At 52.6% G+C, this 68,774-nt stretch overlaps 3 protein-coding genes across 6 annotated transcripts; 1 reads left to right on the top strand and 2 right to left on the bottom strand.

Moving 5' to 3' along the window:
* Positions 1–10,380: 10,380 nt before the first annotated feature.
* Positions 10,381–37,558, top strand: LOC135182005 (WASH complex subunit 1-like). The gene is given in 11 exon segments (XM_064155644.1): positions 10,381–10,395; positions 10,397–10,560; positions 25,079–25,190; positions 26,406–26,552; positions 31,951–32,087; positions 33,014–33,149; positions 34,188–34,392; positions 34,856–35,020; positions 35,378–35,536; positions 36,060–36,128; positions 36,929–37,558. Coding segments are annotated over 11 exon segments (1,461 nt in total). The 3' UTR covers positions 37,081–37,558.
* Positions 37,559–38,612: 1,054 nt separating this feature from the next.
* On the bottom strand, positions 38,613–62,443 carry DDX11 (DEAD/H-box helicase 11). Of its 4 annotated transcripts, none has more exons than XM_064155640.1 (26): positions 62,068–62,443; positions 61,584–61,820; positions 61,176–61,262; positions 58,296–58,453; positions 56,188–56,233; positions 55,058–55,165; positions 54,087–54,174; positions 52,670–52,878; positions 51,265–51,417; positions 51,128–51,174; positions 50,288–50,367; positions 49,441–49,485; positions 49,247–49,314; positions 48,002–48,040; positions 47,409–47,532; positions 46,767–46,907; positions 46,236–46,348; positions 44,597–44,669; positions 44,115–44,218; positions 43,042–43,191; positions 40,893–40,961; positions 40,677–40,777; positions 40,239–40,323; positions 39,622–39,697; positions 39,321–39,475; positions 38,613–39,181 (listed from the first exon to the last, which is right to left on the bottom strand). In XM_064155640.1, the coding sequence occupies exons 1-26, from the start codon at positions 62,293–62,295 to the stop codon at positions 39,164–39,166; spliced, it is 2,802 nt and encodes a 933-aa protein (XP_064011710.1). In that variant the 5' UTR covers positions 62,296–62,443; the 3' UTR covers positions 38,613–39,163. The 4 variants fall into 4 exon arrangements, with proteins under 4 accessions (XP_064011710.1, XP_064011711.1, XP_064011712.1 ...); XM_064155641.1 differs by having other exon boundaries at positions 46,767–46,904; XM_064155642.1 differs by having other exon boundaries at positions 51,265–51,396.
* A 1,330-nt stretch (positions 62,444–63,773) lies between these two features.
* LOC135182006 (zinc finger protein OZF-like) lies at positions 63,774–68,270 on the bottom strand. The gene is made up of 2 exons (XM_064155646.1): positions 68,044–68,270; positions 63,774–65,796 (listed from the first exon to the last, which is right to left on the bottom strand). The coding sequence occupies exon 2, from the start codon at positions 65,688–65,690 to the stop codon at positions 64,341–64,343; it is 1,350 nt and encodes a 449-aa protein (XP_064011716.1). The 5' UTR covers positions 65,691–65,796; positions 68,044–68,270; the 3' UTR covers positions 63,774–64,340.
* Positions 68,271–68,774: the final 504 nt, after the last annotated feature.

Genomic DNA, 68,774 nt, shown 5'->3' with positions numbered 1-68,774 from the left:
GAGGTGTGCTGTGTGCCTGTCACATCCCTCCGGAGGTGTCCAAGCAGTGCTCCCGGGCCTCCGCAGCTCCCCGGGCTCCTGCTGCCCACCGTCTCGGTTGGCAGGCCGCTCGAGGCCCGGGCCCAAGGGAGAGGAGCGGTGCCAGGGGAAGTTGCGGCGGCGCCGCAGAGGCGCAGCAGGACGGAGCGGAGCGGAGCGGAGCGTGGGGCCGCAGCCCGGGGCCAGGCGGACGGCCGGCGCACGGTGCGGCACGGCGGCGGCACGGCTCCCGCGGCGAGCGGAGCGCCCCAGCGGCGGATGTGACGGGCGCTGGGGGCGGGAGCGGTGCGGGGCTGCTTCCTGCCCGGCGCCGGGGCTGGCTGCGGAGGTGAGGGCCGCGGGGCGGGGGGGCGCTGTCCCGGGCGGGCGGCACGGCCAGCCCCGTGGGGATACTGGGGGTCGGCGGTGCTGGCGGAGGCCTCCGGCCCTGGTGCTGCGCCTGTGGCGTAGCTTTGGCTGGGCTCGGTGGCGAGCAGCCGGGGCCCGGGGAACTTCCTCCCCTTGGGCCTGAGGGGGGCAGCAGGCGGCGGCAGGAGCCTGCGGAGGGCTGCCGCGGAGTCCGCCGCCTGTCACCGGCTGGCAGAACGCTCCCGCTGGCCACGGGCTGTGCGCCGGGGACCCCGGCAAGTGCTGGGAGCAGAGTCTGGTGATGGGGAATGAGAGCCGCACGGTTCCGGGCTGGGGGTCGTGAGAGCCGCAGAGAGCCTTTGGTTGCAGCTGAGGGTTGTGTGAGTGCTGAGCCCTGAAATAGGCTGGGAAACCTCCCGGGCGGGCATGGCACCTGGACATGGCAAGCTGATGACCGGGGACCTGGATTTAACACCCGTGTGCATTGGGTACCTTGCAGGGATAGACGGATAGATGCTGCAGCCTGGAGGCAGCCACGATAAAGAGGAAGATGTCCAAGGCAGGGAGTCAGAGGACTTTGCTAAGTGGGTCTGTAGTTTTTCCTCTGAAACTTGGCTAATAGCTGATAGCCTCCTCTTAGCCTGGACAAGAGGAGGCTCAGGGGTGACCTCATTGCTGTCTACAACTCCCTGAAGGGAGGCTGTAGCCAGGTGGGGTTGGGCTCTTCTGCCAGGCAAGCAGCAACAGAAGAAGGGGACACAGTCTCAAGCTGTGCCAGGGCAGGTCTAGGCTGGATGTGAGGAGGAAGTTGTTGTCAGAGAGAGTGATTGGCATTGGAATGGGCTGCCCAGGGAGGTGCTGGAGGTAGGTGTTGAAGCAAATCCTGGCTGGGGCACTTAGTGCCATGGTCTGGTTGATTGGCCAGGGCTGGGTGCTAGGTTGGACTGGCTGAGCTTGGAGGTCTCTTCCAACCTGGCTGATTCTGTGGTTCTGTGGTCTGGTTGATTGGATAGGACTGAGTGATAGTTTGAACTGGATGATCTTGGAGGTCTCTTCCAACCTTGTTGATTCTATGATCCTGTGAAACACAGATGTGGATGTTGTGTGCTCTGCCCAGTATGGATTGGTTACTCTCAGCTACCTGTTGATCCAGAGTGCACCACAGGCCATGAAGGAAACAGCTTCCAGTCCATCAGTGCTCAGCAGTAGTACTGGCATATCAGTTTTAATATGGATTGCTTTTAAGTTGCACAAGTTCATGTGCCTTGCTCCCAAGCTGGGAGCTTGTGATGTTAAAATGATGTGTCAAATAGAAGCACCTTGTCAGTGTTTGCAAGAGAATCCAGATGCTGTTGTGAAAATGCTTCAGCTGTGTTATTTTCTTCTCCATATTCAAAGTAAATAGTGCATGAGCCAGCAGGGAGAAGACCACAGGGCTACTAGACCTAGCTGTGCACATGAAGAAAGGCTACTGGTGGATGTAGTGAAAGATGTGAATCCACAGTGATGTTGCTGTTTATGTAGTGACCAAGAGAAGCACCTCAACCATCAGGTGTTGTGGTGAGGGTTCCCCCTTCCTTTTTGTTTCATTTGATTTTTAAATGGTCTGGTTCAAATATTGAGTGCTTGGCCAGCACCTGAACTCTCCCACAGGCCTGTTTCAGAACACCTCAAGTGTTGTGTCCAGATTTGGGCATCTCAATACAAGAGAGACATTGAAGTGCTGGAGTGAGTGCAGGGGAGGCAAAGGAAGCTGGGGAAGGGCCTGGAAAATAAATCTAATGGAGAGCAGCTGAAGGAGCTGGGGATGGTTAGTTTGAAAAAGAGGAGGCTGAGGGGAGACCTCATCACTGTCTACAGCTACCTGAAAGGAAGTTGTGGACAGGTTGGTGCTGGCCTTTTCTTACAGGTAAATAGTGATAGAGCAAGAGGGAACAACCTCAAGCTGCAGCAGGACAGGGTTAGACTGGACATTAGGAAGAATTTTTTCCCAGCAAGAGTGGTCAGGCATTGGGATGTGCTGCCCAGGGAGGTGGTGGAGTCACCAACCCTGGGTGTGTTTAGAAGTGGTTTGGATGTAGTGCCTGGACATATGTTATAGGGATCAACTTTGTAGAGTAGGGTTCTGGGCTGGACTTGATCATCCTGAGGGTCTTTTCCAGTCTGAATGTGATTCTGTGAAAAGAGAAAGCATTTAATTCCCAGAAGGACTCCCAACTCTGCTCACTTCTGCAGTGCAGCTTCCAACAAGGAGTGTGAGTCAGTGCCAGCTGTGGCTGTTGCCTTTCACGTGGTTCAGGCAAATGTCAGCTAGGAATGTACTGGAGGTGACCTATTTCTTTCATTTAGGTGGTGCAGCAGGTATTGCTGGCAGGGATTTGCAGACTGGGTTGACCTTTCCTGTAGCAGATGAAGCAGAAGCTAAAACCATCCCTATTTCTAGCCAAGTCTCTGCAATATGGAACCTTCCTTGAGCATGGAGAGGAAGCAGAGTGAAGAGGGCTGCTCTTGCCAGAGGCAAGGGTTGGAAGTAAAGTGACTTTGGCATGTCCTTGTAGAGACTTTCTGTGTTTCAGGTGTCTGGGGAATCAGAGAGTACTGCAGTCAACTGTCCCTTGCTTAGACTTTCTTTCAGGAAGCTTAGCTAGGCCTAATAAATTCTCCTGATATTTCATTATGTTTGTCTTGCCTGAGTAGTAAACCTCTCTGGACACGCTCCAGCATCTCCACATCCCTCTTGTCCCAGGGGCTCCAGAACTGGCTGCAGTACTCCAGGTGGGGTCTCAGCAGAGTGGAGTAGAGAGGAAGAATCACCTCCCTGGCCCTGCTGGCCACACTTCTCCTTTAAAGATGGATGGTGTAAAATCAACTCAGTTCAACTCACCAGAAGACAGAATGTGACTTTTAAAGAGAATCTGAAAGCTTTTAAAGAGAATCTGAAAGTTTGATATTTAAAAGAGTGTAGATGTACAATTCACTTTGCTCAGCTCCACCAGCTGAGATGACCTCTAAGCCTCTACTGTTTTCAAGACAACATTTCAACACAGAGCTCTGCTTGGCAAAGCTCAGACTGCAGTACTCACTGCCACAAGCAGTGCAGCAGCTCACTGAGGAAGCCCTGTCCTCTAATAGATTTGTTTTAGCTGGATATATTGAGCTCCTTTTGAGGGAAAGGTGTTGATATCTATAGTTAATTAGGCAACCCACTCTGCAAGTGTCACCTTTGGCTCTCACCATTAATGGAGACAGTCAGGTGCTCTAATGAACAACTGGTCTCATTCTAAGGCAGCTGTCTCCAGCTGTCCAAAAGCACTGTGCTAATTGCCTGCCTTGCCCTCCTCTCACTATTTACACAAAAGAAGCCCAAGCAAGTGTATTAGTTACACCTGCAAAGCAGCAGAAGGTTGAAAATCCCAGCCCACATATCCAGGCAGAGCTCTGAAGTCGATTTTCTAAATGGGGGCTCTTTAGTTTTGTATGCCTGATGTAAACCAAAGCCACTGGCTGTGCCCAAAGTCCCCTTCCCTGCAAGGAGTTCCCTTAAATACTGGGGTCTCAGAAGCAGGATAGCTGAAACCATTGAATGGTTTGGGTTGGAAGGGATCTCAGAGCTCATCCACTTCCAACCCTCTGCCATAGGCAGGGACACCTCTCACTAGAACAGGCTGCCAAATGCCTCATCTAACCTGGCCTTGAACACCTCCAGGGAGGTTGTGCAGCACAGAATCTCAAGGCCAGGATGTGCAGTGTGTGAAATGCAGCTGAGCAGTAGATCAAGCAGCTCGGTGCTCTGCTGTTTCTGCAGGGCTGTGGTATGATGTGGGAGGCTGATGCCTTTGGAAAAGATCCTGGCTGTTCAATTAGTCCTGTGTCCATGTGTGCCTTTGGCAAGTATTGGCTTGTAGCAGGAGATGCTCTGTAGGATTCCTTTTCTACACAGACTTCTTTTTGTCCTTCTTCTGAAGTAATACTGTACTGGAAAAACATACTGAAAGTTTGAGGGTCTGGAGCACCTGGCCTGCGAGGAGGGGCTGGGGGAGCTGGGGGTGTTCAGGATGGAGGAGGCTGTGGAGAGACCTCATTGCTCTCTACAGCTCCCTAAGCGGGAGGTTGGAGTGAGGAGGGGGCAGCCTCTGCTCCTCATTGGCAAGGGACAGGAGCAGAGGAAATGGTTCCAAGCTGTGTCAGGGGAGGTTCAGGCTGGATGCTAGGAAATATTTCTTCCCAGAGAGGGTTCTCAGACACTGGAATGATCTGACCAGGGCAGTGCTGGAGTCCTCATATCTGGAGGTGTTTAAAATTGTGTGGAGCTGGTGCTTAGGGACATGGTTTGGTGTTCAGCCTGCAGTGCCAAGTCCAATGTTGGACTTGTTGTGCTTGGAGGTCTCTCCCGACTGGATGTTTGCTGTGATTCTGTGAGACTGAGGCAGTGTTTCTCTTAAGCTGGAGCATTTAGGGCCGTGGCTAGGTTCACTTTGTGATGTAGAGGTGACCATGATGTGCTCCTGCTGCTCTGGGACAGAGGAGTGAGAGCTTATAAAGCTGCTCACTTTCCTGTGCCCCTTGCCAGCCTCTATGCATGGCAGCTCCAGCTACCCAGTTTACTTCGCTCATTGAGAATGGGCAGGGTGGGTGAGCTGGAATGGAGAACTCTTGCTGCAGAAATTATACTGGCAAAGACAATTCTACTTGATGCCAGGCCCTCCAAAGCTGGAGAAACCCCACTCTCCACAGCTGTGTCTAAAATAGCTCCTACAAGTCTCACAACTCAGAGCAGTAAAGTCTACAGCAGAGTTTGAGGATGCTACTACACGAGATGCCTAGGAACATGAGCACCCTGGTGGAGTACAGCCTGCCACGGGGCTTAAGTACTGCTTTGTTAATGCTTGCATTCATCACTGCCTCAGATGGTGATTAAACCTATTTATAGGGGCAGAGGTCCTTAATATTCAGCACAGTGCACCTCTTGCCAATCAAATCAGTACCATCTGCATCTTTGATTGCTGCTTAATAACACTGTAGAACATGGTTAATTAAAAAATATAAATAGACTTTTCATCCTCTTAACTCACCAAAGTGCTTCTCTCCTCCTCCCTTCCCCTCTCTGCCCTCCCCCCCCCCCCAAAAGAGATGAAGTTGGCTTAGCACGGAGACTGTGGTGAACCTCTTGCTTCACTGCTGGGAATGCATCCTGGTCTGCTACCCAAGATAGTTGCCCCTTATGTGCTCTCCTGCAGGACTAAGTTTTAGCTCCTCTAGTGAATGTTGACACAGGGCAGAACCATCTCTTGCTGCAGGATAACACAGGGCTTGCATTTAAGATCTTGTCTTGTGTTTACCACTAGAGTGTAAACAACTTGTAGCTTCTGTTTGGCTTGTGTGCCCTTGTGTGGGTACTTGTGCACATTCTGCTGTGTTCTGCCCCTTCACCAGGGCAGCATATGCAGTGACATGGTTTGCTTGTCCAGCATGTGAAGTCTCTTTTAAATTGCAGTTTTCACCTGCTCACAGGTCACAGGATGTTAGGGGTTAGAAGGGACCCAAGGAGATCATCCAGTCCAATCCCCCTCCCACAGCAGGACCATACAATCTAGCTCAGGTCACACAGGAACACATCCAGACAGGCCTTGAAAGGCTCCACAGAAGGAGACTCCACAATCTCTCTGGGGAGCCTGCTCCAGTACTCTGTGACCCTTACAGTAAAGAAGTTCCCCCTTGTGTTGAGCTGGAACCTTCTGTGCTGCAGCTTCCATCCAGTACTCCTTGTCCTATCCTAGGGAGCAGTGAGCAGAGCCTGTCCCCCACTCCTGACCCCCAGCCCTCAGATATTTATAGACATTGATTCAATCCCCTCTCAGTCTTCTCCAGACTAAGCAGCCCCAGGTCCTTCAGCATCTCCTCCTCAGGCAGTGCTCCAGTCCCCTCATCATCCTCATAGCCCTCTGCTGGACCCTCTCCAGCAGCTCCCTGTCCCTCTTAAACTGGGGAGCCCAAAACTGAAGGCAGTATTCAAGATGAGGTCTCACCAGGGCAGAATAGACGAAGAGGAGAACCTCCCTTGATCTGCTGGACACACTCTGCTTAATACACCCCAAGATCCCATTGGGCTTCTTGGCCCCAAAGGCACACTGCTGTGCCATGGCTAACTTGTTATCCAGACAAGGTGTCTGTTTTATCTGGGGAGCACAAGGAGATAACATTATTGGGGTGTTTTACTATTATTATTTCCTTGGAGGGAGTTTATTCTGATATTTTGTTGACATGGCCTCTAGGCAAGCTTCTGGTACAACCAGAAGCTTCCTGTTGCAGATGTTACTGTGTGTGGGATGTAAAGACCTGTAGTTCATCCTGCATTTTGAGTGCATTGACAGAAGCAGCAGTGCACTAATTCCTGAAGCAGTCTTTATATCTAGAATCACAGAATCAGTCAAGGTTGGAAGGGACCACAAGGATCAGCCAGGTCCAACCCTGATGTAATGCCCAGGGACACCCTACCCTAGATCAGGCTGGCCACAGCCTCAGCCAGCCTGGCCTTAAACAGCTCCAGCCATGGGGCCTCAACCACCTCCCTGGGCAACCCATTGCAGCCTCTTACCACTCTCCTGCTCAACAACTTCCTCCTCATGTCCAGTTGGAATCTCCCCACCTCCAGCTTTGCTCCGTTCCACCCAGTCCTCCCGCTCCCTGAGAGCCTAAAAATTCCCTCCCCAGCTTTCTTGTAGGCTCCCTTCAGATACTGGAAGGTCACCTGGGAGCCTTCTCTTCTCCAGACTCAGTAGACCTAACCTGTGGGTTGGGCTCTTCTGCCAGGCAAGCAGCAACAGAACAAGGGGACACAGTGTGAAGTTGTGCCAGGGGAGGTCTAGGCTGGATGCTAGGAGGAAGTTGTTGTCAGAGAGAGTGATTGGCATTGGAATGGGCTGCCCAGGGAGGTGGTGGAGTTGCCATCCCTGGAGGTGTTCAGGCAAAGCCTGGCTGGGGCACTTAGTGCCATGGTCTGGTTGACTGGCCAGGGCTGGGTGCTAGGTTGGCCTGGCTGAGCTTGGAGGTCTCTTCCAACCTGCTTGATTGTCTGGTTCATTCTTTACTTTCCTCCCTGACTTTTGTTGGAAGTGTTTTGAGTTTTCCCTGCTAACATCTTCCTTGTTCCTGCCATCTCTGTTGTGCCAAGCAATTCTCCTATTAAACTAAGCATATGGTCAGGCCTTACTCAAAGTGTGAAACTGGCTTGTTTCTCCACTTTGGTCACAAGAAGTAATAAATAGCAGCTGGAGCATGAGATGTTGCTGGAGCCAGGTAATGCAGAAGGCTGGTGCTTGGTTTTCCTCTTTCTTGCTATCAGTGGCTTGTTTGTTGAAAGAGTTGTCTCTTGTGTGGGCCTCTGGTACCTGTTTCCACAGTCTGCTGTGTTTCTCTAATGTGGTTTTTTCAGGGAGGGTGAGAGTCTGGAGCTCTTGTGAGAGGCTGTGTTGAGAACCTGTGGAACAGCAGTTTGCTGACAGCTCAACTGTGAAAACGTGAGCAGTGTGGTCCTGCAGAGCAGTCTGTGGCTTCTGAGGCTGAGGAAGCAGCTGGGCAGTAGCCGGAGGAGTGCTGCTTTTGAGTGTGAGCATGGCAGGCAGGTGCTGAACTGACCAGGCCTTTAGAAAGGTCACTGAGAGGAATTGTAGAATCATAGAATCAAGCAGGTTGGAAGAGACCTCCCAGATCATCCAGTCCAACCTAGCATCCAGCCCTATCCAGTCAACTAGACCATGGTACCCAGTGCCTCATCCAGTCTCTTCTTGAAGACCTCCAGCGATGGTGCCTCCACCACCTCCCTGGGCAGCCCATTCCAACTGGGAAGTCAGAGTGGGACTGTATTGTCTCAGCTTGGCCTTCTCATCCTGCGTGGCAGGGTAGGAGTGGTTTTGATGGTGAAGCAAGTTTACAGAGTCTCCTCCTTTCCCTGCTTCCTGCTCTGTTTAGTGGCTGAATAATTCCAGCTGTTATCTGGTAGTGGTAAATTGGGTCATTGAACTGATCTGAGTTAAAAATAGGCAACCCAAGCGTCAGCAGGCATTGATGTAACAGAAGAGTTGTGACCAGTGGCAGGGAGAACTGTAAAGTTGTTTTGCTGCCAGATCCAAAGTGCCCCCTGAGTGCCCTCCTCGCCGTGTTACTTGGGCTCCTCATTTCTCATTGTCAAGCAGAGAGTGGATTTGAAAGCAAAAGGGTTCAGGCTTGTTTGTGGTCAGCAGATCAAAACCTGCCATCTCCAAAAGAGCTGTACTCCTCTCAGATTAACTTCATGCTATACAGCTCTAAATAATTTCTTGCCTGCTGCATGTGCCCAGTGAAAGGAGACTAATCAGTGTGCAGGCATTGCTGCTGAGGAGCACGAGTGGAGGCTGGCTGGTGGTGCTGCAGGAAGGAGAACAGAACAGGTCTGGCCTTGCTGCAGCACAGCCAGGCCTTTTGGTGGCTGGGACTTGAGTCTGCAGATCTCTTCTCTTTGGAAAGGGTCCTAGATTTCCTCCTCCTTTTAACTCTCACATGATTTTTTACTTAAACACCCTCCTCTCCTCTCCCCCTCCAAGTAAAACTCAAACTGAACAGACCCCACTCTCCTCTCCCCCTCCAGTAAAACTCAAACTAAACAGACCCCACTCTCCTCTCCCCCTCCAAGTAAAACTCAAACTAAACAGACCCCACTCTCCTCTCCCCCTCCAGTAAAACTCAAACTAAACAGACCCCACTCTCCTCTCCCCCTCCAGTAAAACTCAAACTAAACAGACCCCACTCTCCTCTCCCCCTCCAGTAAAACTCAAACTAAACAGACCCCACTCTCCTCTCCCCCTCCAAGTAAAACTCAAACTGAACAGACCCCACTCTCCTCTCCCCCTCCAGTAAAACTCAAACTAAACAGACCCCACTCTCCTCTCCCCCTCCAGTAAAACTCAAACCGAACAGCTACCATGGAGGGAATCCACTGAGTCCTGAGTTATCTCTATCTGTATCTGATACTTTACTTTTTGGTCCTCCTTTGTTTTACTTCTCTTCAGCTTAAACATTTTCTTACACTGATGTACAATACTCTGCATGATGAAACCCTGTAAGGAGCAGCTATAGACTCTTGGTACAGCCTGAATGAACAGGGCACAGAGAAAGCAAGGCTGAAGGGAGTTGTGCTGGCCTGGCAGCAGAGTTTGGGTTAGCAAACCGTATGGAGGCTTTGATCATTGATCCCAATCATGTCTGTGCATATACAGTTTCCAGTGTGCTCAGAGAATCATAGAATCAAGCAGGTTGGAAGAGACCTCCAAGATCATCCAGTCCAACCTATCCCCAAGTCCTAGCCAGTCAACTAGACCATGGCACTAAGTGCCTCATCCAGGAGAGACTTTGGCAGAGAATCACAGAATCAGTCAGGGTTGGAAGGAGCCTTAAGGATCATCTAGTTCCAACCCCCTGCCATGGGTAGGGACACCCTACCCTAGAGCAGGCTGCACACAGCCTCAGCCAGCCTGGCCTTAAACACCTCCAGCCATGGGGCCTCAACCACCTCCCTGAGCAACCCATGCCAGCCTCTCACCACTCTCATGATGAACAACTTCCTTCTCACACCCAGTCTGAATCTCCCCACCTCCAGCTTTGCTCCATTCCCCCTAATCATGTCACACCCTGGTAGCCTGAAAAGTCCCTCCCCAGCTTTTTTGTAGACCTCCTTTAGATCCTGAAAGGCCACAAAAAGGTCACCTGGGAGCCTCCTCTTCTCTAGCCTGCACAGCCCCAACTCTTTCAGTCTGTGCTCACAGCAGAGCTGCTGCAGCCCTCTGAGCATCCTTATGGCCCTTCTCTAGTCATGCTCCAGCACCTCCACATCCCTCTTGTAACGTGGGCTCTAGAACTGGCTGCAATGCTCCAGGTGGGGTCTCCCCAGAGCAGAGTAGAGGGGGAGGATCACCTCCCTCAACCTGCTGGCTGTGGTAAAATGGAAGCACGTTTCCTGTAATGACCTATTTACTCTTTTCCTTTAGGCACAATGGCTGCAGTGGCCCAGAAGCACTTTTTGGAAGGGCAGACATACGCAGTCCCCTTGATCCAGCCGGACTTACGCAGGGAGGAGGCTGTTCAGCAGGTGGCAGATACACTCCAGTACCTGCAAAAGGTGTCAAGTGATATCTTCAACAGGTACAGTGCTGTCACATGGGGCTGGGGGCTTAGCGTTCAGCAGTAACACATGGTGCTGTGATGAGGTTGCAGCAGTAAAGGGCAGTGAAGTTCAGAAGGGGGGTAAAGAAGGACCAGATGCCAGGCAGTGAAGTTCAGAAGGGGGTAAAGAAGGACCAGATGCCAGTTATTGGTGGTGTTCCTCAAGAATCAGTGCTGGGCCCAGTCCTGTTCAATATCTTTATAGATCATCTGGACCAGGGGATTGAGTCCAGCATCAATAAGTTTGCAGATGACACCAGGCTAGGAGCCAGCGTTGATCTGTTGGAGGGTACAAGAGCCCTGCAGAGGGACCTTACCAGACTGGACGGGTGGGCAGAGGCCAATAGGATGAGATTGAACAAGGCTAAGTGCAGTGTTCTACACTTCAGCCACAACAACTCCAAGCAGTGCTACAGGATGGGGAAAAAAATGGCTGGAAAGCAGCCAGGCAGAGAGGGACCTGAGGGTGCTGGTAGAGTAGCTGAAGATGAGCCAGCAGTGTGCCCAAGTGGGCAACAGAGCCAATGGCTTCCTGGCCTGGATCAGGAGCAGTGTGGCCAGCAGGACAAGGGAGGTTCTTCTGCCCCTGTGCTCAGCACTGCTCAGGCCACACCTTGAGTGCTGTGTCCAGTTCTGGGCTCCTTAATTCAAGAGAGATGTTGCAGTACTGGAAGGTGTCCACAGGAGGGCGCCAAAGCTGGTGAGGGTCCTGGAGCACAGCCCTGCGAGGAGAGGCTGAGGGAGCTGGGGGTGTGCAGCCTGCAGAAGAGGAGGCTCAGGGCAGAGCTCATTGCTGCCTGCAGCTACCTGTAGGGAGGCTGTAGCCAGGTGGGTTTGGTCTCTTCTGCCAGGCAAGCAGCAACAGAAAAAAGAGGACACAGTCTGAAGTTGTGCCAGGGCAGGTCTAGTCTGGATATTAGGAGGAAGTTGTTGGCAGAGAGCGTGATTGGCATTGGAATGGGCTGCCCAGGGAGGTGGTGGAGTCCCCATCCCTGGAGGTGTTGAAGCAAAGCCTGGCTGAGGCACTTAGTGCCATGGTCTGGTTGCTTGGCTAGGGCTGGGTGCTAGGTTGGACTGGCTGAGCTTGGAGGGAGTCTCTTCCAAATTGGTTGATTCTATGCATGCCAATAAAAACTTGAGTGCAGGCTGTCAAAGTGAAGTTCAATGAAATGGCTGCACTTAGCCAGGAGCTACAGCTCAGTATCTCTTTATTCAGTGGCAGGCTCCCTCAAATTACATCACTGCTTCTGCTGCAGTTATCCTTTAATCCTTCTTGCTCATGTTTTAAATGGGACACTTCCTCATCTAGAGTGTCTTGAAGACATGTCTCTTTGAGTCATTGTATTTGGAGCAGTGGAGTGTAAAATGTCTCTCTGTTCTGATCTCTGGGACTTACACACTGTTCTCTCTGGGCTCCTGGTGTTTGGCACTCTTTTTGTACATTGGGAGGGCTGAGTGCATTCAAGTGTCTGCTCTTCTCACTGAAGTCTCACCATCCATCCAAACTCGTCTCTTCAGGGATTTGTTCCAGGCTGTCACCTCCTGCATGTGGTCATCTTTAGGATTGGACATATACGACTGCCTGTATGGAAGATCAGAGAGGTTCTCGTGCTGGCCTGCAAATGGTGGTGCCTTTTTTCATCTGATGCCATCTTTGATGTCTCAGTGCCCTCAGATAGCAGGTTGTGCCCTTAGTATAGAAGGAGTTCAGTGTTTATCTCCTTACAGTCTCATTAGCCTAGATCAGGCTGCCCACAGCCCCATCCAGCCTCACTTAAACACCTCCAGCCATGGGGCCTCAACCACCTCCCTGGGCAACCCATTGCAGCCTCTCACCACTCTCATGCTCAACAACTTCCTCCTCACCTCCAGTCTGAATTTCCCCACCTCCAGCTTTGCTCCATTCCCCCCAGTCCTGTCACTCCCTGACAGCCTAAAAAGTCCCTCCCCAGCTTTTTTGTAGGGCCCCTTTAGATATTGGAAGGCTGCAAGAAGATCACCTGGGAGCCTCCTCTGCTCCAGCCTGCACAGCCCCAACTCTTTCAGTCTGTCCTCATAGGACAGTAATTCTAGAGGTCATTTGAGAAAGGATGACAGGTTTCAAATGCCCCTCTTCAGGGTCTGTAGAAGCAGAAACAGAGTTAAAGGAGTGAGTGCATAATCCTGCAGATAGGAAGATATGGGGCATGGAAATGACAGGGAGGAATTTTGCTTGCAGATACTCATCCTTCTTGCAGAAGTGTGCCCAAGTCCTGTGGGTTTCACAGTACCACAGTATTATCAGGGTTGGAAGAGACCTCACAGATCATCAAGTCCAACCCTTTACCACAGAGCTCAAGGCCAGACCATGGCACCAAGTGCCACGTCCAATCCTGCCTTGAACAGCTCCAGGGATGGTGACTCCACCACCTCCCCGGGCAGCCCATTCCAGTGTCCAATGACTCTCTCAGTGAAGAACTTTCTCACCTCCATCCTAAATCTCCCCTGGCACAGCCTGATGCTTTGGGAGCTAAATTTAAGATGGCTTCAGCAGAGATTATCACTACATAGTTTGTTTTATTATGAGGTGAGCAGTACCACGACATTCTTCATCCTTTGAGTGGTTTGGTTGGTTGGTTTTTAAGGGCAGATTGAAGTTCTTTGGTAATGATCCTTTGAAGGGCAGGGAACAGGATGGTGTCACTAAAGCTGAGCTCAGGTCACTGAGGGGGAAAAAAGGCTTTCCATTGGAATAGTCTTTCTTTGGGCAAGTGCTGTGTGTAGGCTGGGTTAAGTTGAACACAAAATCTCCTCCTTTTGTGCACGTCACAGTGTGGGAACCCCTCATGATCAAAGGCTGGGAGAGTGAAGGCTTTCTAGAGCTGCCAGAGCTCTGCGGAAGGCACCTCTCAGACTTGGAACTCCTTTGTGGTGCTGTCACTCTGTGGGGCACACTGAGGTGTTGGTAAAGCAGGAGTGCTTCTTTCTCTGTCTCTCTGTCATTTTCTCTCTCTTCTCTGCCACTGAGTGCTTTGCAAGGCAGTGCTCTGATTTCCCCGGGGAGACAAGCCTGCTGCTCTGTATGCAAGTCACTCCCGAGTCCTCAGCAGTGACTCTGATGCTGTTCCCTCGCAATTTGGTGCACTCATGACTTTTAATTACCATTTTTTTCCCAACAACAGAGGAGGCTATTTGTTTCCTTTGCCTTTCCTCTGAGGTCTTGGCTCTCTGATATGATTAATAATTGATTTAGTAATTATGGAGGTGTCTGATTAAAAGTTCCGTGACCTTGATTGTTCCGTGCCAACCGAGGGGCAAAGCTTTCAAGGTGAGACTTTTGCCACTTAATGAAGAGTGACCTTTCCTGAGATAAGGCAGCCCTGTGTTGTGTTTGCAGGGAGGAGCTGTTTTGCTGGGGAAGCTGACTGTGCCCACCTGCAGAAGCAGCAGCTTGCAGTGTTGATGGAGAGGAAACTCGTTCAGCATGGCAGGCTCAGCTGAGTGTGTCAAACTCATTACTTCAGTGCTACGAAGATGCAGATGTTCTAGGCTTGTGTTGTGGGAACAGTTGGGTTGGCACAGTGCTTTTCAGAGTGACAAGTTGATTTGTAATTTGTGGAAGGTGGAGTGAAAGATGCTCTCTTGCTCTGAATGGAGAGAGGAGTCTTTCCACAGCTGGATTTCTTTTTCCCATGTTAGTGGATCAAAGCTGCTTTGAGTTGCTGCTGACATGAGAAGCTGAGTAGGAATTCTTACAACGAGTGTGTCAATCCACTGTGAGAGCTTTCTCTCTTTGGAAAGTGGCACTGCTGTGGTTAAGGAAGAAATACTCCCTGGGACAGATGCAGCAACAGTGGTGAAAAGGGCCTTTGCATTCTCTCCTCCCTAGGAGACACCAGAAAGATACCTTTGCATTTAGAGAATGGGAAGGAAGAAGTTAGGCAGTTTTCCTTCCCTCCTCCTCCTAGTTTGAGGGATCTGGGTGATAAGCTGTGAGACAAGACTCTGCCAGGCTGCTTTCCTTCCAGATGCTCTCAAAGGAGTTGGTTGCTATCAGGTCTAACTGTGGCAAGGTACATGGCAAAGAAGGCACATTGTAGAGCTGATTAGTTTGTGGAGGACAGAGGGATGCACAGGTGCAAAAAAGCAGGTAAACTCTGGCTGAGACCCAAAGCAGACCCACTGGTCATAACCTTGGAGAGTAGGACTAGCAACCCAAAGCAGCTAAACCCCCTCTAACTCTGCTCACAGTGCACCAGGACTGCAATCTGCAATCACTTGGAAAGAGCAGGAGATAGCTCTGCATCCTCTCTTGGGAGCAAGGACTCAGCCAGCCTCTTGCATGTGGAGGACTGCAAAGCACCACATCCTGCAAAGGGAAAGCACTGACCTGGGGAAGATCTTGCCTGGTGAGCACTACAGGTTGTTGTCTGAAGGGAGGCTGTAGCCAGGTGGGGTTGATCTCTTCTGCCAGGCAAGCAGCAACAGAACAAGGGGACATAGTGTGAAGTTGTGCCAGGGCAGGTCTAGGCTGGATGTTAGGAGGAAGTTGTTGGCAGAGAGAGTGATTTGCATTAGAATGGGCTGCCCAGGGAGGTGGTGGAGTCACCATCCCTGGAGGTGTTGAAGTCAAGCCAGGATGAGGCACTTAGTGCCATGGTCTGGTTGATTGTCTAGGGCTGGATGCTAGGTTGGACTGGCTGAGCTTGGAGGTCTCTTCCAACCTGCTTGATTCTATAACTCTTAGGTTAGCACTGTCCACAGTCTTCTCCTCTTGGGAATGCCTATCCTCTTGGTGCTGGTATCAGTACTGTGAGGAGATCAAGTGGCTGCAGCAGGGTTATGTTTTGAAGCAACGAAGTTTTAGCCTGTGTTAACTGAATCAATGTAATTTATCTGCTGCAGAAGCTGCAGTAGAGAACAGATTCATTGCCTGTGGCTACTGAGGTTTTCTTATGTATCATTTCAGCTTAAAACAACATCAGTATTCTGACATAGCAAATATGATATAGTATCTGTGTGAGTTCTAACTCCTGGGCTTTTAAGGAGGTCTTTTGCTATAGGTGAGATGAGACAGAATGACCCAACACCTCAGTTAACCATCACCTCCTCATTTCATCATTTTCTGGGTGAGAGCTTGTGTTGGGAATTGTTCTGTGGAGCTGTTTACAGGAGTGGTGTTGTGCAAAGTACTTCAGATAGGTGATGGGTTTAGCTTTCCCCAGGTGCCCCTGTGGTTAGCTGGGCTTGCCCTGTGGGATTTTCTCAGTTTCTGAGGAGAGTGTTTGTTGCCAGCTGTTAATAGTCTCTAATCTGCCTGTTCATTATTCACTGTACACTTCTGTACAACACATTTGTGAGCAACTGCCTTTGCAGCTTAACCTCAGAGTGCAGTAGAAAGAAAACAAATACTCAGGGCTGGAATGTGGTTGTCAAGGTCTTGGTCTCCTTTGCCTGTGAGCCAACAACAAATTGTGCAGTGTAGAAAATTTCTCATCCTTGTGCTTCTTTTTCTTTCAGTTTAGGGAAGAATTTTTGGGCTTATCTTTTCCAAGTTAGTTATTTAGTGCCTTTGGCTTCTCTGGAGTAGTATTTTGCTAACCAGTTGTATCCACCTTGTTCTTGTTTGGATTCAAATCCATTTCACATTGAATATGTTGAAAGTGGTTTAATATGAAAAAAGAGGTTTAACTGAAAGCCACAGTTCTGAAAGTGGTCATTGGGAAACAGGAGCACTGTGGAGGTGCTGTTAAGTGTGGTGAGGAAGTCTGGTGAGTGAGTGAGGAAAGAAGTGTGTGATAAAGGAGTGGCTTGCTGGGTAGTAGAGCCTTAAGGTATGTTTGAAACTGGAACAGAGTTGAGATGCCAGTAGTCCTGAAATTGAACACACAGGCAAAACTTTGCTCATGAGGTGCATTTAGGTCTTTCACCTGCTCCTTGTTTTAAAGCTCCTACTGATGCTCAGTAAGGGCAATGGGTGGCTGAATAGATTCCTAAGAACATGGATCTAGAAGGTCTGTGGAATGGATTAGTAAATGTTCCTGGATTGCTGCAAAGGAAGGTCTTGCTGCAAGCTGTGCTGTGTTATTCGTTGAGGCTTTAGGGTGCATCTTGGACCTGCGTTTTACAGGCTCAGAGGATGTTAGGGGTTGGAAGGGACCCAAAGAGATGGAGTCCAACCCCCCTCCCAGAGCAGGACAATCCTAACACAGATCACAGAGGAACGCATCCAGACAGGCCTTGAAAGGCTCCAGAGAAGGAGACCCCACAGGTTCTCTGGGCAGCCTGTTCCAGTGCTCTGTGAGCCTTACAGTAAAGAAGTTCCCCCTTGTGTTGAGGTGGAACCTCCTGTGCTGCAGCTTACACCCATTGCTCCTTGTCTGGAAGTGCTCTAAAGGTGATGTCTGATCGCTGGTGTGCCACAGACTGTTTCATTGCAGTGACAGAGCAGCTGTCAGGCTAAGCACATCTGCTCTTTGGTCCCGTTAGAAAAATCCCTGCCTGGGGCCCAGAGGAGTTTCTTCTTTAGGGGAGAAGTAACTGGAAATCCCCTTGAGGAATTACAAAGTGCTGCAGCCACTCAGGGAAGGTGTCAGATGGATAACTGTCATGAAGAGTTCCTCTCAGTTGTTGAAGAAGCACTTAAGCTCAAATTACCTTGTCGATGGGCACATCCTGGCAAGTGCCTTTGGGGATTTGAGTGTGACTGCAGTTGATTTGTGGGAAAATGAAAAGCTAACACGAGAAACGACCTCCATTTCTGAAGAACAAATATTGTGAAATACAAAGCTCCATTTGTTTAAAAAGAAGTAATCTGCAAGTGAAGGCAGAGTGTTTTGAAAGAGCAGAGGTGGTTACTGAGGAGCTGTTTAAACTGAGGGAGGGATGATTACTTAGAGCCATGGAATCAGTTAGTTGGAAGGGACTGCAAGGATCATCTAGTTTCAACCCCCCTGCCATGGGTACAAACACTCTACCCTAGAGCAGGCTGCCCACAGCCTCATCCAGCCTGGCCTTAAACACCTCCAGCCATGAGGCCTCAGCCACCTCCCTGAGCAACCCATTTCAGGCTCTCACCACTCTCCTTCTGGACAACTTCCTCCTCACATCCACTCTGACTCTCCCCACCTCCAGCTTTGCTCCATTCCCCCCAGTCCTGTCACTCCCTGATAGTCTAAAAAGTCCCTCCCCAGCTTTTTTGTAGGCCCCCTTCAGATCCTGGAAGGCCACAAGAAGATCACCTGGGAGCTTCCCCTTCTGCACAGCCCCAACTCTTTCAGTCTGTCCTCACAGCAGAGCTGCTCCATCCAGGTGAAGTCAGGAGCTTGCTTTTCCTCAGTTGGGATGAGCAAGTGTGGGCAAGTCTTGGACCCTCAAGGTGGGTATCTCCAAGCTTTCTGTTGTCTCCCTGTGCTCTGCTTCCCTCTCCCCTACAGAGGGAAGGGAACCATGGGATCATGCCTTGGCAAACCAGGACATGTGTCTTCCACCACAGTCCTTTTTCTTGGTTAGGTTTCCTTCTTCACAAAGAGCAGACCCAGCTGTGCAGGACAGTGGCTTTGCCAGTGTCTGATTTTGGTTAGTGGCACTAAGCAAACTGTTGGCACGAGTGCTGGCTTGTGAAGGAGTATCTGTCACTGGAGAAAGGACTGAATGCTTCAGCCTGTGGCATGCAACTCAGATTCCATGTGACTGCAACCAGCTGCTGGGAAATGGGGAACATCTAAAGCCAGCGCAAAACCTTTCCAACTTTTGTCTTAGAAGTGTCAAATTTGTCTTAAAAGTGGCTGAGAGCAGCCAGGCAGAAAGGGGCCTGGGGGCGCTGGTAGATAGGAGCTGAAGCTGAGGCAGCAGTGTGCCCAGGTGGCCAAAAGGGCCAATGGCTTCCTGGCCTGGATCAGGAGCAGTGTGGGCAGCAGGACAAGGGAAGTTCTTCTGCCCCTGTGCTCAGCACTGCTCAGGCCACACCTTGAGTGCTGTGTCCAGCTCTGGGCTCCTCAAGAGAGAAGTTGCAGTACTGGAAGGTGTCCACAGGAGGGCGCCAAAGCTGGTGAGGGGCCTGGAGCACAGCCCTGTGAGGAGAGGCTGAGGGAGCTGGGGGTGTGCAGCCTGCAGCAGAGGAGGCTCAGGGCAGAGCTCATTGCTCTCTACAGCTACCTGAAAGGAGGCTGTAGCCAGGTGGGGTTGGGCTCTTCTCCTAGGCAAGCAGCAACAGAACAAGGGGACACAGCCTCAAGTTGTGGCAGGGCAGGTCTAGGCTGGATGTTAGGAGGAAGTTGTTGGCAGAGAGAGTGATTGGCATTGGAATGGGCTGCCCAGGGAGGTGCTGGAGACACTGTGCCTGGAAGTGTTGAAGCCAAGCCTGGCTGGGGCACTTAGTGCCATGGTCTGGTTGCTTGTCTAGGACTGGGTGCTAGGTTGGCCTGGATGAGCTTGGAGGTCTCTTCCAACCTGGCTGATTCTATGAAATAAGGAGGGAGGCTATACTTTGGACTCAGAAGTAAACAGTGTTGGAGAGGATGGTCAGTGTTCTGCACCAGTGCTTGCTGCTGTGGTTTGTTCTAGAGAGCAGCAATGGGACAGAATGTGCAAGGGGGAGGCATTCAAGAGTGCAGAAGTGCTTGCACAGTAAACCTGAAAGTTAAACGGCTGCTAAACTTTGTAGTTGCTAAACCTTGCAACATTTGTTCCTAGTGGTTAACAAGGGACTTTTAAATGCAATCAGCTGAGACTGTCCTGTCAGTGTCCTCAGACTGCCTTTGTCACTGGGACAAACGATTCCATGCTTGGTTTCACAAGCAACCCAGACTGAATTAACACTTGGAAATTGCCTTGAGATCTCTGGGTGAAAATCTATGAGGTTCTAATGATACTTGACTAGATGTGAAGAGCAGCAGCACTTTGCTCAGAGAATGATTCGGGTTTGAACTTCTGTCAGAGTCCTCTTGCACCCCAGGGGCAGGCATGTCCTGACCTGCGTTCTCGTTCTTATCAGAATCAACCAGGATGGAAGAGACCTCCACAAGCTCAGCCAGTCCAACCCAGCACCCAGCCCTGGCTAATCAACCAGACCATGGCACTAAGTGCCCCAGCCAGGCTTGGCTTCAACACCTCCAGGAACGGTGACTCCACCACCTCCCTGGGCAGCCCATTCCGATGCCAATCACTCTCTCTGCCAACAACTTCCTCCTAACATCCAGCCTAGACCTCCCCTGGCACAGCTTGAGACTGTGTCCCCTTCTTCTGTTGCTGCTTGCCTGGCAGAAGAGACCTGGCAGCCTTGTTCGCTTCACAGCCTGTAGAGCTGCTTGGCATTGCTGCAGCAGAGCAGTATGTGAGTGCTGAAACACCTGCAAATCAGGCTCGAGGAGCAATCAGAGTGTGATAAACATTAATTAGTGTAATATGCAAACCTTTAGTGGAGGAAGGAAGGTTGATTACAATCCCAATCTCGCTTGGGATTTCTTTCTGTCAGAGATGGTCTTTGAGAACAGTTCCTGATTGCACTCAGACATGAAGTCTGTAAAAACTGCTTAAATAAGGAGAGAGAAGAGCAGAAGGCAAACAAGTTGCTCTTTCTGTGAGTGGTGAAGGTGTTTGGTGTTTTGTGAAAGCATGCAGCTTGCTTTTCTGTCTTTCCAGCTTCTGTGGTGAGCTGGCTTGGTGAGCTGCCTTGAAAAGCTTCCCTGCATCACCTCGAGTGTTTCAGCAGCCTCTCCTTGGCACTGGCTTCATCCTGCTGTGATGCCAGATGCTGGCAGTGAGGAGAGTGAGGCTTGGGCTCCTCACAGGCCATATCTGACTCTCAGCTATGGGAAGAACTGTGTGAGGTGAGGGTGGCTGTAAAGCACACTGCAGTGCCTCGTTGAACATTGCTCTTCGTTACCCAGGCAGAGTACATTCTTCCCTTGTGCTCAACGCTGGTCAGACCACACCTTGAGTGCTGTGTCCAGGTCTGGGCTCCTCAATTCAAGAGAGATGCTGAGGTGCTGGAACATGTCCAGAGAAGGGCAACGAACCTGGGGAGGGTCCTGGAGCACAGCCCTGTGAGGAGAGGCTGAGGGAGCTGGGGGTGTGCAGCCTGCAGAAGAGGAGGCTCAGGGCAGAGCTCATTGCTGCCTGCAGCTACCTGCAGGGAGGGTGTAGCCAGGTGGGGTTGGTCTCTTCTGCCAGACAAGCAGCAACAGAACAAGGGGACAGAGTCTCAAGTTGTGCCAGGGAAGAAGTGGATGAAGAAGGGGCTCAGTAGCTTGAGAAGAAAGGTGGAAATTAATCTCCCTCAGCACCACCCTCTGCTTTCATCGTGGGCTGATGTCTCCCCTCTCTTGGGAAGTAGTCTCTGCTCAGCAGTGGTTCTCTCTGGTGGGGGCAGAGCCACTGAAACCTCTGGTGTCTTACTCATCAGCAGTGGTGTCGTGCTGGTTTTGGCATCAGTGTTGCAGAAGGATGGATAGCAGCCAGCACTGTTATCTTCTCTGGTTACTCTGCTCCAGCACCAGCCTCCTGCAGTCTGCTTATATAAGCACAGGTTGGTGGAGAGGAAAAAAAAACCAAACCAAAGAAAACCAACAACAACCAGAAAAACCCCAGCTTGACTTTTAGGCAGAGAGCCAAGGTTTGAGAGAACAAATTCCCTGTTTGTACCCTGGAGTTCAGAGCAGCAGTGCTGAGCACCCCCCTGCTGTCTGTCAGGGCTGGAGCTTGGGCTGGGAGGAGAGCAGAGCCTGACTTGCTGTGATGTGCACTGCCCCCGTTTAAAGCAAAAGCCATTTAATCCTTTGCCTGCCTTGTCCTCCTGTGCAAATTCATTCCTCATCTGCTCCCTAATGTTCTTTCTCCTTGGTTGATCACTCACTTTTGTACTTGAGACATGAAATTGAAGTTCTTTGGTATTCTACAGAGGTTTTTCTCCCAGGCTCTGCTGCCTTGCCTTTCTTGTTCACCTTGGTGTGGAGCATGGCTCTTCTCCCTCCCACTTCCCAGGTTTTGTCACTTCTGGGTGATGTGTGCCTTCAGCACAGACAGCAAAGGGTCTCCTGATGCTATGATGCTGCTTTTCATCTGAATTGAAAGGTCTTGTAATGACAGGATAAGGAGTAATGGGTTTAAAAGTGAAGAGGAAAGATTTAAACTAGATGTTAGGAAGAAGTTCTTTACAGTGAGGGGGGTGAGACACTGGCACAGGTTGCCCAGGGAGGTTGTGGCTGCTCCCTCCCTGGAGGTGTTCAAGGCCAGATTGGATGAGGCCTTGAGAGACCTGTTCTAGTGGAAGTGGTCCCTTCCAAGCTAAACCATTCTATGATTCTATAATTCCAGGTACTCAGCTACCTTTCTTTAAACCTGCTCTGATGTTAAACTTCCTCTTGATGCTCTCTGAGTGCTTGGAACTGGAACTTGAGTACTGGGAGGTGTCCAGAGAAGGGCAGCAAGGCTGGGGAGGGTCCTGGAGCACAGCCCTGTGAGGAGAGGCTGAGGGAGCTGGGGGTGTGCAGCCTGCAGAAGAGGAGGCTCAGGGCAGAGCTCATTGCTGTCTGCAGCTCCCTGCAGGGAGGCTGTAGCCAGGTGGGGTTGGGCTCTTCTGCCAGGCAAGCAGCAACAGAACAAGGGGATACAGTCTCAAGTTGTGGCAGGGGAGGTCAAGGCTGGATGTTCTGAGGAAGTTGTTGTCAGAGAGAGTGATTGGCATTGGAATGGGCTGCCCAGGGAGGTGCTGGAGTCGCCATCCCTGGAAGTGTTGAAGCCAAGCCTGGCTGAGGCACTTAGTGCCATGGTCTGGTTGCTTGGCCAGGGCTGGGTGCTAGGTTGGCCTGGCTGAGCTTGGAGGTCTCTTCCACCCTGGTTGATTCTATGATCATTGGAGACCCCCTTAGAAATAGAGTATTGCTGCCACTGCTGACACCTGGCAGGCAGTGTCCAGGGCCGTGGCTGCCAAGTTCATCCTGCTTCACATCTTTGTCCTATAGGAGTCATTTTACCCCATGAGCAGACACAGCAGAGAGGCCCTTCAGTAGCTGCCTGAATGTGAGGTTTATCAGAGGGGTTCTGTGGAAATAATGGGAAGATTTGGTTGATGGCAGCAGGTGGGATGCAGGCTGTGGGTCCAGTGAGGGAAGAGAAAGCATTCCTGCTGCAGAAATGGGATCTAAGCTGGAGGTAAGGTGCAGGGGGCTTGATTTCAGAGGGACAAGAAAATGTGGAAGTTTGGATCAAAGCAGCAGGAAGATTTGCTTCAGTATCTATTTAGATGAAAAATCAAAGTCTATGTGGATTAAGAGATAATCCACAGGATAGATTTAATCTGCCCCATGTATTACTTCCTCGAAGCAAAGCCCTGGGAGGAGCAGGTTGGCTCAGCTGTGTGCCCAGGCTGTGAAGGCAGGTGATGGATTTGCCTTTCTCCTGCAGCACCCCCCCTCGGCACTTGGCCTCAAAGGGAGGGGCTGTGGCTGTGTGCTGCCTGCTCCTTTGCAACTCCAAAGTCAAATTGAATCTAACTGAAGGGGTTTCTCAAGCAGAAACGAGCACCAAGAGCAAAAGCACACAGCAATGACTAAGAGGACAGGCACAGGGCAGGTTCAGCTGCTGATGGCGTTTTTAGCTGTCTGAGCACAGGGTTCTGAGGGGCAGGAGTGGGCAGTGTGTTAACACTTACCTCTCCTGTCCTGACTGCAGCTGCCTTTCAAACAAGTCCCAGTCAGTAACACACTGCTGCTTAAATGAAGGCTGAGGTCTGAATGTCACCTTGCTTCAGACACTTAGCCCCTGATTCCTCAGCAGCAGCCCTTTCTATCCCTGTTTCCTTTCTTTACCAACACTAACTGACCTCTTGGAACAGTTTCAGTTTCCACAGCAGTAAAAATGCCAAAGTTGCTGCAGACATTTGACCAGGAGAGGTATCAGTGTGGTACAGCTACAGGCTGGGGACAGAGTGGCTGGAGAGAAGCCAGGCAGAAAGGGACCTGGCACTAAGTGCCCCATCCAGGCTTTGCTTCAACACCTCTAGGGATGGCTACTCCACCACCTCCCTGGGCAGCCCATTCCAATGCCAATCACTCTCTCTGCCCAACTTCCTCCTAACATCCAGTCTAGACCTGCTCTGGCACAACTTGAGGCTGTGTCCCCTTGTTCTCTTGCTGCTTGCCTGGCAGAAGAGCCCAACCCCACCTGGCTACAGCCTCCCTTCAGGTAGCTGCAGACAGCAATGAGCTCTGCCCTGAGCCTCCTTTTCTCCAGGTTAAACAATCCTCTCTTTCCCTTCTGGCAGCCAGGGTACAGCAATTGCAGACATGTTCTCTTTTGAGAGATGTGATTCCAGCTAACCCTAAATGGGAAGAAGATGGATGCAGCACTGCAGGCTGAGAGTTGCTTTGCATTCTGTTCTTCCCCCAGTGCTGTCCACACAGCACAGGAGGTGTGAGCACTGCAGTCCCAAGAAGCACTCTCACAACCAACAGACTGCCTGTGTGTGGTGGGGCATAAAGGGGGTTGTGGCACCATTCACCTGCACCAGGTGCCTGAGAGCGTGAATGTTAGATGTGGAAGTGGCTATGGGTGGAAGGTAAGGGTGAGAGGGGATCTTCAGAAACTCATTTGCTGCTTCAGTTGGTGGAAAGAGAATGTGGGAAGGGAGAGGAAGAGCCTGATAGCTGGGGAAGCACTGGGGATAATGTGGGTTGGGAAAGGAAGTGAGCAAGGCTGTGGACTGTGCCACTTGACCCATGCTTACTCATGGAATGGAAAGGAGAACAGTAGCTGCTGGTTCCCAGGCCTGAGCTTGCACCAGTGGTTGCTTAACTCTTCCTTCTGAGAGAGAAGCAGGAGCCTCATTAGCCCCTGAGGACTGTGTCTAGGAGTCAGCAGGGTACTGGCTAAGAGGCAGTTGATACTTGGCTTTTATTTGAAGCTTCAAAAAGCCTTTGTTGAGTTCCTTCAGGAAGGGACTCTGCTGGTAGGCGAGAGGGGAAATTGCATCACTGATTTGAGGGAGAGTGGCAATGCAGAAATAAAGGAACATTATTGTTCAGCTTTGAAGAAGGTAAAAGTAGTCAGATGCCCCCAGGAGCAGTGCTGGCAGTAGGACAGATCAATACAATTATAAAACAGCTAGGAAAGAGGTGAGCTGTGAGGTAGGGAAATGTGCTGGGAAGGGTAGGTAGGGAAGACTTGAGTCCTTCAGAGGCACCTCACACTGTGCCAAAGCAAAGCAATGGGACAGCTCTGTGACAGGTGAGAATTGCTGCAAACAGGTGGTGGGAAATGTGCACTGAAACTACTTTGAGATCTTAACCAAGGATGTAAGCAATGTGCAGCTACTCCACTGGGACAGAGGGAGGGGTGTGGAAAGGAAATGATGAACAGGACTGGATGATCTTGGAGGTCTCTTCCAACCTGGTGGATTCTATGCTCCTGTAATCGAGTTTGGCCAAGAATCACATTCTTCTCTGAGGGAAGACAGTGCTGCTTCCACAAAATGTCTGGTTTGGGGTTGCTGACCCTAAGAAAGATGCCTTCCTCCTAGGATCTCCCAGCGGGTGGAGGCCAGCCGGGCACAGCTGCAGGTGATCGGCGAGAGAGTCACGCTTGCCCAAGCCAAGATCGAGAAGATCAAGGGGAGCAAGAAGGCTATTAAGGTAGGGACTTGAGTGAGGGCTGCATGGCTTCCCTTCTTCTTTCCACCTCCCCTCTTTACTCCTCATGTAAGCTCTAGACAAGAGGAGTTGCTGGACTGATGCAGCTTATGATCTTCAGATCCTTTGTACAGTTCTGGAGCCCCCAACACAAGAAGGACATGGAACTGTTGGAGCCAGTCCAGAGGAGGCCACCAAGATGCTCCAGCAGGGGGGTTGGACTCGATGATCTATTTGGGTCCCTTCCAACCCCTAACATCCTATGATCCTGTGCTCAGAGGGCTGCAGCAGCTCTGCTGTGAGGACAGGCTACAAGAGTTTGGGCTCTGGAGCCTGGAGAAGAGAAGGCTTCCAGGAGACCTTGGAGTGGCCTTCCAGTGTCTGAAAGGAGCCTACAGGAAGGCTGGGGAGGGACTATTGACAAAGTCTGGTAATGACAGGAGGAGGGGGAATGGGTTTAAACTGGAAGAGGGGAGATTTAGACTGGATGTTAGGAAGAAGTTGTTTGCAGTGAGGGTGGTGAGACACTGGTACAGGTTGCCCAGGGAGGTTGGGGAGCACAGAGGCACCCATCTTTGATCACATTGGGTGCTTCTGTGCTCCACAGCCTCCCTGGAGGTGTTCAAGGCCAGGATGGATGAGGCCTTGAGCAACCTGTTCTAGTGGGAGGTGTCCCTGCCTATAGCAGGAGGTTGGAACTGGCTGATCTTTGAGGTCCCTTCTAACCTACATCATTCTATGACCCGTGAGCCACACAGCTCCTGGCCTTGTGAGGCCTGTGTAAGTCACTGCCCTAAGCTCTCCTTGCAAGACATGTTCTGGGCTAAGCCCAGCACCTTCCAACTTCAGGCTCACAGCCACTTGGGCTGTTTGAATGAAAGCTGATGCTGGAGAGCCTCCCCTTAGTACACCTTTGTTTTGGCATGTAATAAAACTAGTGAAGATGCCTCTTTCCTCATTCTTCCTTGGTTTAGTAGTTTCCATCCTCTTCCTGCCAGTGCAAGCCTGTGATCTCCTAGTGCTTGTGTGGAGAGAGCTTTTGGCACTTCCTGAAGTGCAGCCCATGCTTTATGGAGTCCATGCCCTCCAGAGCCTGAGGACTCTCAGGCTGTCCATTCCCACCAGCAGCACAGGCTGCCTAATTCCACTCTGTGTGTTTCTGTGGTGCAGGATTGCTCAGCTGTTGGGATTGCTCAGTCTCTCCTTGTCTCTCCACAGGTGTTTTCCAGCGCCAAGTATCCAGCCCCTGAGCGGCTGCAGGAGTACAGCTCCATTTTTGCTGGTGCAGAAGACCCAGCAAAACAGAAATGGCCAAGGCACAAGATTCAGAGCAAACACCGAGTGCTGGATGAGAAGGCTCTGCAGGTGAGGAGGAGAGCAGAGCTTGAGATGAGTGAGCAGAGAGGCTGTGAGGCTGTTGGCCCCTGTGCTGAAGGAGAAGAGGCCTTTAGCACACAGGCTGCCAGCAGAACAGCTTTTCAGCTCGGTCTGGTGGTGTGAGTGTGTGAGGTCAGGCTGAGAAGCTTGCAGAGCTTCCATACTGAGAGGGCTGGGTGAGTAGAAGACCTTGGCTGGGTGGTTGAGTGCTCTGAGGGACTGTTGGCTACTAGCCCTCTGCAGCAGCTCCTAACATCCCACTCTTGCCTGCAGCATTGCTGATGGTGCTTCTGGCTGGGCTTCAGGCTTCGGCTGTACGTAGTGAGGCAGCTGGGACCAAGGTCAGAGTTGTTTGAAACAGCTTCTGAAGGCTCCAGTGTAAGTGATGGAGAGAAGGGGAAGGTGAAAGTGCTTGTGAGTGTGTTGAGAGAAGAGGGGAGCTTTGACAGCATATTCCTGTCCCAGGAAAGCAAATGCTGTTGTCCCTTCCTGGCTCCCAGGTGCGTTTTGCATCTTTGCTTCTTTACATCTTTTGTTGTTTGTGTTTTGCTTCTGCTTTGCTTTGTGTTTGGCTATTGTAGGTTGCAAGCCCTTCAGAGGGGGCTTCCAGGTGCACCTTTAGCACAGATGTCTGCAGCTGGTGGTCTCGAAGGAGGACCTGAAGTATGGATTTCTCTTGTAGCCTGTGGATTGAGTGATGGAGAGGGGCTTCTTAGGCAGGACTGGCAAGTTGTAGGTTTGGCAGGAAATGCTGCCGAAGAATTCTCCAACTATTTGTTTCAATGTGCCTGGGTTGGCAGAAGAGGAGGAAAAGTTGCTGTGCTTGAAGTTTAGAAGTTGCTGTGTGTGTGCTGTGGCAGCAGCAGCAGATGTGCTGTTCCTGGCAGGTTAGGGATCGACCTGACAAGTTCCCTGCTCTCGACCCCTAGAGAGACTTCCTCATCCTTGTGTGCCTTGGCTCCAAAATACAGCTGCCACTGAATAATTTAGCATGGTAAACTTTCCTGACTTTTAATGGAGTGGAGACCTCGCAGGGTTGAGGTAGTTATGAATCTTTCAAGCAGGGCTGCTGGCCGGAGGCACAGCTGGCATACTCCAGCAGGGTTTGTGCTTCCTGCGGGCCATGGCAGTGGCGCAGGGCAGAGAGGTGTGGGACCTGCAGGCTGATTATGGCTGCGCTGTCTGGTTGTGTCCCCATCCCATCAGAGCATGGAGGGGGAGCAGAGGTAAGACGTGAGAGGGCAGGGGAGATGCTCTCCCAGCCTGAAGGACTGATGCCAGTGTACAGCTTGTCTCACAGGGAGGGAACTGAGAAGGGCAGCAGCCACTCAGAAGCGGTGTCCCGCAGAGAGCAAAGGTGGAGCCACCCAGCTGGCTGCACAGGCCCTGCATGCCCTCCCCTGCAGCCCTCCCAGCTGCCTGTGGACACCTCTTCCTTATCCCAGGTGACCTCTGTGCCATTGCCAAGTTCTGCCTTTCCTGAGCAAGGCTGCCATAACCACAGGGACTTTGTGCAGGCCCTGGGGGATGTTGGTATTAGCTCTTCCCCTCCTATGACCTATCTTTTGATCCTTCCCTGGGCTCATTGAGCTTTCTCTGGCTTGCTGACCCCACCTCATGCAGCAGTCTTACTGCTCTTGCTAAGCTCACACATACACCAGCTCCTGCAGCTCTGCTGTGGGCAAGGGGATGCTTGTGTGCTGCTGAGTGGCAGCGATGGAGAGGCCTGTGCCAGGAGCAGCTGATGTGCTAAGTAGGGCTCCATGTGGCCGAGCTCTAACCACATGCCAGGGGGACAGGGCCCTTCCTGGCCATAGTTGAGCGCAGAGCCTGATGTGCCTTGCAGTAATGAAAAGTGGCAGAGGGAACTCTGATGTTTGCATTTACACTCTCCTCAGTTATTCAGGGCTTTCAGCAGAGCCTCACTGCCTGTTTTCACTTCTAATGAGGGCCTCTTTGCTGGGAGCAGTTGCAGTAGGCTTTGCTGGCCTGACTCACTCACACACATGCCCCACCAGGAAAGTAAGCTCTGATCCTGTCAGTTCCAGGGTAAGTGGTGGTGGCTGCCTATGCTCAGCACTCAGGAGTTTGTGCTCTGGAGGAAAAGCAGCTGAGCTGGAAATGTGTGGGATTTGCTTAGTGCTTCCCTCCCGGGAAGTTCTTCTTTCACCCTCCACATCCCTTGCAAGTGAAAGCTCAGCTGTTGAGAGGACATTCTTTGAGGTTGCTAAAGGTAGGCACTGATGGATGGAAGTGCCAGAAGTGAGGTTCTTGCACTCCTGGAAAGCTGCTTGCTTTGCACGATGCTGTGGTAGCAGCTAGGCGAGGTGGAACAGGCTGCAGCCGTGTGAGGCTTCTCAGGTGATGGGCACTGTGTCTGTGTGCTGCAAGTGCCCCTCAGGTGGCTGGAAAATGAGGTGAGAGACATGGTCTGCCTGAGCTTGGAAAGACTTCCAAGCCAAAGTTACAGCCCACTGCCAGAGTAACCTCACAGGGCTTCAGAACTGTCCATCACTTGGCAGGTACTTGTGACTTTGACCTCCACCAGAGGCATGAGGAGGCTGAACTGGGATTGCAGCACTTGCTCATCGTTAAGTGCTTTTCCAGCTAGCCTCAGCATGCTGCTGGTGTGGAGGGGAATGAGATTTCTGGTGTTGCAGAGCCTGTGCTTTAATTAAACCTCAGAAGCAGGGTGATATTGTAGGCTGCCAGAAAGAAAAATGCCTGGGAAAGCAGCATCCTTAGGGATGCAATCCTGCCAGGTGCCAAATCTTTGAGCCTTCAGGCACACCACAGGACTAGAGTATGTCAGTGTTGCTGAACCTTCAACTGAAGGACTGAATGTCCCTGTGAGGAAACTCCTTTTCTAATGTGAACTTGTGGGATTCACTGGTGCAGGTTGTAGGTAGCTGTTGTGAGTTTCCAAACAGGCCTAGGTGCTGGGCTCTTCTGACAGGTAGTTAGCCACAGAACAAGAGGGAATGGCCTCAGGCTGCCACGGGGTAGGTTTAGACTGGATATTAGGAAACATTTTTCTCCCAGCAAGAGTGGTCAGGCTTTGGAATGTGCTGCCCAGGGAGGTGGTGGAGTCACCAACCCTGGATGCATTTAAAGGTCCTTTGCCTATGATGCCTGGGGACCTGGTTTAGGATGAACCTTGTAGAGAGTAAGCTTTTGGGCTGGACTTGGTGATGCTGAGGCTCTTTACCAACCTGAACGTTTCTGTGACTGAGACCAGCACTTCTGTGGCATTTAGAGTCACAGAATCAGTCAGGGTTGGAAGGGACCACAAGGATCAGCCAGTTCCAACCCCCCTGCCATGGGCAGGGACACCCTACCCTAGAGCAGGCTGCCCACAGCCTCAGCCAGCCTGGCCTTAAACACCTCCAGGGATGGAGCCTCACCCACCTCCCTGGGCAACCCATTCCAGCCTCTCACCACTCTCATGCTCAACAACTTCCTCATGTCCACTCTGAATCTCCCCACCGCCAGCTCTGCTCCTTAGAATCATAGAATCGAGCAGGTTGGAAGAGACCTCCAAAATCAACCAGTCCAACAATGGTTCCCCCCAGTCCTGTCACTCCCTGAGTGCTAAAAAGTCCCTCCCCAGCTTTTTTTTAGGCCCCATTTAGATCCTGGGAGGCCACAAGGTCACCTGGGAACCTCCTCTTCTGCAGACTGCACAGCCCCAACTCTCTCAGTCTGTCTTAAAGGCTTCTGGAGAGCAATATTGGTGCTTGGTGCTTTTTAGAACTGCCTTAGCTGAGGCTGAAAAGTAAACATAGGTAATGGTTGGTTTCTTCCTCCACCCTTAGTCTTCCTGTGCTAATTGAAATCTGCAGAGATAAAGTAACCCCCCCATGCATATGGCTTGGGGGCTGAGCGTGTGCAAGCAGTGCTAGCAAACACATCAGGACTCCCTCATGCTCAGCAAATGAAATGCTGGGAAATGAATATTAATGATCAAAAGGAGCTTTAGTTCTGAATCTCTGCTTCTCTGGTCTCTAAATAGCCATTCCTGTGGTTTTGTCAGCTTGCTGCTGTAAAAGCTCAGGCTGTTCAGTCTGGTTTTCACAAGTTGGAACTTGTTATCTGGGGAGGAGAAAAAAAAGCCCCTTCAGATCAAACCTCCTGGGTCTCTTCTTAGGGTATTTTGTATACTCAGAGCATCACACAAACTCTTAGTGGATTAACTGAGCTGTGACTAAGCTATTTCCCAGCATTTTTGGCTACCAAACTCAAGCCTGAAATTTCAGTCAGCAGAAGCTGCTTATGCTGCTGAGATGTGGTCTTAAAACTGCACCAGTGGTGGTCTCCAGTTCCTCATCCAAGTACAAGGAGGGAAGGGAGGACTCAAAAGACAGGGATAGAGCAGGGGTGCCAGAAGTAGGGAGGCAGTAGGAAGCTGTGGACAGTGTTTGAGGTGGCTTTATGACCGAAGAGCACCACAAGAGTGTGGGCAGTTCTTGATCCAGTCAGACTGTCCCGGTTAGTGCCCTGCTTTCTTCTGGGGTGAACACTTCGCACCTCGCTGCTGACAGAGAACAGCACTTGTGAAGGGCTTGAGGAAAGCTGTGCGTGGGGAAGGGGCCTGGGGGGGAGGTTCATCCATCCCAGGCTGGGTTCAGGAACCGATGCCTTCCCTTCCTCTGCAGCAGAGTGCTGTGGGCACTGAGCAGCCCCTGCCCCAGGAGCTGGCTCGCTGGCTGAGTCGCTGGCCTGAGCTGGGCTGGCAGTGCCTGTGCTATCTAAAAGCCAAGCAGCTCGGATGCAGTTGGTCCTTGTCTAAAGGGAGCTCTATCTATTATGCATGAAGTTTTAGAACCCAGAGAGAAGAGATTTCAGTTCATTAGAGTTGAAAACTCCTGCAAATCCCTCAGGCTTTGCAGGACCATCTGGCACATGTTCTGCCTTATGCTGCCTGCTGCCTGCCTTCACGCCAGTGCAGCCACTGCAGCTCTCCCCAGCCTCTTTCTCCTCTGCCTTCTCTGCATACCCCACTGCTGGGATCGCATCAACTGAAGGCAGTAGAGGGGAGGTAAGAGACGTTTGGGAGAATGTGCCTGCATGAAAACGTGCAGTAGCACTGGAACAAAGGCGTCTTGGACTGCTCCATCCTGCCTCCAGCTGTGGATCCTCAGTGGTTATTTTATGTTGGTGGATCTTTGTTCAGTGTGAGCCATCCCTGGCACCAAAAGCATGTGCCATGGGTATGGACTGCTGAGGTTTGGCACGAGTGTGGGACTGCAGTGTGGCCTGTGTGCTCCCTTGCTCAGAAGGAGCAGTAGTTTCCTGGATCATGCAGAGTGGGCTGTGGTGGCTGGGGAGAGCTATCTCAGCAGCTGTGGTTTTAGAGTCTCACCAGCTGTTACCTGTCCTCTTGCAGGAGAAGCTCAAGTACTTCCCTCTGTGTGTGAGCACCAAAATTCACCAGGAGGATGATGCAGAAGAAGGCCTTGGCAGCCTCCCCAGGAACATCAGCTCCCTCAGCTCTCTGCTGCTCTTCAACACCACGGAGAACCTGTAAGAGCTGGAGCGGTGGTGTGCTGCTCACCTGCCCCTCTTGTCCTCTGAGGAGTTTTCCCTTCCCTGGGGACAGCAGTGACTCCATGCTTTCCTGAGGGTCTTGTATACCAGGCTCCTGGCAGGGCAGGGTTTGCTTTTGGCTTCAAGCTAGCAGCTGTTTCTTCCCCACTCTTCTGGAACCTTGGGTGGAAGGAGTTGTTTTGTCTGCATCTGTCTCTCCATTCTCTTGCTTTCAACTCAAATCTGCACTGCCCTTCTCTGGCTGAGTCTTCCATGTCACACCCCTCTAAGAATTCCTCTCCAGCCTTGAAAGTTGCTGTCTCTCCTGCCCCTCTCTGCCCTGTATGCCCGCCTAGGTTCTGCTCCTTGTGCTCATGGTTCCTCACAGCAACATTTTACCACAGTCTTCTCTTCAGTGTTTCCACTGCCTCTCACTGCAGCTCTCTTTCCTATTGGGCTTTGCCTCCAGTGTCCTCCTGTTGCCCACAGGGGAGAGCTTCTTTAAGCCCCTCCTGAGCTTTCAGCTGCTGGATCTTTTTTCTTCCCCTGAGCCACAGCTCATTTCCTCCTGCTTCTTGAGTGACAGCTCTCCAGGAGAGAGTCATGACCTGCAGCAGGTTGTAGGACAGTCTCAGGTCAGGCAGTGGGAAGGGGGAGCTTGGCAATGATGGCAGTGCAGTAGAGCTTTGCTTTAGAATGAGTGTAGAGGCTGCACTAGCAGGACAGGGACCTGATCCCCTCCTGGTTGTGGAGTGGAAAGGCAGGAAGATGGAGTTAGAAGAATGAGACTGGAAGGCCCAGTGTGTTCCACCTGCATGCATGAGTCAGGAGGACTCTGCTCCCCAGGCCTTCTTGGGTAGGCAGTTTGTTCTGGCCTTGGCTCTGGAAGTGGCATCACTGAAACACTTGTCCTCTACCCTTAGGTACAAGAAGTATGTTTTCCTGGATCCTCTGGCTGGGGCAGTGACCAAGACCCATGTTGCTCTGGAAACAGAGACAGAAGAGAAGCTTTTTGATGCTCCTCTTTCCATCACCAAAAGGGGACAGCTGGACCAACAGGTGTGGTGCCGCTGCGGGCATGAAGCTGCTTCCTGTTACAGGGCAGTGTGGTTCCCTCTGGGAGAGGAGAGGACTTGTGCAGGACGGGGAAGAGCAGGCAGGAGAGTGGCCCTCGTGGGGCTGCAAGGTGTCTTGTTTAGCAAGCCCATTTCTGAGCTTGAAGTCCTGGTTTGGGCTTGATGGGTGACACAGATCCCTCAAATGTGGCAGGTGTTTCTCTGCTGAGGCCATTAGTGAGTGGTGTGAGAACAACCTAACAGCAGCTCACCTTGATGCTAGACCTGAGGGTTCCACAGGACTTAGGAGATTCCATCACTAGATAATCCCCCTCATGCTAAATCCTGAGCCTTGAGCAGGGTGTGAAGCTGGTGTGCCACGGCTGGAAGGTGCCTGGGTGGAAGCCTGTGCCCTGCGAGGAAGGGATGCCTGCTGCTGCAAACAGAGGGAGCAGCCAGCAAGCTGGTGTGGGCATGGGGCAGGCAGAGAACCAAGACAACTGGCACAGCACGTGGCTGATGTTGTCCCCGACACCTTGCAGCAGCCATAGCCGCAGCTTTGCTGGTGCATGGTTGTATGTGTGGGTTGGGGCTGTTGCTCATCACCTTGCACCAGAGGGGATGGCAGTGTGCAGGGCAAAGGCACAAACCCAGACCCCTGTCTACTGGATTGTGCTTCCCCTGCATCTCCATCTCAAAAGTGGTTCAGGCACCATTCTCTTGTGGAAAAGGCACTGCCCTCTGGAAGCTGCAGAGGCCTTCAGGAGAGGATAGAGTCCACTTGCAAGACACTAGGAAGCATCTTGCACCTCTTCCTCCTCTGCAGTCTGCCTTCTCCAAGCCCTGTCTGCAGGGTGTAGCCTCCAATTGTGGGAGCTACTACAGGACAAGAGCAGAGAGCTGTGGAGGTGGCTGATGAGCAGGCACTGTACCAAGGCACACAGGCCTTGCTCTGGCTGCTCCCCATGCTTGCTGCAAGGGAAAGCAAGGCAAAGCAAGTGTGTGCTCACTGCTGTGTCTTTTTGGTTTGGGTTTCCTGTAGGTAGCTGAGAACTACTTCTACGTGCCAGACCTGGGTCAGGTCCCCGAGATCGATGTGCCGTCCTACCTGCCAGACCTGCCTGGCATCGCTGCAGACCTCATGTACAGTGCCGACCTGGGCCCTGGCATTGCACCCTCTGCCCCTAGCACTGCTCTTCCAGAGCTGCCCACCTTCAGCACTGAGGCAGCGGAGCCTCTGCAGCCAGGTATGGCCAGTCCCTGCACCAGCAGCCTCTGATGCAGGAGGAGGACTATGGGATTGTTGGAGACAAGGTGCAGGAGGTGCCTTGGTGGAGATACCTCTGGCTTGTGCTTGGGCCCGAGTCAGAGCTGCAGCCTGCTCAAGTGCTGGCCTGGCTCTGGGCACTTCACCTCCCCCACCCCCTGCATAGCTAGGGAGGAGGGAGGGTGGCGAGTAGGGACTGGCCTCATGGCAGCCTGGTGGGATGCCCTTGGGCAAGCCTAGTGGTATACAGTTGGTCCAGGAGGGCAGAGTAGGGCAGTCTCAAACCCTGCCCTAGCCCTGCCACTCCAGGGTGGAAGTGCCCTGCTGCACAATGCACACTGAGGACTGTGATCTGTTGCCACTGAGGCATAAGAAGCTCTGAGCTGAAGCTCTCAATGTGTATCCCTTGGGACTCTTCAGATGCAGCTTCTTTCATCTTTCAGACATTCAGAATGCTGAGCTACTGCTGCCGCCTCCACCGCCACCTCCCCCACCACCTCCTCTTGTGCCAACTACTGTGCCTCCTCCCCCACCCCTGCCCCAGCCAGCAGCCCCCTCTGAGCCAGCCTGGACAGCCAGTGAAGAGAGCAGCAATGCAGTGCCTGCAGGTAAGGACTGGGCATCTCCACAGCTTCACCAGCAGAATCTGACTCTGACTCCTTGGCTTCAGCCCACGTTCTTGGTTAGCTCCCTGTGACTTCCCAGCCTTCTGGCAGAGGAGGGAAGCTATGGTGGGAGGGGAAGCTGCTCCTGCTTGCCTGGGAGCTGCAAGCCTTCAGTTCCCCCTTGCTGGGACTGCTGCTGGCTGGGCTGTGCAGAAGGCCATCACCAAGAGGTTCCTGGCCTGGCTCATAGCCCTGGGCAGAAGCTGGCAAAGGAGCTGGAGCAGCCCTCTCCATGGGGCTTTGGCTAGGCCTGTAGCCACCGCTCTGACCTGTGTCTGCCTGTCCTGTCTGTACCTGCAGCTTCAGTCCAGGGAGCCCCAAAGGAGGTGGTGAACCCCTCCACTGGGCGTGCCAGCCTGCTGGAGTCCATCCGCCAGGCTGGGGGCATTGGCAAGGCCAAGCTCCGCAGCGTCAAGGAGAGGAAGCTGGAGAAGAAGAAGCAGAAGGAACAGGAACAAGGTAGTGAAGGGTTTTGGCAGGAACAATCTTCCTTGCTCTGCCCCAGGCTGGGAAGGTGCAGGTCTGGAGGGAGAGGGGCAGGAGCAGGGTGAAGGTGGCAGAAAGGGGTTTGCTCCTGCCTGGCTGCTGTGGGTCTCAGGGGTTGCCACTCAGCCAAAGCGCTGTGAGCTTGCTAACCCCCAGCTGCCAGCAGGGCCCTGCCCTCTCAGGGCACACACAGAGAAGCTTCACTGCTGCACAGAGGCACACAGGAGGTGCTGGGGCCAAGAGGGGCAGCATGTTGGTGTAAGTAGCTGGGGAGGGCATTATGGAGCTGGCTTGGCAGACTGCAAGTGCCAGCCCCAGAGGTGCCATTACCCTGTGGTGCATGCAGCTGGACTGTGGGGGGAGGGATGAGGGACACAAGAGGAGAGTTGTTCTCCTTTCATCTGAAGATGGCATGGCAGGAGAATGCCTTCACTGTACTGCTGCTGGTTTGGGCTGCTGCTGCTGCTGGTCTGACTTGTGTTCTGCTCTGCTTCAGTGAGAGCTACAGGCCAAGGTGGAGACCTGATGTCAGACCTCTTCAACAAACTGGTGCTGAGGCGCAAAGGTACTGTCCTGCCGGGGTGGGCTTCTCTTGCCCCTCAGGAACCCCATTAGTGTCAGCCACAGGCATAGAGACAGGAGCAGGCACCTCCCCTACTGAGTGTGCCCCAGCATGGTAGGCACCTTTACAGAGGGGCAGCAAGGTCCAGGGCAGAGGAGAGACTGAAAGCTGCCTGTGAGGAAGGCACAGTGGTGACTGCTTTCAGTTCACTGCTGGGGCAGCTGAGCCACTCACCCACAGGGGTACCTGAAGTCTACAACTACCTGAAGGGAGGTTTTAGCCAGGTGGGGTTGGGCTTTCTCCTAGGCAAGCAGCAAGAGAACAAGTGGACACAGCCTCAAGTTGTGGCAGGGCAGGTCTAGGCTGGATGTTAGGAGGAAGTTGTTGGCAGAGAGAGTGATTGGCATTGGAATGGGCTGCCCAGGGAGGTGCTGGAGACACTGTGCCTGGAAGTGTTGAAGCCAAGCCTGGCTGGGGCACTTAGTGCCATGGTCTGGTTGCTTGTCTAGGACTGGGTGCTAGGTTGGACTGGCTGAGCTTGGAGGTCTCTTCCAACCTGGTTGATTCTATCATTCTATGACTCATTCAGGGCCAGTGCCAGCCCATAGCCCCTGGCAGGGGGAGCTGCAGATAGTGAGCCCCTGTGCAGTGCTGTGGCAGCAGCTCTGGCTGTCCTGCTTGCCTGGGTCAGCAGGGTGCTGGGAGCAGGGGGGTGAGGTGTGGTTCCCCCTCCCCTTTGCTAAGGGCAGTTGTGTTGTCTGGGTCCCAGGTGTCACTCACTGCTGCTCTCCCTTTCCTCACAGGTATCTCAGGAAAGGGGCCAGGAGCCTCTGGCAGTGCTGATGTTCCTGCAAGTCCTGCAGGGGCCTTTGCTCGCATGTCGGACTCCATACCACCCCTCCCACCCCCGCAGCAGCCTGGGGGTGAGGAGGATGATGATGACTGGGAGTCATAGATACTGGCACCGGTCTGTGAAGCCCAGGACTCTTGAACTAAGCACCTTTGAGAGACTGGAAACACTTTCTGGGGGGTGGGCACTGGCAGGGCAGGAGAAGCCTGTCATTCCTTTTTGAAGAGGAGCAACAGCACTTACCTGCTGCTGAGCTCATGGTTCTCAACGAGGCATTTATCTGCTCTGCTGTTCTCCACCTCAAGTACTGCATTCTCTCCTGAATGCTGCTGCTGCTCACGCTGGCACAACAACTCCTGCCTTGGCTGGCAGGCATTAGGGCAGCCTGTGCTCAGAGGATCAGAACTAGCATTGCCTCTGACTCAGAAGGGCCCTGAGTCTGTCCTAATGATGTGACTGGCGATGACTGTCAGAGCAGCCCTTGCAGGCAAGCAGCACTCGCCTCATCTGTCTCCTTGCTGCTTGCTTGCTGAAGGTCCTGCTTGCTTGGCTGTTGCTGGAAAACAAAACGAGGAAGTCTCTATGTCCTGGTGCCTGTGCACTTGGTGGTTTCTCTGCCTGGCTTATGGTCAGTCTTTGCCTGTTGCAGGTCCCTGCAGCCTTCACTCCAGCAGAAATGGGCAGCAGGCCAAAGTCAGGGTGTTCAGGGAAAGCCCAGCTAGCTCTTGTGTCACCCAGAGTCCTCTTGAGTCTGTCTTGAACACCTTTTTTCTCTGTGACTCCCTTCAAGCTGTCCATCCCAACAAGGTACCTAACCTCCCCAGAGAGAAGGCACTGCCTTCCCCCTTCCCAGAGCACCCTGGTGGGACCCAGCATCCCAGACATTGCTGCCAGCTTGAGATTCCCACAGTGCATGCCTGCCTGGGAGCTCTTCCAACCTATTTCACAGCTTCACCCTGAAGCAGCCACAACAAAGGTAGCAGAAGGCTTTCTGAAGCTGCTGTGCCAGCCAAACAAGCATTGTGCAGTCCAGTCTCACCTGAGCAGGCTTTGCCTCCTGAGACCCGAGGGCATCCCCCCATGGACAGAGCCTGTGGCCACCACAAGCACTGCACCAGCCAGCACCACCAGCTGCTGCAGGCAGGTATCCCCCACTGCCACACTCACTGGTGTTTAAGGCAGAGCTTACACCAGAGGTGGGGGCTGTAATTTGCACCCACTGAAGGTGCAGGAGCCTCACAATGAATGTTTCTCAGCAGCGGTTTCTTGCCCTGTGGAGCTAATTAACATGAGAGTGGGTACCAGTAAGTGGGGTTGGTGAAGAGCCTTGAGAGTAATAGCTGCTGATACTGACAAGGAGGCAAACAGCTCCTAGGAGGCCTTGCTCAGGATGGCAGAAAGAGCTGGGGCCAGCTGTGGGATTACATTGCTGGAGGATTACACAGCCAGCCCAGCTGGTACTGCTGCCCTTTGGCACCAACCTAGGACTTGGAGAAGGTCAACAAAGTTACTCTAAAACACCTCAAACTTAATGAAAGCTGTTAACCATTTCCCACAGCACCTGAGTGATTCCAGAAAGCTGAGCAATGCAGACAGCATGCACTTAAGCATCATCAAAGGAGAAGTACCAGGCTCTATATGGTTGTACCCTTTATTGCCCTTGAAATAATGAACCACTCCTTGAATCCATTGGCTGCCTGAAGCAAGGCAGAAAGAATGGGATGAGAAATGTTAGCCACAGCTGCCCCTTTGCCTGTCTGTGCCATTCCAAGGTGACACAAGCTAAGACAGTTCACAATTCCTGTGACAAGCTCTGGTGTTTGCTTTGTACAGGTGGTGCTTGACAGGAGAAGGCAGCTGTGTGCAGTCCAAGTAATTCTGCTCCTCACACTTCAGTGCTTGGGTTGAAAATATGTAATCAATTTAAATAAACCCTTAACAGTTGTTAACAAGTAGGTGCCTGCCACCCTTACCTCAGACTTACAACCAGTGTCCCTCCTAGTTATGGTACCGGAGGCTGTCTCACCATCACGGCACGCAGGTACTGAGCAGCAAACATCCACAAAGGAGGCAAAAGGCAAAGGCTCACACGTCCCTTAGTACCAAAAAGCAGGAACTTGGGCATCTTCAGGTGTTCTTCAGAGCTCACAGAGCTGACCCCAACCTACAGCCTGCTCCTTGCTTCACATCACCTCCCTCGATGGAACTAGGAACACAAAAAAAGCAGAGCTTGTCCCTGGCACCACTCCAAAGTGAGGTGTGAGAAAAGCAGAGATGAGTACAGTGGGAAGGAACCTCACAGGATTTTTTCCTGTGATAGCATGAGGTGAGACACAAGTTCTAACCTTTCTGAGCTCTGCAAACGCTGATCCAAAGGTGGCTTTCACCTGGGTCCTCTCCCTGATCCAGCCTGGCAGTTTGCTGAGGACGGCAGCGCTTCCGTACCTGTGGTCCAGCAGCAGGATGCTTGCGAAGTCCTTCTGATGGCGAATGGCTCTGCCTGCAGAGGGCACAAACACACTAAATGGCCATACCACTCCACTGCCTGTCCTCAGGTAAGGAAGGTCATGCTCCTCTCACCTGTACTCAGGCAGGGAATGCAGCCTCTTCCCACCCTCCTGCTTCAGTACCCCCAGGAGGAATTACCTATTGACTGGTTCACTGCCTTCATGCACAGGTTCTCAATCAGCACTCTGCTAGGTGCCTGGCCAGTGGCTCTGGGCTGGAAAGGAGACACAGGCAAGACTGAACATAAGACAGCTGTAAACTTGAGTCTCAATGAGAAAGCAAGGCAAAGGCTTCTACCCCTGCAGAATAAGTAGGTGGCCAAGCAGACCCCCAAACAGTGAGGAAGGACAGAAGAAAGGTTGGGTCAGACACAATGGTAAACAAAGAGCCATCCCAAGGTCCCCTTGAAGGCAGACTTGTCCCCATCTGCCCAGGAACAGCAGCTCCATTGGGCAATGAGCAAGAAGTGAGCCAAGCAAAGAAGTGACCCTAGCAAGCAGCTTCTCCACCCTGCCACTCCCTCTGGAGTGAAGGGATCTTCCAGACAGCCCCACTGCGTCCCTTCACTGAGCTTTGTCCCTGTGTTTAGGGCCACCTGCATATATAGAGCATGGAGAAGGCTGTGCCCTTGGTACCACACACGCTGGAAAACAAAGGCTCAAAGGGAAAAAGGCAGCTTTGGGACTTGTGTGCTGGGAGAACAGTTAGCACTGAAAAGCAGCAGCGAAAGAGGCAGAGGTGTAAGTGTCTCTCACCATTGTTTTGTCAAGCCAAGCCATTTTTTCCTGGAGCTCTGGAGATTTAATGTTGGGGTAAGGCATTCCCACCATAATCACACACCTGCAAGGGGCCAGGGAGGACTGCATTACTCTTAATGTCTCATCCTAGAGCACTTTGCCAACAGACTGCTAAATGAGAGGTCACAGCACCCCTGAGAGGCCGGCAGCCAGCCCTGAAAAACTAAAACGCAGCAAGAGAGCACAGCAGTGTGGCCAGCGGCTCGGAACCGTCTGCAAGCTGCAGAGGGGCTCGGGTGCAGGGGGAGGGATCAGCCAGCATAGCTCATCACCACCACAGGCCGTGTGCTCCCCCAGGAGGTCCTGTCTGCACTACACCGACGCGTCCACGCTGCTGAGGCTGCTGCACTACAGCCCTGTGCTCGCCCTCCAAGGCACAGCCGGCAGCCACCTTACCTGCCCAGCTCATCGGAGAAGTTGATCCCTTCGCTCATTTTGCCTCCAACCACGGAAAGCAGCAGGGCCCCTGTCATCTGTCCTCCTGCCTGGCTGCAGCGCTGCAGGAGAGGGACCAGGAGCTTAGAGCAGGGCAGATCTCTGGGCTTCAGCAGGGCTCCCACACCTGGGCTAGAGCCTTGGTGAAAGCTGCACCAGCCTGCCAGCTCAGCTTACCTTTATGCACTTGGCATATTCCACCAGCACCTGCTCCACCTGGCTGGCTTTCTTAGGCTCCTGAAAGACCTGTCACAGGCAGAGGGTCAGTTGAAGCAACAGGAAGTAAATAGTTTAAAGAAAGCAAACCACTTTAGTCCTATGCCATTAACCAGCACTTGGAACTGGAGGAAGGCAAAGTGCCTGAAAGATCACCTGGAGCAGCACCTTTCTCCTCCACCCTGGAAGCACACCGTGTGATCACTGCAGCACTGCTCAACTGGGCTGCCAAGGCAGCAGCAGCTCTGCCTGCCCCTCCAGCCTTCCCTTGCAGCTCTGCCTGCCCCTCCAGCCTTCCCTTGCAGCTCTGCCTGCCCCTCCAGCCTTCCCTTGCAGATCTGCCTGCCCCTCCAGCCTTCCCTTGCAGCTCTGCCTGCCCCTCCAGCCTTCCCTTGCAGCTCTGCCTGCCCCTCCAGCCTTCCCTTGCAGCTCTGCCTGCCCCTCCAGCCTTCCCTTGCAGCTCTGCCTGCCCCTCCAGCCCTCCCTTGCAGCTCTGCCTGCCCCTCCAGCCTTCCCTTGCAGCTCTGCCTTCTCTAATTCTGCTGAGAGTTACAAGTCCCATCAGAGCTGAAAGGCAGGGAGTCAGTGTGCCCCTCTTGCACCTATGAATAAAGCTCCAGTGGGGTAAGGAGACCTTCCAAGATGCTGGAGGACAGGGACAGGACCAATCAATTGGAATTGCCAATTAATTCCATGACAGAGCTCCTATTGCCCAGTGGATAGATGAGTTTCCTATGACAATCATACATCAAGCAGTGGTTCTTTGTTACTCTAGTGTGCCTAATTAGTTACTGAAAGCCCCTGCAGTTAATTAAGCTGTACTTAGACAGATGCTGCACCTTGGCCTAAATCACAAGTTGCTCTCCTAGTGAACAAGAGGTGTTTTTTCTGACAGTAAAGACCCTTAGGATGCACTTTCCCCTGGTTAGCATGAAATATTATCACACTTTAGCAGCCAGAATCAGTCTTCCAGTAGGAAAATAACTGAAAATCACAGATGAGAGGCAGAACTATTTAACATATTAAACAGGAGCTGTTTAATCCTCTCATTTGCATTTTTTCCCTGTGTAATTTCCATACAGTCTCGGTGTGCTCTCACCACAGCCACCTTCCTTTGCCACGACCTGCCCTTGGGTGTGAGCACCTCAAAGTCACACTTGCCTCACTTGTACCAAGCTGCTTTGCTAGCACTCTTCCAGTCTGCTGGAAACCGCAGCAGCCAAACCAGAACAAAGAGTGGAGAGGCAAAGCAAACTGCATGACTGTGGCACAAAGCCCTGAAGGTGCCAGGCAGACCCCTGGCACCCTGACAGAGCACACCTGAAGGGCACTGTGAGTGACAGCTGTGCAGATGCATGGAGAAGCTGAAGCGTGATGCTTCCAGCACAAGCACCTACAGGCAGAGCCTAGTGCTGGAACACCTGCACCAAGGCTGTGAGATAGCTGGGACTGCATTCTCCTGATCCCTAGGGTAAGCTGTGTGGGGCTTGATAAGCACAAGTTCCAGCCAGGGCATGTGTGTGCTCAGCATCCCTGCTCTGTATGCAGAGACAAGCTGGACTGCCTGACCTTCAGTACTCAGCCTCCAAATATCAATAGAGTCATCGCAGTCATCTTCCTGTTTAATGTTTCTCACCACTTCTTCAACAGGAGCCACACTGCTACTCTCAGCTGTCACCTCTGCACTTCTACCAGAACAGAAACACACCTGCAGCCTGCTCCCACTCTGCCCAGCTCTTAGCTGTGCTGGTCTGTGTTCAAAGGGCACACAGCTGAGCCCAGGACAAACAAATTCCCTGCAAGAGCTGAGCCTGAGCAGCCCCCTCCAGCCACACCACAACAAGCTTGATAGTTATGGGAAGCAAGGACTGCCCCCAGGCAGACCCTGCACCTAAAGAACCCACAGCTGCATTTCATGTCCTGTAGAGCCCAGCTCAGTGGTTGGCCACCCAGGAAGCATCATTTATTCATTACTGGAGGGACTGGCTATGTCAGCACCTGCTCTGTTGGGCAGAGTCTGGGAAGAACCCAGTGAGAGAGGCCTGGGACACACCTGGAATTGTTTGGGGTCTGAAACCTCCCTTTAAAGCCCCAGCTGCTGCACAGTTACCTTCTTCTTGGCTGCCAGGCGGGCGAGCAGCCCTGTCTTCTCCCAGTGTGCATGCACTTGCTTCTCATAGTCATAGGAGGGGAAGAAGCACACCACACCCCCTGGGACAACGTTGCACAGGTTGCAAAGGATTCGACCTGTCTCATCCATCTGCAAGACAGACAAGAGAATACTGCAGCTGACAGGACCTCCAGCTGATGCTGCTCCAATTACATGCTCAAGCCCAGGCCCACACCTCCCCTATGAAAGGAAGTGTGTAGGAAATGTGCCAGTTCACAAGAACTCTCCAGAGGAGCTGGGCATCATCAAAAAGCTCTTCTCTGCTTGGCCTCACCTCCAGCTCTGGGTTTCTGTTGCTGCTGTGGGGCAGTGATCACTCAGGAAAAGAAGGGTTTCTGCCTGCTGTCCCAGTGGAAAGATCATCTGGTAGATGTCCAGCAGGGGCAGAGCAGAGCTCATGTCTGGCCTTGGGTGTTTGAGGACCCACCAATGGAAGAAGGAAAAAGTGCAGGCATCCGCTGCTGCTTCCATGGTTTGGGCTGCACTCTGCAGGGCTGCCATGCTGCTCCCTCACTGAGCCCTTCAAACTATGAAGCAGTCAGAAGGCTTTGGCTGCCCAGCATACAAATGAGGAGCTAAGTGCAGTCAATGAGATACTGTTAGTACTCCTCATCTCCAGCAACTGGCTCTGAGCAGGCAGCTCAACACTCCTTTGCCTGCTGTTCTTTCCCAATTCTTTGGCAACACACCTTGCCCCAAATCACAGAATCAGCCAGGTTGGAAGAGACCTCCAAGCTCATCCAGTCCAACCTAGCACCCAGCTAGACCATGGAACTAAGTGCCTCATCCAGGCTTTTCTTGAACACCTCCAGGGACAGCAACTCCACCACCTCCCTGGGCAGCCCATTCCAATGGTAAAACACTTTGTGAAGAACTTCCTCCTAATATCAAGCCTGCTTCCCTTGGCACAGCCTTTGACCAGCCCACCTTTCAGAGGGCACACTGTGCTGCAGGACATAAACATGTGAAGCAAATGAAGAGCTACCAAGGGTTCTACCAAAGGCAAGACTGACCATCTGGGGACGGTCTCTGGTCTGGTAGGTGAACTCGAGCTGCTGGTTGGAAGGCCCATTGCAGAGGACGATGGGTAGAATGTTTTCTGGAGGAATCACATGTCCTGGAGACAAAAGAACAACAGTAACGAGGGTCAACAACACTGCCATTGGCACAAACTCCACTTGCTGAGGGGCTCTAGCTGAGTGCAGTGACAGTTACATGTTTGCCTGGCTAAGCCAAAGTGACTGAGTCACTCAGAGCCGCTCAGACTTCCACTCCCTGAGCCCCTGGGAAGAGTGGGCAGCATGCTGCCTGCTGACACTGTCCAAGAGCACCCAGGAAGCTCGGAGTGGGAGGGAACTAGCACCCCTTTGCTGCCACGGCTCCGAGGAAAGATGCTGTGCTGCTGCTCACAGTGCTCACACAAGCACTTAAGCTGCAAAACTCAGGTCCTGCAGAGACAGATCACAGCTTGCCCCTGCCACCCTGGCACACTCACCACAAGAGAACTCCACAACACGGGCAGGGTCCACGCCAGCACAGGACAGCAGCTGCTCTCGGAAATCAGCCACCTATGAAGCACAGGAGGGGTGAAGAGCCCGTGGCCCAAAGGGCACAGCAGCGAGGCTGCTACTGCTGCGGCAGCACCAGCGCCTGCGGAGAGCTGCAGCTGGGGCACAGGGGCGCCACCTGCGACCGGGAAACCGAGAGCCTGGGAGCGCCAAGCACACGGGCTGGGGCCGGCAGGCCTGCCGCAGTCCTGCACAGGCAGGAGGAAGGGCTGCATGCATCCATTCCGCCCGGCCAGCCACGGCCCGCAGCCGCTGCCCGCCTCCGAGCCGGCCCCGAGCGCCGGCCGAGCGCCGCCGCCGAGGAGCGCCAGCGCCCCCTGCCGGCCGCCTTCTGCCCTAGGCCTACGGCTCCTGCCCACCCTGCCTGCCAGGGACGCACCTACCAGCTGGCCCAAGCACGTTCAGTGCCTGCGGTCCTCGCCCAGCCTCTCTTGGCCCAACGCATTCCGCTTTCAGACGTGCCCAGGCTCAAGAACCAAGACTGCCAAGCACTGCACAGTACTCGGACTGTGATCACTCCCTCCCTATGGGCTGCAGTCTGAGGGCTTCCAAGTTGGCCTTCCAACAAGGTCCTGCACTTCACATCCTTCTTCCATCTTTTGTCACCATAAGGGCAGAGGAAATTTCAGGACACTTGTGTCCCGGAAGAGGATACCTGCCACACCCCACAGCATCCCCTGCACAGCACAAACACCCTCCCTTAGGCACTAAAGCAACAGCAGGGTGATAAGCTGCTTACCACCACACCAATACTGCAGTGCAGACTCTTCTGAAAGATCCCCTAGGGATCTTACAGGGATCACCTCACAGCACTTTAGAAGGCCAGATGGTTTTCCAAGCTCTTCTGACTGCTATCCATGCTAGTTCCAACCTGTGCTGAGCTCAGCCTCAGCCTGTATGGTCCTGAGAACAAGAAAGCCTGACACAGGCTCCCTTGCACTTGCCACTTTGTGCATGAACAGGCTCTGTGCCATAAATCATAGAATCAACCAGGTTGGAAGAGACCTCCAAGCTCAGCCAGTCCAACCTAGCACCCAGCCCTGGCCAATCAACTAGACCATGGCACTAAGTGCCTCATCCAGTCTTTTCTTGAAGACCCCCAGGGACGGTGCCTCCACCACCTCCCTGGGCAGCCCATTCCAATGCCAATCACTCTCTCTGTGAAGAACTTCCTCCTAACATCCAGCCTATACCTCCCCTGGCACAACTTGAGACTGTGTCCCCCTGTTCTATTGCTGGTTACCTGGGAGAAGAGGCCACCCCCCACCTGGCTACAATGTCCCTTCAGGTAGTTGTAGACAGTAATGAGATCACCCCTGAGCCTCCTCTTCTCCAAGCTAAACAGGCCCAGCTCCCTCAGCCTCTCTTCACAGGGTTTGTGTTCCAGGCCCCTCACCAGCCATCTCATGCAGGGAGGTAAAAAGGTAGGCAGGTCTTCTCCCACACATGCCTTGGAAAGCGAGAGGAGCACATCCCACTGGGGTCAAGCTGCTCTCCTTTCATGCCTGCTGGTGGATAGCACCAGAGACCTCCCAAGCCCTCAGCACAGCATCCTCCCTCCCTCACCGGCTGCATGGTGCCCCCAGCAATGACCACAGCACGGCATTCTTCCACCACCTTGGCAAAATGGACAGCTGGATTCAGCAAGAGGAATTTGAGGCTGCTCTGGGCAACTGTGCCTGGGAGGAGAAAGACAACATCAGGACCTGGCTGTGACACACATTCTCCACCCTATGAGATTCTCCTTCCTGCTCTGGGCACTCTGCTAGGTCCCCACATTGCAAAGCATGGACTTGCTATTAAACACAGCCAAAGGCAGCAGCCTGCAGCATCAACCTGCAGTTAACTTCTGCTTCCTAGTCATCCTGGCACTGCAGAACAAGCACAGTAAATTGCAAAACAAGAGTTGACACCCAAAGAGGGAGAAGAGCTCTTCCAACCCTGGCCTCCATGCTCATGCTTAAGAACTCCTCTGGGCTCACAGATGGCACACATTGCTGCAGGCTCACCCTGGGTTCAGAATCTTCTCCCTCACTGCCAGAAAAGCACTTTGCTTGTGACTCACACCACCTCTCTCCAGCCCATCCTTCCCAGTACCTTGCCTGTTGAGAATGACTCTGCCATCCTGGTTTGCATTTGTCAGGGCTGAGAGAAATCCTTCGATCTGCATCAGTGGAGAGGCAGCTCGGAGCTGCTCATTCTCAGCCTCCGCAGGAGGATGGCTCTGGGGAACACCTGCTGGCTCAGAAAGGAGAAGCAGGCAGCTCAGGCCACACTTCTGCAGACAGGGACTAAGCATGAAATACAAATGTGTCCTTTCTACACATAACAGCAGAAAGCAAAGACTCAAAACAGAGACTTAAGAAAGGTGAGGACCCAAATTCTGTCTCATTGCTAGGTGTGGGAGGGGCATGGCAGAGAAAAAGCCTGCTTTTGGTAGCTGGCACCACTAAACAAAGCTACCCACAGCAGCTCAAGTCACAGTAGTGCTGAGCATGACTGCATGCAGTGTAATCACAGACTCATATCATTTGCCTTGGTAAGGACCTCAGGAGAATTAATCCTGTGTAGTTACCTAGGTCACCTAGGCAGATGTATTTAAAACCATCCAAGCAGCATAGCTTTTGCACACTCTCCTCTCCCTCACATCTAACTCCCTCCTCTTGTCATGCAGGTAAATGTAGGTTCCACATCCTCCCCTTGCCCACAGATGCATAAGTGGAGCATGTCTGAACTCACCTTCTTTACCAGACCCCTGCTGGAGGGTCAGAAGAAAGCTCTGCAAACCAGCCAACTTTTGGTTCTCCTTGTTGGTCTTCACAGCTGTGGCAGGGCCTGCATAGCGCTCCACGAACCCAAAAAGCTGCCAAGGAAAAGCCAGAAAGACTAAGCCCAGCAAGAGCAGGAATCAGACATGATAAGAACAGGGTTGCTGGCCTGCTGCTGAGAAAGCTCCTTGGTCAGCGTTTGTTAATCAGCCCAATCAGAATCCATCAGTACAGCCCAGAGCTGCTATTATTCTCCTCCCTCCTTTGAATCAAAACCAAAACAAGTATCTGTTGTTTGTTCCTTCAGGGCAGCACAGCCTAGCAGGTTTGAGGCCAAGCAGCACAGAACCAGCACCCCCTGGCATACTGTGCTACACCAAGTTGTGTGCTTCTCTGTACAAGCAAACAGCAATGTCCCCATCTGGTGCTTTTTGCAAGAAGCATTTTGTCTGCAAAGCAGGGTGGAGAAGACAGGCTCCCAGCCCAGCTGCTGCACCTTCCACTTCAGAGTCAGGGTGTGAAAACAGCATGCAAAGACTGCCCAGGAAGTCCCAGGGGCAATACCTTTCTGCTGATGAGGCTCTTCTGGCAGTAACGCTGAACCTGGTGGGAGAAGACAGAAAAATGAACTAGCACTCAGCATCCCTGCTCCCAGCCTGCTGTTACCACTTGCTGTGCTCCTGGGGAGGGATGCACAGCTCTCTGTAAGCATCTGTTACAGCTTTAAGAGCCACAGAGTTGAAAAATCCTTCAGAGAACAGATAGTCCAGGAGATGGACTCAGGAAACAGGACACAGCCTCAAATTGCACCAGGGCAGGTTTAAGCTGGACACTGGGAAGAAATTCTTCATGGAAAGAGTGACTGGCATTGGAATGGGCTGCCCGGGGAGGTGGTGGAGTCACCATTCCTGGAGATGTTTAAAAGGAGGCTGGATGAGGCAATTAGTGCCATGGCTTAGTTAATTAGAAGGGTTAGGTGACAGGTTGAACTCAATGATCCTAAAGGTCTCTTCCAACCTGCCTGAGTCTGTGAAACTGCAACATTGCTATTCAATCCCATAATTCTGCTATCTCTTTACGAGTTGGCAGCAAGGCCAACCCTGTCTCCTTTTCTCTCCCAAATGAGATACCTTAATCTGGTACCATGGAGGAGTAGGCCTGTTGATATCTGTGCAGTTTTGGCCTGTTTAGGCCTAAGGGCAGCAGGGGCACTGGGAGGGAGAAGAGGAGCACTAGGGGTTATGGTTTAGGGAAAGGTTTAAGGGGATCCTCATGTGTTCTATGTATGTATTAGGGGTTAAGGATTTACATGATCTGTATTTCTCTCCATCTTTCTGAAACACAATTTTGTCTTGTTGTCCAATTTGAGAGCCTTTTCTTTTACTCTTCTGGGAGAGTAAAATGATATTCGGTCTGCCCTCTAAAAACCAACACAGCCCAGCCTGCCAGGGCAAGAGCATTGCTTCCACAGTGCAAGCACCTGGGGAAGGTGCTGTGTTTGGAGGCTGGAGGGATGGGTTAGGTTACTGGAGTTTCATCCTCAACCCTTCCAGCTTAGCTTTGCCAGAAGACAGCCTCTGCACTTGCACATGTTTAATTGCTTGTTTTCCTCTACCCAAAGCTCATCCATCTGGCTTTAATGTGGTTATCCAGACAGCATCAGAAGAGATTTACACACTGGGGAGGTGGAGAGAATCTGCTAGAAAGCAGATCCTGCCATGTGGGCCTTGGCTCTACTTCCAGCTCTCATGATATACCTGAACAAGTCACCACCACCTGCACCCCAGCAGATGACTGCATTTGCATTACCTTGAAGAGGTTGATGTTGTCAATCTGGCTCTGAAATAGAAAGTCATTGATGGACTTTAGCACTGTCCCTAAACAATAAAAGGAGGGGAAAGGAGAAAAATGAATTATTAGCTGCTGGGCCTGCAGCCCTTTACTGCCCATTCCCACGTTCCCAACTGCTGGCTGCATGCCCTAGGTGCTCACTCCAGTCTCACCTGTTTGGGGAACCACCTGACAGCTTGGATTTTGGTTCACGTTACCTGTAAAACAGGACACCGATTCAAGGAAGGCCTACAATAGCTCTGCCTTAAAGTTAAGCAGCTGAGCTGAAAGGCACAGCACACCAGGACAAAGCCTACCTGCAAAATGTAGCTACACAGACAGAACATCAGCCCCTGCTCAGTTTTAACTTAAGGTGCAGGACAAGTTTGCTGCTGCATCCTAAGAACCAGCACCTGGGTTCCTTCTGTAGCAGGGTGCAGCAGGCAGCATAGGTACATACAAATGCTCACACCCTATGTAGTCACTGTTGCAAAGATGAAGGGACAAGGACTGCAATGCATTCCCTCCTCAGTGCAGCAGCTGCAAGCTGGGAGCCACACAAACTGGCAAGCAGCTGTGAAGAGGGGAAAACCTGAGGACAGCTCCATGGCCAGACCCTGAGAGCCACAAGAAGATTAACTACTGCCACTCACTGTCTTTTATGTCCTGGTATTTAACAGCCACCTCACTTCTGCAGCCTCAGTCCTGAAGCTGTACACAGACTGCACTTTCTAATGAAAGCACTTAAATCAGTGTGGGGAAGAGGGGCTGGAACAGAGGGGGAAGAGAAGTGTGCTTCTGAGAGAACAGCAGAGAGCACTCACAGAGAGAGAGAGGGCAACTGCTTCTATGAACTTCTCACACCATCTGCTGCTCCTCAGATAATCCACTGAGAGACTTCAGGCAGTGAGAAGCAAAAATACATGAGCAACACCTCCCCACAGCCTCCACAGAGATGGAATGGGGGCAACACAAGCACCAGCTAGCTCAAAGTCTATCAGCATCCATGAGTTTGCTTACCTCCCAGCACAGCCACAAACCGTTCCAGCACATACAGGATCTGCTTAATGTACATCAAGTTCTTTGCCTTCAAACGTTTCCTTGAAAAACAAGGCAGGCATTAGGCCTCAGATCATCTTCAGGGACTAACTCAAGCAGCTGAGCTGCATAAACAGGCATGGGAACTCCTCTCCATTTGGGGGCAACAGAAACCATGAATCATTTCTTCCGGGCTTGCTCTCCCTACTTGTGACAAGGCACAGATCTCATGAAATCCAGCCCAAACTCACCCCTCAAGGACCCCAACACTCTGCCTCCCACCAGCATTCCCACACATTAACTACAGTTTAATCACAATGCTAGGGATGCCTCAAGCCCCTGTTGCAGTACTGCCCCCCAGATTCAGTTGTTAGCATTGAGCACAACGATCAACCACTGCAGGGATGACAAAGATGCAAGATTTGGTATACAGCTCACACAGGGCTTCCTCCTCCTCCCAGCTTACTACCTCTGCCATAATGCCAGTGTGCACATGAAAGACTAAGGTCTGGGACAGACATGAAAGACTGAATTGTCTGAAACTCTGCATCACAAAGCAGAGGAGATTAGAGTGAGATACTGGCAAAGGAACTGAGAGTATGAGGTAAAGCCAGAATGCTGAGGGCATCTCCCTTCTCACTGCTTACTATCAGCCCCAGGAGTTTGACTTAAGACTCTAGGCAGCAATAATGAAGCAAGTGGCTTTTCATCTGCAAACAACCTTCCACCAGGGAAGAGCAAGAAAGACTCTGCAGACATGAGGCAAGCCATAGCATCAACACTGCCTGTCGCTGCTGTGCTGTCTTCCTTCTAGAGCCTCACCTGTATCGCTCCATGTACTGCAGCAGCTGGGAGTGGGCACAGCACAGCTACACAAAGGGAAAACAGGAGCTGTTAGTAGAAAGGAATTGAGGAAAGGTGCTCTGCACTTAGGATTACCAAACTGGGCTCTGACTCACCTGAGAGCCACTGACTTCTGCACTATGGATACAGGTGATGGTGTCTATGAGGTTGTGGGCTTCGTCAATGATTACAACTTGGTCCTTCAGCTTGATCCCAGCAGCACTCCTGGTAGGCTCATGCAAGAGCATCTGATAGGGCAGCACCACCAGCTAACAGGAGAAGCACAGGCTGCCCTGATTCTAGCTCTCATCCTTAGAAACTTAGGACACCCTCCCACCCCTCAAAGGCTCATATTCTATGGCTCTGTGGAATTCAGCAGAGTTGCTTTTACTGTAGGAAGGAAGAGACAGCACTGGCTTGAGAGGGGCAGTGATATAAACCAAAGAGAAATTGACTATGTCACTACTCCCTATCAGCTCGAGTCACCTTCTAAATCTCCTCTGAAACCCTGAAAGCACATCTTCCAATAGAGAACCAAGGAATAAGAGCAGTGGCAGAAGCTAAGATTACCCTCATGTGCCAGTACTGCTTCAGAGCTGCTGAGCCTTCCAAGCAGCTCGGAATGCTGAGGCATGCTCGCAGCCTCCCTGTTAACTGCAAATGGGCACTCCCATGTTCCTTTGCTTCCTCAGCAAAACCACAGCTGAGAGAAGCACAACTTGGTCACAAGCTCCCACAACAGGGGACAGAGTGGCTGGAGAGAAGCCAGGCAGAGAAGGACCTGGGGGTACTGGTAGATAGTAGCTGAACATGAGCCAACAGTGTGCCCAGGTGGGCAGGAGAGCCAAAGGCATCCTGGCCTGGATCAGGAACAGTGTGGCCAGCAGGACAAGGGAGGTTCTTCTGCCCCTGTGCTCAGCACTGCTCAGACCACACCTTGAGTGCTGTGTCCAGTTCTGGGCTCCTCAAATCAAGAGAGAAGTTGCAGTACTGGAAGGTGTCCACAGGAGGGCGACAAAGCTGGTGAGGGGCCTGGAGCACAGCCCTGTGAGGAGAGGCTGAGGGAGCTGAGGGTGTGCAGCCTGCAGCAGAGGCTCAGGGCAGAGCTCATTGCTGTCTACAACTCCTTGAAGGGAGGCTGTAGCCAGATGGGGTTGGTCTCTTCTGCCAAGCAAGCAGCAACAGAACAAAGGGGACACAGTGTGAGGTTGTGCCAGGGTAGGTCTAGGCTGGATGTTAGGAGGAAGTTGTTGTCAGAGAGAGTGATTGGCATTGGAATGGGCTGCCCAGGGAGGTGCTGGAGTGGCTGTACCTGGAGGTGTTCAAGCAAAGCCTGGCTGAGGCACTTAGTGCCATGGTCTGGTTGATTGTCCAGGGCTGGGTGCTAAGTTGGACTGGAGGTCTCTTCCAAATTGGTTGATTCTATTCTATAGGTTTCTTTCCTTCTACTCTACTCTACTCTACAAGAACTGGAAGGAGCAGACATTCCATTCTCAGAGCCCCTGGCACTAGTACAATTACCTGAGCAGCAGGAATGGCGTAGCGACTCCCATAGTATGGGCAGGCTTTGGCCTCCCTCCCCAGAGCCACCAACTGCTCAATGTCCTTCACCTCCACGAGAACTTCATCGCGCAGAAACTGCATCTGCTCATAGGAATAGAAGGGGCAGGAGGCGCTGGGGCGGCTCGCACGTCTCCTCTGCCCTGCCTTCTCCTCCTCACTCTTCTTTTCTGACAGCAGGAACGAAAAGAAAACTCTGAGCAACACAGGGCAGCTGTGAAAGCACCCAGACAGCACTCAGCTGGCTGGGAGCTAAGCTTTATATTCACAGCTTAGCACAACAGACAGGCAGAGAGTTACAGTATTTACAGCTATAGACAGAAATAGACAAGGTAAAGGTAATGCACAAACACAGCAGCCCTGCCAGAAACCAGAGTCCCCAGGAGGGGCTCCCAACCACTCTTCCACCTTCTTCCCATGCCTCTACCTTATCCCAGAGTTTGCCTTACATGCAAGGTGAGTTTGGAGGATCAGCCAGGGGGGCTAGAAGCAGGATTAGTCACACAGAAGCAGCCCAGGGAGAAACACAGACTCCAAGCGACAGAGACACATACACTCTGTCTTATCTATGCTTGTGTCCTTGTTTCTATACTTCCCAGCAAGCCTCTGACTGAAGCAGACATCACCACTGTTTTCTTTTCACAGCCTATAATCTAATTTTCCTCACTAAAATATTCCAATTTGCCTCAAACTAGCAGGGCAGCCTAAAGCAACCACTTTGCAGAACCTCCTGGGCTCCAAAGCAGACTTGCCCAGGTATAGTTTGACCTCTCATCTATTTTAAGACTACTCAGCAGAAACATTTCCAGTTCCACAGTGGGCACTGCTCTTGCCACTTCTATTTAGCCACCTGTCATTTCCCAACACTTCTACTACTGAGCTACAAAGAGAAGCACAGAATGTCTTAGATTGGAAAAGCCCTTCAAGCTCATCAAGTCCAATCATCAGCTTCACACTGACAAGTCCTTGACTAAACCAAATCCCTCAGCACAACATCTCATCACTATGAATGCCCATGGTTGGAAAGGACCATCAGCATCATCCAGTCCAACCTTCATCCCAGCATCCTTCATCACTAGACCATAGCCTTAAGCACCACATCCACTTTTTTTACACACCTCCAGGGATGGTGACTCCACCACCTCCCTGGGCAGAAGTATCCTTCCATTGCAGAAGTCCTGATCAACTGAAGACACACAAGGATCACAGCATCTAAGCCTGAAGGCCAAGACAAGTAAAAGTGCTGAGGATCTCTAACTCTACTCCTCTAAGCTGCCATTTCAAACCCTTGCTAAAACTGATGGGCACTGCACATTGCCTCCAGACTCTGCTACCAGCTTTATCAGTGATTGCTTTCCCAGGCTGGAAGTGTTCCTACCGTGTTTGTTCTTTTGCATCTCCATGCAGCGGTCATTGATGATCTGAAGAGCCCCCAGGCGTCGAACCTCCTCATTCACACACAGGTTCTTTGACATGCAAAGAGAGGAAGCAGTAAGAGGTCAGTGAGCAGCTGAGTGCCTCTCCTTGAGCCTTTGCTGTACAGCACAAGTTTTCTTTAGAGCAATCTCGGGTCAGATTCCAAACCAGAACAGTTTTGTCAGTCAGATGCTGCCTATTTCGAGGAGATCTTGGAATGGCCTTCCAGTATCTTAAGGGGGCCTAGAGGAAGGCTGGGGAGGGACTATTGACAAGGTCTTGCAATGACAGGATGAGGAGGAATGGGTTTGAACTGGCAGAGGGGAGATTCAAACTGGATGTTAGGAAAAGGTTTTTTGCAGTGAGGGTGGTGAGACACTGGCACAGGCTGCCCAGGAGCACAGAATCACAGCGAGGGTGGTTAAGACACTGGCACAGGTTGCCCAGGGAGGCTGTGGAGCACAGAATCACAGAACGTGATCTTTGGATGGGGCCTTGAGCAACCTGTTCTAGTGGGAGGTGTCCCTGCCCTACTGGATGGTCTTTGAGGTCCCTTCCAACTTAAACCACTCTATGATTCTACCCCAACTGCTACAACTATGCTCCAAACACACCATGGCAAGGAGAGGAAACACGGGGAAAGGTGCAGTGAGATGGCTCACTGCTACACAACAGCTGGATGTGATACTAAGAGGAGCACCTTCCCAGCCATCTAGAAAGTTCCACATGAGAAAAGGTCAAAGAGATCTTTGCATTTCCATCAAATGGCTGAATGACCACAACAAAATTGTGCACCACACGGCTCTGCGGCATGACACGTGGCTAGTTTGGAAACAGGCAACTGAGTCAGTGCTTGAGACACCTCCTGTGGCCTTGCATCCCCACACTTTCTCACAGAGGCACTCTGGGTCCCTTGTGAACACCACCACCCACCTGCCTGGATGCCAAGGAGACCAGCCGGGTGCCTTTGCCAAAGGGACTCTTCTGCACCTCATGCACAAACTGCGACAGCTGGGAGTGAGTGCGGCTGCAGTAGTAGATCTGCAAGGAGGAAGAAGAAATAGGAGACAGGAATAAAGTGGAAGTTAATTGTCTAACTACAATCAATCCCACAAAGAAGCAGTCAAGCACCTTAGCAGGGGGCTCAAGCCTGCAAAAACATCTGAGTGTCACAACTGTTGAGGCTGACAGCCTCATCTTTGTTTTCCCCTATGCATTTGCCTTTGCTTCTGTTTCATTTTCCAAGGTTCCTGTGATGGTTTGGGTGTTACCCACCCCCAGCTTAAGAAAAATGACCCAGACTAGACTCAGTAGCTGGCAATTAAAGAATGAAGCTTTCTATTCACAGCTTAGCTCAACACACAAGCAGGTAGTTACAATATCTACAGCTATAGCCAGAAACAGACAAGTTAAAGGTAATACAGAAACACAACAGCCCTCCCAGAAACCAGAGTCCCCAGGAGGCGCTCCCAACCACTCTTCCACCTCCTTTCCACTCCTCTACCTTATCCCAGACTTTGCCTTAAGTTCAAGGTGAGTTTGGAGAATTGGCCAGGAGGGTTAGGAAGCAGAGGGATTAGTCACACAGACAGAGAAGGGAGGCAGCCAAAGCTAGAGAGCAACTCTGTTATCTGTGTTTGTGTTCTTGTTTTTAATCCACCTCAGCAAGGCTCTGAGTGCAGCAGCCACCCCCACTGCTTCCTTTTCACTGCCTAATCATCTCATTCCTCTCACCAAAATATCCCAGCTAGGCTCAAACTAGTACAGTTTCTATAAAGACAGAGACTTTCCATTGGAGAGTAACAAAAAACTACTCCTTGCAGTGTGTTTTTACAGCAAGCCACAGCAAAAATTCAGCAGTGCTAGCAGAGCAAACTGCTTAGGCAGACAGTGTGGCCCAGAAGTAGGACAGCACAGCACAAGTGGTTGCTGTTATCAATAAACCTGGCAGTTCTCAGATGCCAGTTCCTAAATCCTTCTGAAACAAGGGTGCAAAGAAGCCAGAACTCTGCTCATTGCCACACTGTTCTGTGAGGCAGCACTATTTATTTCCCTCATCTCACCTTAGTCACATGCTCCTCTTCCAAATCATCATCATCTTCTGCAAGCCTAAGAAAAAGAGAAAGTTCAAACAGCTTCTTTTCAGTGGATCACTGACAGTTAGAAACAGATGATGCTCTACTAGACGCAAAAGGCCTCAAGAGAGATGTTTGTATCATCTCAAGAGCTTCACATCTTAACTCAGGAAGAAAAAAACAAATCAAGTTCTGAAGAATGGTGTAAGTGTGCTCTTTAAGAGAAAGTCTGCAGGGCTGAGTCTTTAGCTGGGGCTTTTCCTTTGAAATCTGGGGCTTCTAAGCCCTGTGCATAACATATTCAGTGCTACACTATCCTTTGGTAAGCTTATTTATTTTTATAAGATTCCCCCTTCAGAGAAAATTTACCACCCTCGAGCTCTTGCATAAAGAAAAGCTTCAAGAAGATATCTGGCTGCTGTAGACAGAGTTCAAAGGCAACAGCAGTTAAATGTTTGATAAACTAAATGGAAAGGCAGTAAAGTGTCTTGCAGTTTCTAAGGCAGGGGGGATCTGCCCTGATGCTAATTAGTGAATTTGTATTTTAAATGTATTTAATTTTCATGCTGAAGTATGGCTTCTGGCTTCCTGCAGAAAGCAAACACAGGGGAGAAAAAGTGTGCACAAGCTTTTCATGCTGAAGCTGGCACTCCAGAAACTTAACCGTCTCTCCTTTTAGAGCATGAAGTGCTGATTTGCAGGACTGGTATCTTCCTCTGATGCCCTGAGTTCCATTTTAGAATCACAGAATCACTCAGGTTGGAAAGGACCACAAAGATCATCTAGTTCCAACCTCCCTGCCATGGGCACAGACACCCTACCCTAAGAGCAGCCTGGCCACAGCCTCACCCAGCCTGGCCTTAAACATCTCCAGCCATGAGGCCTCAACAACCTCCCTGGGCAACCCATTCCAGCCTCTCACCACTCTCATGCTCAACAACTTCCTCCTCACATCCACTCTGAACCCACCCATCTCCAGCTTTGCTCCATTCCCCCCAGTCCTGGCACTCCCTGATATCCTTGAAAGTCCCTCCTGAGCGTTTTTGTAGCCCCCTTCAGATCCTGGAAGGCCACAAGAAGGTCACCTGGGAGCCTCCTCTTCTGCAGACTGCACAGCCCCAACTCTTTCAGTCTGTGCTCACAGCATTGCTGCTGCAGCCCTCTGAGCATCCTCCTGGCCCTGCTCTGTACACACTCCAGCATCTCCACAGCCCTCTTGTCCCAGGGGCTCCAGAATTGGATGCAGTACTCCAGGTGGGGTCTCAGCACAGCAGAGTAGAGGGGGAGAATCACCTCCCTCACCCTGCTGGCCACACTTCTCCTGATGCAGCCCAGGCTCTGCTTGGCTTTCTGGGCTGCAAGTGCACATTGCTGGCTCCTGTTGAGCCTCTCCTCCAGCAGCACTCCCAAGTCCCTCTCCTCAGGGCTACCCTCCAGCCACTCACTGCCCAGCCTGGATTTGTGCTTGGCATTGCCTACACCCAGCTGCAGGACACTGTACTTGGGCCTGTTGAACCTCATGAGGTTGGCTTGTGCCCACCTCTGCAGCCTGCCCAGGTCCCTCTGGATGGATCCCTGCCCTCCAGCCTGGCTGCTGCAGCACACAGCTTGGTGTGGGCAGCAAACCTGCTGAGGGTGCATTCAATGCCTCTGTCCACAGCATCCACAAAGATGTTGAACATTTTGCTTTTTTAATGCAAGGAACTTGATCTCAAGTGATTCACTCAGCATCCAGAGGCACTCTCTGGGAAACTGGGAATGTATAGAGGCAGGACATTGCCACACATCCTAACAAAGATGCACTTTCTCAGGGAATACTTCAGGTCACTCTAGTCAAACAAAAGCTTAAAAAAAACAAACCAAAATAATAAATCATTTAAAAAACAGCCAAAAAAGCCAAACCCCCCCAACCAACCAAACAAAAACCAAACAGCACCAAAACCAGCAAGCCAACCAAATAAACCAACCAGCCAACCCACAGAACAACCACTACCTTACACAGCTAGGATGGGGAGGCTCCTCCACATCCATCCCAAGCCAAAAATGCCCCAGAAAATGTTTCTTTGGTATTGAATCCCCTCAACCCCTGTCCTTACCCAGATACCACTTTCTTTTCTTCGTCACTCTCATATTCAGCAAGAATGAGCTCCTCATCATTGTGATCCAGCTTCTCTAGAACATCTGCTCCATCTCCCTCTGAAAGAAGCTCCTTGCTGAGCTGCAGAAGCCTCGTCGTCTCATCCTCCTCAGCTCTCTGAAAGAAACACACAATCACATCACTTCTCATACAGCACAAGAGGTAGCAGGCACATTGCCTTACTCCACAGACTGCTCAAGAGACAGCAGTCTCACACTGGGAATGCCTTGCTGGGTAAACCCCAGTGAATCGTAGAATCAACCAGGTTGGAAGAGACCTCCAAACTCAGCCAGTCCAACCTAGCACCCAGCCCTAGCCAGTCAACTAGACCATGGCACTAAGTGCCCCATCCAGGCTTTGCTTCAACACCTCCAGGGACAGTGACTCCACCACCTCCCTGGGCAGCCCATTCCAATGCCAATCACTCTCTCTGCCGACAACTTCCTCCTAACATCCAGCCTAGATCTCCCCTGGCACAACTTGACACTGTGTCCCCTCCTTCTGTTGTTGGTCCCTGAGAGAAGAGACCAACCCAACCTGGCTACAACCTCCCTTTAGGTAGCTGTAGACAGCAATGAGCTCTGCCCTGAGCCTCCTCTTCTCTAGGCTGCACACCTCCAGCTCCCTCAGCCTCTCCTCATAGGGTTTGTGTTCCAGGCCTTTTACCACCTTCGTTGCCCTTCTCTGGGCACATTCCAGCACTTCAACATCTCTCTTGAATTGAGTGGCCCAGAACTGGACACAGCACTCAAGGTGTGGCCTGACTACCTCCTCACATCCAGTCTGGACCTATCCATTTCCAGCTTCGCTCCATTCCCTAGCCCTGTCACTCCCTCAGTGGGCCAAACCAAGCACACTGCAGGTGCTCCAAGCTGTTCAGCCCCACAGAATTCAGCTGTTACCAACCATGAAAGGCTTGTCCACAGATTCATAGATAAATGGCAAACATAAGACCCTTTCTGTGCAAAAGGCTCACTGAACTAACGGATCCTGAAATGGCAATATTCACATTACCCAACGTTAGTGGCTTAAAGTGCTCCATATAAGTCTGCCTGAGAAAACAGTGTGAACAAACCCAAACAAACATGCACATCATCACACACTATGCCTGCACTTAACTTAAAGCTAAGATCAGCTCAGCAGCTGTTTCAGAACGCAGAGCACAAGACCTCTCTTGCTGTTTTGTCTAATGATGTGGTTCATATTCTAACACAGACCTCTGTATTATCTTTGTGTACTGGAAACAAAAAGCTTCCAGGGTCAATGAGTAGGGTTTTCTGCTATGGCATTGTGAAGCAATGCAGTTAGTGAGCACCATAGAGGAGAGCAATCAGTTGCTTTTTCCAATCTCTGTATTATTGCTTTTATTTGCTTTCTTGCATTTCATTGTGCTGCTTACTTCAGATGCTCTTTACCCTTTAAGATGCAAAAGTTTTTTTGCTCCACTTCTTTTTGTCATTCCTGCCACATGCTTTTGACAGGAGTTGACCAAAACATAATCACTGAATGGTTCAGGTTGGAAGGGAACTCAAAGATCATCCAGTTCCAACCCACTGTCATAGGCAGGGACACCTCCCACTAGAACAAGTCACTCAAGGCCTGATTCAATCTGGCTTTAAACACTTCCAGGGAGGTTGGGGAGCACAGAAGCACCCAATGTGATCATTGGGTGGTTCTGTGCTGCTCAACCTCCCTGGGCAACCTGTGCCAGTGTCTCACCACCCTCACTGAAAAGAACCCTTTCCTAACATCTAGTTTAAATCTCCCCTCTGCCAGTTTAAACCCATTCATCCTTGTCCTGTCATTACAAGACCTTGTCAGTAGTCCCTCCCTAGCCTTCCTGTAGCCCCCTTCAGATACTGGAAGGCCACTCCAAGGTCTCCTCAAAGCCTTCTCTTCTCCAGGTTGCAGAGCCCCAACTCTCTCAGCTTGTCCCCATAGCAGAGCTGCTGCAGCCCTCTGAGCATCTTGGTGGCCTCCTCTGGACTCATTCCAACAGTTCCATGTCCTTCTTGTGTTTGGGGCTCCAGAACTGCCCCCAGGACTGCAGGTGGGGTGTGAGGAGAGCAGAGCCAAGGGGCAGAATCCCCTCCCTTGCCCTGCTGCCCACACTGCTCTTGCTGCAGCCCAGCACAGGGTTGCTGTCTGGGCTGCACTCACACTGCAGGCTCATGTGGAGCTTTTCATCACCCCAGACCCCCAGCACTTGAGACAAAGCATATCAGAAATGAATAGCTTGGCAGCCTAATAAACCTGCCTGCTTGGGGACCTGGAGAAGGTATTTCTGGGAAGACTGTTTTATATCAAGCAGAAGCTCTCCAAGCCAAGAGGACTGAGGTCTGTCACTCATCTAAGGGACAGGAAACTATATCTGTGAACTTTATGTAAGTACAAAAGAGACATTTCTGAAGAGCACAATTGCTTTAGTTATGCAAGTAGAAGTACTTTCCCCCCCAGTGGCAAGCAAAGTACAACCAAAGCCTGACCTGGCTGACTGTTGGGGTGTTTTTTGGGGGGGGGAGAGTGTCTTCTGTTCCCATAAGCTCTTAGAACAGAGAGATTAAAAAATAAAAGTCCACATATGACAATTTTAAAAGCAAAACCAGAGGACTAGAAGGCCATCAGGACACACACCCTTGCTATCCACACACCAACACTGGCACAGGACATTCTCTGCACACAAACTGCTTTGGCACACCACATCTCTCTAACCAAAACCTTTGGATGGCAAATTTCAGCAGCCTAATACAAAGAGAATTCACTGTGAAGTCGCTGATACAAGCAAGTATGAGCAATACCTGAGGTAAGCAAAGCAGAAGCTCCCCATGGGGCAACTCACCTTCCTCTTTGCTGTGTATTTTAACTGCACGTTGTGGCGAATCTTCTCAAGATGCTCTTCTCGCTTCTTCCTCCTCATCTGCTCTTCCTGAAAGAAAGAGAGATTGAAGGAAGGATGAAGTCCTAGACCCTGGGTGTAATTACTTTCCTGTGCTCCTATAATAAAGTTAACTCTGAAAGAAAAGTCACTACACAGACCACTTGTCCCAGAGCGCACAGCTGTTACTCAGAGCTACAGAGCTTCTATCTTACACGATCTACACGGCAATGTCTCATCCCTCACAACGGAAACAAAGCCCTGTGAAAGCAAGGCTTGCCTCCTGTGCTCTTCCAGCCATCATCCCGGCTAGCATCCTTTCTCTCACACCTTATTATTTTCCCCATCCCATAGACACGAAGGTTTCTCTACCTTTAGCCTGTCCACCATGTCTCGCTCTTCTTTGCTCTGCACAAAGGCTGTGACCCAGTCCGGCTCTCCAGCGGTGTCTCTGTTGGCTGGGTGTCCCGGCTCCACCGAGGTCGGCAGTTTCTTCCCTTCCTGCCCGCCGTGCTCGAGTGCCAGAAGTCGAGCCTCCTCCTGCTGCTTTTTCTCCTCAAAGTCTCGGAGCCAGGAGAGGGCCCCGCAGATAAGACTCAGCGACTTTCCCTGCCGTAGAAACCAGCATGAGGCTCCCGGGACCGGAGCACGACTGTTACCAACGCTCACACCACACTGCCCCGCCACAGGGACCACCCACTCGGTGACAGCCCCTCCTGAGCGGCATCAGGCCCAGATCTGGCCCCTTTCCAGGGTACCACCGTCCCCAGCCCAGAGAGGCCTCCGCCCTCCCGGCCGCCCGCTCCCTGCCGCCGCTCCAGCCTCCCGGGCCGCCCCTGCCGCCCTCCCGCCTCACCGTGCCCGTGGGGCTCTCGAAGATCCCGACACAGCCTGCTTCCAGCGCGCCGTACAGCGCCGCCATGAACTGCTCCTGGATGAGGTAGGGCGTGTAGGGGAACGGGAACCGGCCTGCCCCCGGGCCCGGCTCCACGCCGCCCGCCGCCTGCGGGCACACGGGCCGCACGGCCGCCGCAGCCCTGCTCTCCATCTCGCTGCCGCCCGCCGCCGCGGCCCCGCTTTCCATCTCGCTGCTGCCGCCCCGCTTCGAACCGACCGCCGGAGACACCCCGCCCCCCGCCACTGACGTCCCGGGGACGGGCGGCGCGGCGGAACCGCCTGCGCCTGCCGGAGACTGCCGGGCCCCGGCCGGGGGGGCGGAAGAACCTGCCCCTGCCCCGGGGCTGCCGGAGGAGCCTGCCCCTGCCCCGGGGCTGCCGGGCCCTGGCAGGGGGGGCGGAAGAACCTGCCCCTGCCCCGGGGCTGCCGGGCCCTGGCAGGGGGGGGCGGAAGAACCTGCCCCTGCCCCGGGGCTGCCGGAGGAGCCTGCCCCTGCCCCGGGGCTGCCGGGCCCTGGCAGGGGGGGCGGAAGAACCTGCCCCTGCCCCGGGGCTGCCGGGCCCTGGCAGGGGGGGCGGAAGAACCTGCCCCTGCCCCGGGGCTGCCGGGCCCTGGCATGGGGGGCGGAAGAACCTGCCCCTGCCCCGGGGCTGCCGGAAGAACCTGCCCCGGGGCTGCCGGAGGAGCCTGCCCCTGCCCCGGGGCTGCCGGGCCCTGGCCGGGGCAGCTCGTCCGCTCCTTGGAGAGAAGTGCAGTGTGGTCCAGCCAAGCCCTGTAGCTCTCTCTAGCGGGAGCAGCATAGCCCCCGCAAACTGGCCGAGTCGCGGGGCCCAAGCAGCGGTGATGAACAGAGTTAAATGCAGCTAGAGCCGGTCACAAGTGCTGCTCCTCAGGAGCTAGTTCTATTTACTATCTCTCTCGGTACTATCTGTCTCTCACCTATCCTCGGATGAGGATAGGTTTGCACATGACACCAAGCCGGGTGGCAGTGTTGAGAGTAGGAGGGCTCCACAGTGACCTGGCCAGGCTGGATCAATGGCTAAGGCCAACTGCTGGGAGGTTCTGCTGAGTCCTTCCCCCCATGCAACATTACAGGCATGGGGAAGAGCCTGTGGATAGAATCACAGAATCAAGCAGGTTAGAAGAGACCTGAAGCTCATCCAGTCCAACCTAGCACCCAGCCGTAGCCAGTCAACCAGACCATGGCAGTTTGAACCCATTACCCTTTGCCCTCTCATTCCAAAACCTTGTCAATAGTCCTTCCCCAGCCTTCCTGAAGCCCACTTCAGATACTGGAAGGCCACTCCAAGGCTGCAGAGCCCCAACTCAGCCTGTCCCCATAGCAGAGCTGCTGCAGCCCTCTAAGCATCTTCATGGTCGCCTCTGGACTTGCTCCAACAATTCAATGTCTTGTGGTGGAGGGTCCAGAACTGCACACAGTACTCCAGGTGGGATCTCCTAAGAGCAAAGAAGAGAAGCACCTCCCTTGACCAGCCCTTGTATAAAGTTCCTCCCCCAACACTCCTGTAGCCCACTTCAACTACTGGAAGGCTGCTCTAAGGTCTCCCCAGAGGCTTTTCTCCACGCTGAACAGCCCCAAGCCCCACAGATGTTTCAAACCACCCAGGATGAGTTTGGGAGAAGCTGCCACAGATCAAGAACGGGCAGCATTCCCACTGGAATTGCCTGCACTTCCATGTTTTCTGGGAACAGCCAAGGCATTACCCAGCTATGATGTCACTCAGGCTTTGCAGGCAGAAGGAGGAATTTATTGTCACATTTAAGACTTAGGAAGGAGGAAGAAAATACAAACAGATTAATCATAGAATGGTTTAGGTTGGAAGGGACCTCATAGACCATCTAGTTCCAAACTCCTAGGCTCAAAAGATTTGTCAACACCTTGTCAAACACTGAGTAAACTCACTACATTCATGAAAAATAAGGGAAAGTGACACGAAGAGAGTTCCTTAGACTACCACAGTGCCTAATGAGACAAAGGTTTGAGTCAGAACCAACCTGGAACTTCTTGTTTTGACACTGGCTTTAGCTGTGAAGTTTACAAGCCTCGTTCTCTCTGAGCTGTTATTCTACCACAGTCCTCAATGGTGCCTGTTCCTCAGGCTTTCAGCACATGTCCTAACCCCCCAGCACTTGGCTCTTAGGGTCAGCCCTCTCTTTCCAGGTCTCCTAATGTTTTTTTGTGCTGCTGGGGTTCAGCACCCAACCCTGACGCTAGAGTTTCCAACCTAGCCTCTTCCCACCATAGCTCTCATCACTCACTTCTTCCAGCTTCCCCTGAACACTGCTTTTGTTTTCCTGCTGTGCACAGCTGTTCCAGCCCTGTGGCAGCAGTGAGAGGGAGCTGAGTGTTCTCCTCCCCACAGCACACTGGTAGTGCTGCCGGGCTGTGTGGATTTTCAGATGGGCCGTGAGCATCGAGCTGTTCCAGAAGTGCCTCCCACACTCGCTGCACTCACAGGGCTTGGCTCCTGCATGGATCCTCAGGTGGGCACCGAGGGCTGAGCTGTGCCTGAATGTTTTTGCGCACTCCTCACACTTGTAGGGTCGCTCCCCGCGGTGGATCCTCAGGTGCACGTTGAGAGCCGAGCTGCGTCGGAAGCTGTCCCCGCACTCCACGCAGATGTGAGGCCGCTCCTTGGCGTGCCCGCTCTGGTGCTTGGTGAGAGCGGAGCGGTCGCTGCACCTCCGGCCGCACTCAGCACACTGGTAGGGGCTGGACAGAAGGCCACCGCGGCAGCGGGGCAAGGCCTTTCCCCCGTGGATGCGGCGGTGAGTGGTGAGCGCCGAGCTCTGGCTGAAGCCCTTCCCGCAGACGGGGCACTTGTAGGGCCTCTCACCCGTGTGCGTTCGCATGTGGGTGACCAGCGAGGAGCTCTGCCGGAAGCTCTTCCCGCACCGGCTGCACTCGTAGGGCTTCTCTCCTGTGTGGATCCTCTGATGCCGGATGATGGCTGAGCTGTCCCGGAAATGCTTCCCACATTCCTGGCACTTGTGGGGCTTCTCTCCAGTGTGAACTCTCCGGTGGATGATCAGGGAGGAGCGGTCGCTGAAGCTTTTCTCACACTTAGGGCAACTGAAGGGTTTCTCACCCTTGTGGCTTCGCTGGTGGACGACAAGGTGAGAGTTCTGGCTGAAGCTCTTCCCACACTCACTGCACTGGTAGTGTCTCTCCCCCGTGTGGGTCCGCTGGTGCCTGATCACGTTGGACCTCTGGCTGAAGGTCTTGTCGCACTCGTTGCACTGGTAGGGCTTCTCACCGGTGTGGATCCGCTGGTGCTTGATGAGGTCCGAGTTGCGGGTGAAACTCTTCCCACACTCAGAGCAGCTGAAGGGCTTTTCTGCCAGGTGGATCCTTTGGTGCTGGCTCAGATACGAGCTCCGGCTGAAGCTCTTCCTGCACTCAGGACACTCGTAGGTTTTCTCTCCCATCTGCTGAATCCAAATGGCACTGTTCCTGTAGATGGGTGGGTCTGGCTCGTCCCCAGCAAAGATGACCTTGCTGATGTGGGCTCTGCCACTATTCTCACACTCCCAGACTTCCATCTCACAGGGCGTTACCATCCCCTGTCTCTTTCCAAAAGCCAGCTCCACTTGACTTTCTGTCTCCAGCTCCTGCTTGCAGTCCTGTCTTTGGTCAGCGTCCTGGAAGGTACTTCCTATGAGCTTTCTGGAGGGAAAGAGATGCAGTTCAGCTCTCACAAGACTTTCCTGATGCAGCCTGCCCTTTGTGTTGCCCAAGGTCCTGTCACCTTCTGGACTGAACAGAAGTGACAGTGAACACGAGGGGAACGGGGCAAGATAAACCCCTCAGGTTTTGTTTCAGGTGATGTGCAGATCTCAGCAGACACCACCACACCAGTTACACCAAGTCCCAAAGTCAATGGGTTTTTTTCAATACTCAGGGCTGAAAAACGTTGGTAGTACAAAGGGAGTTATAGCACTGGTCCAGGGCATGCACCTCACAGCAGTGAACTAACCAATGAAACACTACAAAAATCATCAGTGTGAAGGGAACAAAAAGCCACACTCTGGTTGGTTATGCCTCCCACCCTTCTAGCCATAGTCTTTGCTGACAAGTACACAGGATTTGATTTCTTTTGGATAAGCTCTTTTGGAAGCATTAGATTCACCTGGAGTGTACTTCATCTTTATCATACCCTGCATATAGAATTACAGAATCAACCAGGTTGGAAGAGACCTCCAAGCTTAGCCAGTCCAACCTAGCACCCAGCCCTGGCCAATCAACCAGACCATGGCACTAAGTGCCCCAGCCAGGCTTGGCTTCAACACCTCCCGGGACAGCAATTCCACCACCTCCCTGGGCAGCCCATTCCAATGCCAATCACTCTCTCTGCCAACATCTTCCTCCTAACATCCAGCCTAGACTTCCCTTGGCATAACTTGAGACTGTGTCCCCTTCTTCTGTTGCTGCTTGCCTGGCAGAAGAGACCAATCCCACCTGGCTACAGCCTCTCTTCAGGGAGTTGTAGACAGCAAGGAGGTCTGCCCTGAGCCTCCTCTTCTGCATGCTGCACACCCCCAGCTCCCTCAGCCTTTCCTCACAGGGCTGTGCTCCAGGCCCCTCCTGAGCTTTGTCGCCCTCCTGTGGACACCTTCCAGTACTACAACTTCTCTCTTGAACTGAGGAGCCCAGAACTGGACACAGCACTCAAGGTGTGGCCTGAGCAGTGCTGAGTGCAAGGGACAAATAATGCAGTTAGTGTCACTCTGGTCTGCAGTCAGAGGATAAATGCCACCTTCTCAACTGGGCTGCTCTCTGCAGCCTTGTGGAGTTCTGTTTCTTGCCTTTACCACGCAAAGGAGTATTTTGCTTGGTTGCTCTCAGTGGCTTAGCCAAGCATGCACAGGTCTGGGTGAAAGAAGAGACTTTGGTCTGCCCATATATTGCTGACAGAGGCAGTCCAAAGGCAAAATTTCCTATCCTGTGTTCCAGAGGGGAGTTTGCAGGGCCAGTGGTGAACAGGAAAAGCCAGTCACACAAACCTATTTAAGCATGAACACTGAGATGATTGAGTTTGGCCAGTTTTGACAGCCAACATGCAGTCCCCCTTCTCAAGCATCTCTTTTCAAAGCAGGAGTACGCTGTGCAGGAGTGGGGCTTGTGGGACAGAAAACTAGGTCACCCATTCTTAGCTTTAGCATTACATTTGTGCAGTGGTATTTGTACAGAAGCACTTTGAGATGCTGAGGGCTCACTGATGGCCCAGAAATGTACAGGTCGCAGGCAGAAAATGCTTTTAAACCTGCACGTGTGATTGCCAGACCTGCAGTTCTATGGTGCTGCCCCACTTTGGTCACATGGATTCCCCCCGTGACACTAGGAACAACTGTGGAATTGCTCAGGACGGGGTGTTCATCAGAAAAGCAAACGTTAAGCCACTACCTCTTTCTTTCAAAACGAGAAACAATCCAAACTAGCTCCTCAGTGGCACACCAGCGCAGAGTATCACAGCAGAAGTGGGCTGCCAGGCCCTCCTGAGGGTAGAGAGGGAGACCAGATTTGGCCTCAGCAAACCAAACGACATTCCTCATCAGAGCGCTCCGATCAGGCCTCGCACGATGCAGCAGCCCCGCACCGTGACCCCCGGGCTGCGCTCCCTCCCACCGGATGGGTGGTGGCAGCGGGGAGTGAGGGCGGCGGAGTCGCTCCCTCCCGCAGTGCCCGCCCGCTGCTCGCCGGCCATGCCCGCGTACCACGGGCGCGGCCCGCTGCCCCCTGCCCGCCCCGCTGCCCCCTGTCCGCCCCGGTGCCCCCTGCCCGCCCCGGCTGAGGGCCGCAGCACGGAGCAGTGCCCAGCCCCTTTACTCCCCAGCCCGGCCGCCCCCGCCCCGGCGCCGCCTCGCTGTTGTTGCGGCGGGCGCAAAGCAGCCGTGCTCTACCCGGCCGACTTACCGGGGCCGGGGCCATGTGCGTGTCGGCGGGCGGAGGCCGAGGAGGTGGCAGCGGCGGCACCGGGCGGAGGCCGAGGCTGCGGTGTCGGCGGGGCCAGGGGAAAGGGGCGGGGGGCCGCGGCGCTGCGGGCCTGCTGTGCGAGGGGCCGCTCGGCTCGGCGCCGTTAACCCTTGGCTGCGCCTCCCCGGAGCTGCCCAGCGAGGTCTGCGGGGCGGCGCGGCTCCGGCTCCGTCCTCTGCGCAGAGCCGTCCCCAGGACGGAGAGTTCCTCTCGCCGCCAGGCTAGAGGGCACGGGGGAGCGCAGACCCTCCTCCGGGAGCCGGGGGACTCAGAGGCCTGGCCCGGTAGCCGGGTCAGTGTCGCCCGGAGTTCTCCCGGGAGGAGCTGGGAAGCCCTGCGAAGGGAGGTGGCTGAGCACAGGTGACGGAGGGGCCGCCGCGGCGCGGGCTCGGCTCCTGTCGGGTACCCGGGATGCGGTGAGAGCATCGGCAGCACCCGCGCTGAAAGAGCTCAGCTCACGCCTCATACTAGTCCAGGCATTTCTCTCTGACTCCTTCCCCTGCACTGGGAGGCACCCGCGGCCAAAAAATGTCGAGTTTACCACCAGACAACACAACATGGCTTTTCTGAGCTGCCTTTATAACAAAGAAAGTCTTGCAGTATTCTCTCTGACACTGCAGGCAAGGGCGACTCATGCCAGGTAAAAGAGCATCACACTTCAGCCTTTTCTG

The sequence above is a fragment of the Pogoniulus pusillus genome, chromosome 15 (genome assembly GCF_015220805.1).
Source record: "Pogoniulus pusillus isolate bPogPus1 chromosome 15, bPogPus1.pri, whole genome shotgun sequence".
Classification (NCBI taxonomy): Eukaryota; Metazoa; Chordata; class Aves; order Piciformes; family Lybiidae; genus Pogoniulus; species Pogoniulus pusillus.
This window is presented reverse-complemented; position numbering and strand designations above follow the sequence as displayed.

Excerpts from the sequence above, each read along its gene's own strand:
- LOC135182006 (XM_064155646.1), bottom strand. The coding sequence starts at position 65,690 with ATGGTAACGCCCTGTGAGATGGAAGTCTGGGAGTGTGAGAATAGTGGC.
- DDX11 (XM_064155640.1), bottom strand. The coding sequence starts at position 62,295 with ATGGAAAGCGGGGCCGCGGCGGCGGGCGGCAGCGAGATGGAGAGCAGG. Across the intron at positions 51,175-51,264 it reads CAGAAGTCAGTGGCTCTCAG|CTGTGCTGTGCCCACTCCCA; the intron begins GTGAGTCAGAGC and ends CCCTTTGTGTAG. Across the intron at positions 43,192-44,114 it reads CCAGAGACCGTCCCCAGATG|ATGGATGAGACAGGTCGAAT; the intron begins GTCAGTCTTGCC and ends TCTGTCTTGCAG.